Below are 61,871 nucleotides of genomic sequence, written 5' to 3'. Positions count from 1 at the left end.
TTTGAAGATTACAAAAAATACGAGTTCATCATTAAAAAAAATAAGAGAGATATATAAAGTCTTGTGTTCCATGTCGACTAGTGTGACATCACAGCCACACAAGAGTTAAACAGCATTGCACCAATTCTAAACAGAAAGTCTCCGCCAGAAACAACATATTACGAAAGCTCACCTGTTCATCTTGGGGAGCATCTCCACGTGTGAGTACACGGACCTCCGCCTCGGGTCCGTGTGTCTCCGCAGCGGAATACGCGTGTGCAGTTTGGCAGATGTCAGCACACGCCAAACACATGAGTGGATATTGCCGTAAATGACATGGCGCGACTGGTGTCCGCCTGCCTTAAGCCCACACCGGTGCACAAACTTTATCCTATAATAGGAATCGCTCCACCCAACATCAGGAAAAATGTAGCAGCGGATACCGATAGACACAAACAGTTCCATTACTCTAGACACCCCCTTTATGACCATCGAATGGCTCCTTCGAGTCTGGGATCGAGAGGGAGTTTCCTCAAAGTCCGAATTTACTCGGAGACCTCTGCAGAAAAACGCAGAGAGGATTCGCGAAGAGAGGAACTCGGCGATAGGCTCTGGATAATGCTATCCGAAAGCACAAACACCGCCCACACTTTGGACTTCCCCACGTGGAAAGTTCTCAACAGACAAATAAGAACACATGTAATCAACAGAGGTGGTGTTTTCTGGGGAGAGGTGACACGAGTTGCGATTGTAGAGAAGTGCAGGATGATCCTCACCTGTCGCGGTGCCCAAAACATTGGACTGACTTGTGAAGATAATGATTTGAGGATGGCCGCTGACAAGGCAATATCTATCGCTGCTCATTTGAGTGGCAAGGTCTGAAGTCCGGATTCGATAAGTAAATAAGTACTTTAAAGGGGACAATATTCAAAAATAAATAAAGTTTTTTTTCAATATACAAAGATTTCGTGTATTTTTTTATCAAACTGTGCATGAGCCATTTTTGTCATCGTAATTGTTTTAAGGAGATGATGCCGCGTAAATAAAAATAAACCTTATTCTCCTATCAACCTCCATTCCTAATATCGATTATAAAGCTAAACATGTGACGAATCTCGATACATATTACAAGTATGCATGTTAGAAAGATTAGCATTTGAGAATGAAGGCAAGTAGGGCCTTTTAAGTATTACATTGGTAAAAAAATAGAGATAAATTCGTATAGATGATGGAATCTAAGACTAAATACTTTAGATACCTAGTAATATTACAACAACTGCTATACCGTAGAAATAGAGATTAGTAGGTAATGTACCGTATCCTCGGATGGCCCTGCTGCTGCCGGTGCCGCCCGACGCGTCCGTTACAACGGAAGTAGGTAGGCACAAATAAGGAGTCCATGGCAGGATACAAACATTATTTACAGGGTAAATACTTCTAATCTTCCTTCATCAGGTTGTGAGAACACCATTCTTTCGAGAACCGTTCGTACTGTTGTCCGAACAAGAAGACACCCACTCGACTTGTTTTAGGTTATGGTACCTATATTTACACTGACGAAAAATAACAGGTGACTGTTAAACTTGTATCAGAATCACAAAACATGGCATGAAAAGAAACCATTCCTGAATAATATGCATGCGCGTAACGCATATTCCGCGAGGACGCGGGACGCAGACGCGGACGGTGCACTGCCGGCGCGGCGCGCTGGACGCGTGCCGCGTGCCACGCGCGCTCACACGCTGGTGGCGCTCCCGTTGCGGCCCACTGACGTCACCCCCATGGCCTCGGAGGAAGTTCCGCGCCCTTGTCCGCGTATCCAGAGAACCTGCGGGCACACGTTCACTCGTCACATACCCAGTAGACACAGTAGACATGGTAGACATAGTAGACAACAAATGCTATTCTAATGATTTAGATTAAATTATAATAAAAATCTTCAATAAAACTTCTCGGTTTAGTTTCACTTTTATTTCATTTTGACCAACGAGCGCTTTCTCACTTCAGAAGGCATCTTCGGGACTGGTAAATTTTGAAGTTTTATAATATTTATTATTATGAATCACATACCCAACTACTTTATTAAGGGACAGACAACATAAATATTATTAGAACTGAGGCGTTACTTATAAACCTGGGCACTTCGACACATGACAGATGGCAGTAGGCATAACCATAGAAAAACATAACAGTTGAACTCTCATGCATCTTTTTCAGAAATAAAGCAATGTGAATGTAGCTATGGTTGAAATACATGTCATGTCAATGATTCTAATAATAATAAATAATATAATTTGGCCATTCGGATCTAGGTTTAATTACTATTAGCGATATTTTGTTATTATTTGTATTTTGTCACGGGTCGATTACAATTTTTCAAAGGCGAAAATTTAGAAAATTTCGTATATCAGGAACAACAATGCTACGATTATTTTCCGGTTATTTTTAAACGTATTAGGTCTTTTTTACACCACATCAAAGATCTAGATAAAATAACTTAATGTGGATTGACTTTTATTGTACAATAATACATTATAAAAATTATTTTATATACTCGCTTTAGTTATTGGCAGGTAAACGCACTGACCAGTACGCCATGTGGCCGACTGATCTACGCTTGATTTCCATTTTAAAATATTTCACCGGCGCACTAGGGAAAATAAAGGTCGGTTTCGGATCAAAAGTCAATAACTCTTTTATATTTAGAGGTATATTTTCGAAAAAATACACCAATATAAAATAGTCTTAAATGCTTGAAATGAAATAAATTTGAATATGATATTTTTTGATATTTGATATTTTTATTTTTACAGAGTAAAATATAAAAATAATATTGAAAACATAAAAGATGTATATATAATATGTATACCTACCAACTAATTATTATAATATTGATGGGTTATTGAACATTTATCGTAAATCTATAAAATTTGATAAACGGCACTTGAAAGTCTACAAAGAAATATGTTCATATTATTTAGAGTTTAAACATTATATTGTAATAATAATAGAAAAAAAAATAATGAAAGATTTGATTAATTAACTAGCACAAAACTTAATATTAGAAAAATATAGACATACTACTACTACTACTACTACTTTCCCTTATCCGCAACCAATGGTGCATAGGACACTGCATTGGCACACAAAATTTATTTTGATAATTTTATTACCTAAAGGCAAGATGATCAGTTAAACATACATATTATTTACCTTGATATTAACCTACATAGCTCATAACGTAAATCAATATCAAAGAAAAACATGTTATAGTGTTTTCCTACATTTCTCTATTCTTAAACAAGTAGTCGTAAGAAATATTTAAAAAAATTAGTTAACATCAATATACTTGTGTTTTGTGTGTATTTCGTACAAATGCAGTGCCCTATGCACCATTGGGTGCGGATAACGGAAAGTAGTATTAGAAGTCGTTTTTTGTTTAAAAATTATAAAATATTTGTGTTTATCATAATTTTATGCTATTTATTTTACTTGAACTTTACGATCTGGAATAAGTTTATTCATTTTCAAAAGATTTTCACAAGAGATTTTTTTTCTTGCTTTAGTCGTTTCTTTTCTCCGCTTGTGGCTGACCATGATTTAAAAGAAATGTTGAAGGAAATATGTAGTATCATTTTCATACAACGAATCCAGGCATGTAACGTAAACAGTCCGTTTTTTTTTTATCTTCAAGCCTAACAGTCACTTTAGTTAAATCATTCATTTGCTACTGCAACTCTACTGAGTAGCTCCACATATCGTACATGTGGAACCAGAAGGTGTATCTGTTAACACCTGAGTTACTTTGCCATCCATCATTGTTAGAAATAGTTCATGCTTTTTTTGCATTACGTCACCTTCTTTATTGATTAATGATGGTCCCAAAAACTGAATTTGAGATTTAATTTCATCCACAATAGCTTTGGTTTTTTCGGGAGTTTCTTTACAGAATTCTTTTAATATAGGCCGGCAAAAACGAACAGATGAAGGAACCGGATTTTGCCAGACAACAGCGCCTGTTAGCTTGTCAATTAATTTTATAGGCACCAAAGAAGCGATAAACAAATTTGCATCAGAAATAAGTACAGATTCTTCCGGTAGTTTTTGTTTGTACTGGTTTTGACCAGAAGAACCATCACAGCCCCATTTACTGTATAAAATTAAATGTTTCAATCCGTTCTTGTACACGGAATCTATGCTCAAAATTATATCTGCAGTATGATCCAATAAATCTTGAAGATTTATTATTTTTGCATGTGTGCTTGTAATTTCCATTGCTGAAGATGGTGGATAGCAGGTCTTTATTATTTCTTGTACTTGGTAACATGGTGGAAATATAAAACAATTTCGTTCGTTCGTTAAATTCCTCACATACGAATATTGTGCTTTCGTCAAATCTAAATCAATCAAAACGCTTAATGCTTCTTGATCAAATAGTATTTATCTGCTTTGCATCATCTATTATGAGAAGCGAATATAAAGTCTTATTTTAATGTCAGCAAATCTTAACGTTTCCACAAGTTTTGCTTCTGTTCCTTCTTCGATCGAACGTAATCCCTAAAGATATGCATTGTAGATGTGCTCAAATCCATATTCAATAAGTAGTATGGTATTTTTTCTATTTTCCTAGATTGTGACGAGTCTGCAAAAGATACGCACGGTCTTCCGAGTTTTCCAGAAGAAGGTGAAGAGTCGATTGTAGCGTCTTCTGAATAAGATAAATTAACTAAATATTCTGAATTCAACCAATCATTTTTTTTCACAAATGTATGCAAAAAGTAGCTCTTTATATACTATAAGATAAATAATAACAGTATTGTCATCTTGTTTTTACATTTTTCACACGCAACATGAGTGCAAAAATGATAAATGCCTACCAAAATTATCAATAAATGATTTTTTCAATAATGAATAACATACTAATTCGAAAATATTTAAAATAAATAGTCGTACATTTGAGGCATATATTTGAAGCCGCCATAGATAGCGGTTTTTGGTTTTCTGACCTTTATCACATTTTACACAATAACTTCGTAATAAGCTAATTTTAGCAGCTAAGTTTTATGTACCTACACTACAAAACAACATGAAATGTAAAGTGTGAGGAGACGTGAGTGGCTGTCAAAAGTTTCGATAAACTTATTTTTTTGATATTATCTTTTTGTATAATTATTTCAATGCTTATATAAAGAAAAAAAATAAAATCTTTTAGTTGTCTTATATTGTTTAAGGAATGAACTTTTCAGATATGCATAAAACTTTATATCTATTCATCCAAAGTTCAATAAGAAATTAACTTTTAAAGTGATGAAGTGAACAGATTTAAAATGGTATCCGTAAAAAAACACAGTTTGTGGCATTGAAAATATATATATGATATTTACTTAATTTAAAATTAAGACATTTTTTTATAGTTTGACTACATAACTATTTAAAAAATATATTGAAATGTGTCAGTAGCAACTTTGGTAAAATCACTTATGATATGCCGTTGTTCTACCATTTTCCATAGAGCGGCGCGGCGAGTAGAAACTATAGAATTAGTACGAAAAAAGAAAATAATAACCGTAATTTTCCCGACCGGGTGGATTGGCAAGATAAATGTGAAATGGGCCTTAGATCGTAAGTGATTACTACGAAAAAAACTGTTACAGTTCAATTTACTACTCTGTTATCGAAAGAGTTAAAATTTTTGACGTAGTTAATTTAATTTATAACGGCAACTGCAACTTTGGTGGTTATTTTAAGAATTCTGTTTTTAACTGAGGATTTGAAGAGGACTAAGGGCGACACAGGGCACAGGGTACGGGTGTGGGGTGGGATGTACTCGTTTTCTCGGGGAATATTATAACATTGTACGATTTGTTAACTGCGTGTATTTATGTACCTAACACTTATTTCTTTTAGTTATTAAATGTTGTTTTGTTCCGAGGGTAAAAGCTGACTTTTTCTTATTTCCCCGGGTAAAGCGTTGTAAAGGTTTATTATTATTCTTTCGCTTCTAATATATAGCGTATTCTCTCGGAGTGTATTCATTGCCATTTTAATTGCCCGCCTACTTGTAATATGAAATATGTTTTATATAATATAAATGTTCATCGATATTCACAGCGTTATAAAAGAAACGGGAATACAATGCCGAAATATCCTATCTAGATTAATTAATGTTTATTTTTCTACCGGCAGTGATGGCTGTTTTCGGCATACTATTTTATGTTCATTGTTCGTCTATCGCTACGTATAATGTTTTCCAGAGAGTCGGAGCGGGTCTCGATTCGCGGGGCATTGTCTCCGGTTTCCCCGAACACGAGGAGTCAGCGGCCAGCGGCCACCGGCTCCCGGGGGCGGGGGCAGGAGGACACGGAAAGGGCGGAGTAGAGAGAGTAATATCTGGCGCCGGATGCTGGATGGACGCTCGGCTGCCGGAACTTCTCCCGCGGAAAGAACGTACGAACAACGCGTCGGATAGCGTCCAAACTTTTTTAGAAATACCTACTTTCCCACACCCGCACCCGCTCCCGTACACTTAGAACGGTAAGTATATAGACTTGCGTGTACACTTTGTTCGCAAGAACACCCCTATATTGGCATGTTTTTAATACAATAATCATATGTGACAGCAGCCTGAGCGTAGGGTGTAGGGACAGCGGAGTGAGGCTATTTATGGTTTCTAAAAGGCAAATCGACCGCTTCTGGTATATCGTAATTTACGAATTTTGAACGAATGTAGGTAATTTGTACTTCTTCGTAGACACAAACAAGTGTACGAGGTCTGCACGGACTATAAAATAAGCGTTATTGTTTTATTTTGCAGTAAACAACTACTAATTATATTTTATACGACATGCCAACGTGTTGAAACTGTTTGTAATCTAGGTATACCTATAGGTAATACAAGATAAGAAACTTATGAGAATCACATCGATAATAAAAATCGGATATGGAGAAACATTTTTTTATTTATTTATTTACTTCAGTTAGTTAATATTACATTGTATATTAACTAATATATTTACAATTATAACAAATACTTATTAAATATTTCTTACATAACTGCATAACCAACTTTGGTTTCTCAACATTTGATAAATTGTTTTAGGAATTAAATTACCAATAACTTTATCAATTTCTGAATGAAAAAAAAACACATTATTATTTATATCATCGTGATTAAGAATAGACCAATCAATTTTATTAAGATGTTCGTTAATTAAATCGTAGTCGGCTTTAGCAAAGTTAAAACTGGGCTTAGAAAATTTAAGATAAGTTTAGAGGCGGGTGATGCATGTCTATAAGTAAACGAAAATTTAATGCTTTAGTGATTTGGCAGAATCAATGTTGGTAAAAACGAGATCATGTAATCGATTTTTATGGTTAAGGACATGATTGATATGCGGAAAACTAAGGTACAAAGCCATATCTGAGATTTCTCTTTGACATGGTGAGAGTGGTGATCTGAGTGGTGAACTGATCAATATCGTCGGCATAATTCCAATCAGGTAAATTATAGTCACCCATTCTTACGAATTTCGAAATAAGATTTTATTATGCGGGGAGAATATATACGGATCCAATGATAGTTTTGTAAGTTTTGTCACTGGGAATTATAAATAGTTGTTCCACATAACAATTTTTAGTGAGTAGAAGTCTTGATGTAATATTTTTCCTGGCTGAGAACGCCTCCTCCTCTTGATTTAAATTAATCAAATCAATCGAATCGGTTTTAAAACTTGAATTGTAGTTTCGGTCCATTCTGTAGACTTGATAGGTGGAGAGTCCCAATTCGCTTGTTAACATATTTGAATCTAGCCATGTTTCTGTTAGTATTATAGCATCGTATGAAGTTGTCTTAACATTTATTATGAAATCCGTTAACTTTGATTTGATTCCTCTTATGTTTTGGTAATATATATTTAGTTTGTTCAGTTTTTTGTGGTCTTTGTAACAATTTTAGGTGTAGAGTTTACGTATTTTATAGTTATGTTTGTTTCCAATTCTTTTTGACGTGGTTCAAGTTCGTTACGTAGAATATTCAGTTCATTTCTTTGCATAATAGTTAAGTCGTTATTAGCTTTAATGTCGTTTTTCAATTTAAATTTGTTGGAATATTTTCGGCAGTCATTGGATCATCAAATTGTATTTTTATTGGTCTATTGCCGTCTTTTTTGCAAAGACCCAACCTGTAGTCCTTAAATACATTTTGGTTGATTGAAACTTATAGAGGTTTCAGAATTTCTGCAATCTTGTTGTTGTCCTCCATAATTCTTAAGTCAGATGAAACAGTTTCCACACATTCAGGAATATTATAAAGGACAACGTTTTTAGTGTGTTGTTTTTTCTCGTCGTATTTTTGGCATTTATCATGTAATTCAATGCACTATCAGATTAAGCCATTATGAAATATAATAAATAATATTATAATTCTATTACTTAAAATAACAAATTATTTAAAAGATAAATAAAATATTTATTGATATTGGTAGTATCAAATTGATTTAGTTTACTTTGCTTCGTAGACAGTCCGCTCGAATATGCCTTCTATATTTGGTCTCCCCAGTATGCGACTCGCGAGAAAATGTTTGGAAATATTCATCTTCATCGGAGCTGCAAATTAAAATTCAAAACCTAAACTAATATTATTATTATATTATTAATCACATAAGATTCATTGAATCTCTTATCAGCGTCCAAAAATTATTACTTTATAACAGAATTCAACAATTAGTAAATGAAACCTAATAAACGAATACATTTTAATCAACAACACAATTTAAATCAACTAACTAAAATCAATAAACATGAATCTAATGCCAAGCAGTCTTGTCCTTCAAATATTCTTCGACTCTATAGTAGCTCTTTCCGAAAAGCCCGTGCATGACAATTTATTTTTTTTATTGGCAAAGCCTGAATTTCAAGAGGTACCTTGTTGTAGAATCGTAGGCAGTTTGAGGCAAAAGATATTTTTTTTGCACTCTAGTAGTGGGCACTACTAGCATATCTTTATTTCTTGTGTTGAACATTGATACATATAAAAATTAGCAGTCTGGACGATCGTCGGCTGTTATTAGTTGTTAGATATATCGGGGATCCTTCATAATGTACTCAGTGGACGTCTCGAGTCTTGATATTCCAGCCCTTTTCTCAATTGGCTTCAAATGTACCTGACTGCTGTACCCATCACACATCTCACTATTATATTTTCAACAGTTCGTACTGATAGCGCATGCGCAGGATTCATTCCCCCATGATTTATAATACTCGTATATGCGTATGCACGGTTCAATATCAAAATTTAAAATCAAAAAAGGATATTTCTGGATGTGGATTTGAAAAAATCAATATGTAGATTTCCTAAAAAAAACGTGTTAACAATGAAGTAGGCAAGATATTCGTATATTTACCCACGCTGCGATCTTCCTCCACAGGAGTCGGAACATGGCTGGGCGCACGAAGATGATGCAGATGATGATGCCTTGGATGGCGTTGATGAGGTCGCTGCAATACCACAGCGGACCTGGTCCTCCAGCAAGCCAAGACACGACTTCTAGGAGCCAGGAGAGTCCCATCACCAGGAACAGCACCAGGCACAGGCGAAATCTTGCAAGAGATACATTCGTTACCTTCACTGTGGTTAGTGTGCACTGTTGTGAGGTTAACTGTGCTAACTAGATAATATATCATGTTTAGGATCAGTGAAATGAGATAAAAATTTACATAATTATATTACGTAACTATGAAGATATCGGTTTAAATCCTCTAAGCTTGGTTTGTTTGACGAATTGTTCAAATGTTTTTTTAAAATTAAGTGAATTAAAGACTACAATAAATTCAAAACAATACTCATACCCACCACAGAGAGAAAATAAAGTCAAGCTACTGTCAACATTTTGGTCAAATGTCGACACCTAGTATGTAACTCAACACCGGATCAACTTAGAGCAATAAATAAACATAGGACATAAAAAATACACAATTTTAAACTAGATAAAAGATAAACTGTCGATGTCGTATAGAAAACAAGAAATTTTTGTTTTCTATACGACAGTTTGGCTTTGAGGTTGGCAAAAAAGTGCCAACCTCAAAACTACTAAAAGTTTGGATAAATCATAATTAAAGGAAAAATTGCTCAGTGGAACAAAATTTTTGACACTTTTAATGCGTAGATAAACGTATCGAAGGGTTCTAGACCCGTCGGTAAAAAAATATGTACTTACATCAAAACTTGATGGTTTATTTTTAATTTTATTAATTTTTTAATTTTTTTTTTATATTATTATTATTATTATTTTTTTTTTTTGGTGGTGGTACGGGTATCGGTACTATAACTTTCTAGTCGGTCGGGAGACTTTTATCTTCAACTATGACGTCAAACTGAAGCTTTGTCATTTTAGAGCGTAGATATGTGTACCGTGACGTACGATTCCCCTTGATTCATTTCGATGTACCTACCCAAAACTTGAAGAAGGGGGGGGGGGGGGGTCGGTAGTATATCTTTATAATCGCTAGAGGGAATTTATCTTCAACTAGACCGTCAAGGTGAAGGTATGACGTCTTTATCTTCCCATCATAATCGAGGCCCTGAAATGGCTACTGATGATCTACTACTACTGTCGATCAAATAAATAAATATTTTTTTGGCGTAGGATTGTTATAGGATTATTATTACCTATAAGCGAAAATTCAAAATGTCATAATGATCCGAGATAGGGCAATGCCAGAGGGGTAGGCAGAGTCCTTACACACTTTTCTAGCTTTACCTACATCTATACAGATCATTTCATATACGCGCAACGATTTTTATTGACTACCCTGACTTATCGAGTACGTATAATTTTTGAAAACTTATTTTTCAAGTTTTCTGCGAAACTATAAAGTAATATATTATGAATGAAATGTATTACAAAATACCTTAAGTGAAAGTTACGCCAAGTACGTTTCGAGATTAGCCATGAAAAAAATATGCATAAAAACATGTGTATAAATTGTGTCTAATGCAATGCTTAGGTTAAATCATAATTATTTATTATAAAAGTCTTAAAATATTTTCTTGTAAATATTCTCGATCTTTATTATGCAATTAAAAATGATAATAATAATTATAATAATAAGTTTAGTGAGGAACATTTTATTATTATTATATTTTTTTATTAATTGTCAAAATGTGAAAACTCATTATTAACAACCTAAAAAATATTTTTTTGTGGTTGCTATTTTTAAAATTAAACAGAGGTACTTTTTTCAAAAAAAGTCTACCTTTATGAACCTAATACAAAGTCACAATCTTAAAATATTATAAAATAATTGTCATCGTGAAGGAAAAAAAAAATAACAACAACAACAACAACAAACCATCACGCCGTTTCCCCGTAGAGGTAGGGAGAGAGGATAGAACGCCATAACACTCTATCTTGGCATACAGACCACGCTTCCTCTACTATACATCTTCTCATGCACGCACGCCGATTATTCCTACTTTTGACATGTCCATCTTCAAGTATTTGATGGACTTGATCGTGCCATGTCTTTCTCGGTCTTCCTCGTTTTCTGCATCCATCAACATTTGCATCGTAGATCCTTTTAGCCGTTCTTTCGCTGTCCATTCGCTCTACATGTCCAAACCAACGCAGCACCCCTTTCTTGATTCTGTAAATAATGCATGTCTCAGCCTTACACACTTCACGGATCTCGACATTTGTGCACCTATTATACATAAAAAATAAATAAAAGTTAAAAATTTCTTTGACCATCTTTTCTTTTATTATTTATCATTTATTTTTAAATAAAACCTATCATTTTCTATTATGCCAGTTATTTTAATAAAAAAATCCATATGAGTATGTATTTTAGATAATAAGTAGATTAAATAGGTACCAACTGAAATAATAAAGTTACAAAATTATAAAAAAAATATAAATGAGAACAAACGTTATTAGATTTGGAGTCGATAGATTATGATTGTGGTCAAAAATTTAGCTAAATAATTTTTTAATACATATTAAATTCATCTCCTTAATTTATTTGCCACACTTATCCTGATTCACATTATGGAAATCTATAATTGGCCTATAATTTTGGTTTATTTGTAAAAATAGTTTTTTTTTTACAATGGCTGTTGTTTTCTTTTAAACTCGCTAAGCCTTTATTTTGAGGCAGGTGGGATAGAGGGGATATGGAAGGAAGTAACGAAAAATACACCACAACACCCAGATCAATTGAGAAAAAAAAAAATTAAAAAAAATAATGTGCAATAGAGAAATAAACAGAAATTCCAAACGGTTATGAATTTGTTTCTCCAAGGGCCTACCGCAAGGATTAGTACTAAGTCCACACTAAATAAAAACATGGAAAAATACCCTATTGCGGGCGAGGCAATGGTTAGAAATATGAATTTTATTAGAGTCCCAGAGTATAATTACTGTCCCGATTCGTTCCGTATCGGAGTTCATTGTTTTGGTAATTAACAACCGTACTACGAACAATCTCGTACATGTACAATGTATTGGCAATCCGAAATTTACCTCCTCGTACAAGTTTATCATCCGCTGATTAGTGGTAATTTGTGTGTGTGTGTGTGTGTGTGCATATGCTGTTAATAACACTTAGCAACAGCAGCTGTTTAAATAGTGCCTACTTATTACGACAGAGTACCGAACACCGATGTCGAGGAAAATTGTAAAGTAAACATAAAATGAAATTCACCTCCGTACCTGGACCTGTATGTATATCACCAATTATTGTTTGTAAAGTAAAATCGAATTTTTGTATGAATGTTAAATTACAGGTTACCGGTGAAGAAACATAAAATTTTTCATACAAATAAACACAATTACGTTCAGAAAATTCGATTTTACTTTTTACTTCCCATTAAAATCGGTGTGTTGGGAAATTGTACCCGAGCCGAGAGTTATTGTTACACTATCCCGATAGGTTACCAGGCCAGACGCCAGACGTGTCAGAATATGATAATCGAGTAATAAATTACTGAGTGCGTATGGCGGTGGATAGCAGAGCCTCCATTGTGCCTAAGTTTTAATATCGACATCTCCTCAAAAAGAGTTCAAACCTTTATCTATATAGGTGAGATTCATCTGGTTGAATTATTTCACCTGATGGGCAACGCATTAAAACGCTTTTTATTATTTATACCTCTTCTTACTATTATACAAATTAGGTAGTTTGATCAACAATATTTTGAGTTCATTCAAACGCTTGTTGACAAAAGTGAAATTCCACCCGGGAGTTATCGAGATTGATATTTATCGCAACAGAGAGAGAAAACATTCTGAGAAAACAATATGAAAGTCTAGGCATCTACAAAGCTTATGTTTCACGAACATTGTTTATATTAGTGTGATATTCCGATTCAGACCTAGCCTCAAAGAAACTCGTACGCTTGACTTAATATTGCATATTATAATTAATAGGCTCCCTAAATACCCATATGAACAATGCAATACTATGGCGAGAACATCCAACAAGCAGTTGTGAGTTGTCCTGGCCTTGGAGTAGCGCAGGACCGAGATGCTTTCGCTGTAGTGATCGCCAACGTCGGGGGAACCTGATAAGGCACCTTAAATTCAATAAGTCCGCTTAAATTCACTACACATTGTCACATACTATAACGACTATATTTCATCTTGCCCCATTTAAGTAGCGTGTGATTAAGCACGAGTCTAAATGATAATTTTGCTACGTTAAGATTCAGGCATGGCAATACCACGTCAGACTGTGCATTTCTAGAAAAAGATCGCCCGTGACAAGCGGAGAAACGTGTAACGTGACAAAATCAAAGATGTAGTTCTTTTATATCGAGGAAACATGGCCTTACGGCATGTAAGTACTATGTAATTGAATTTGTAATCGTATTGTCGTTTCAATTTGCCAGAACATGGAATCTAATGATGTATTTTTGCCCATAATTATAGGTTTCCTAAACACCCCATTTTATTTTTTATATATTTAAAATATATGGTATATTACTATCTTATTATCTAGATTATCATTACATCTGTCTAAATCCTGACAATTTACGTCAATTTCTATATACAAAATCTAAATTATTAAACCCGATTGCGAATCGACAATAATAAAATTGGTCGAAGTATTATTTAGAGGAATGACGCGTCCAGCGATGGCTTATGCCAAGATGTTCGCCGGATATACCTTTAAAAATTGGAACCTTTCACGTAATACTCCGGCGATTTGAAACAGAAAAGAACTTTGAACGGCTACAAAGAAGATTTTAAAGAATTTAACGTGGATGATTGGTGTCAAGAATTAAATATTTATTTTCATTTTGATTAAATTTTCTAAATCATTTGCAATTTGGTCTTTATGATTTTATATTTAGCTAGGTAAACGCACAAAACTGTATATTATTTGCTTGTAGAAATAAAATTGTAATTTCGAGAAACGCCTTTGTTATTTTGCAATTACCTGGTCTACATGTTTTAATTAGCAATACACAGTGATTGTTGAGGCTCCGAGACTATATAAATTTTGAATCCTATTTTTATTTTGACTCTTTACACATCTTGTGGGAAGGTCAGACATAATTATTGTCCTCATTTTGGAGAGATTATCATCTTTACTAGTTGAGCGACACTGGTGAATAGCGTATATTTTGTGAGGAGTTTGATCTGCATTTATTTCTTCGGCTTACTTTTTGCATTGTCTCACAACAATGCACAGAGCGTGGCTGTCAACCAATAAAGGCACAATTGAATTTTTCCATAGATTTTTTGACAACTCTCTTGGTGATAAAATATTAAGTAGAGTTAACATTATTAAGGATCTCGGGGTTTATTTTGACACAAAATTAAAATTTAAACATCATATAGATTACATAACTCGTAAGTCACTTAAGCTACTGGGGTTCCTAAAGAGAGTAACCAAACCCTTTAAAAAAACGGAAACTGTCATATGTCTATATATGAGTTTGATTCGGAGTAATCTTGAGTATGCCTCATGCGTATGGAGTCCGCAATATCAAAACCATATAAATTCAATAGAATCTGTTCAAAAAAAGTTCTTAAATTACCTTTTGTATAAGTTCCAAATTTCTAATCCACGTTCTAATTCAAATTACGAGCAACTTCTAACTCGTTTCCATTTTAATTATCTGATAAAACGCCGCGTTGTTTTCGATATAAAATTTCTGTATAAAATATTAAACTACAAAGTAGATACTAACCTTCTAAATAAAATACAAATAAATGCAGGATTCAGAACACTCAGACATCGGGCAATATTTAAACTGCCTTTGTTTTCAAATAATGCTACATACCACACACCTATGGCCCGCATGTGTAGGGAATATAATATATACTGCCGAAACAATAAAATTGACATTTTTCATGATACTCTCTCAGCTTTTGCGAATAATCTCTTAGGAATAAATCTTATTCAATAAGTACACACGTACAACTTGCTTTTTATTGCATTGTATCCTGTATAAACAAAAATATTAAAAATATGTATTACAACTTAACGTATTAATCTATTTTGTATAATTCTATAATTGAAGATATATATGCATGTTAAATTATTTCGACGAATGCTTTTAAATTGTATGTTTTCTAGTATGTATCTTTGTTGAATTACCTAATAAAATAAAATAAAAATAAAATAATTAAGTTTTCAATTTTTGTAAATCTTTGAAATATGTTGATATATTGAGTGTTGACCTTCTTTTATTTTAAAAGAAAATTTAGCCATTTTCACACTCATCACAAAAGGACGTTACAATACATACTTGTACTCACCCCCACATACACACACCCTGTATATATACTCCCTCACCCTCACTAACATGCTATGATTACACTGATACACTAAAACAAGTACTTAGCGTCTTATATATTAATATTCTAAAAATGATTGATTGTGTCTGTCATGTACGGGCCCGTTTCACACGTATCGCGCTAATCCACTCGGCCCGGTAAAATTAGGGTGGGTGGACTCATATTAATATATTAATATTCTTTTTGGTTTTATATATTTAGTTTCTACTCGCGGGTGAACATTTTGCCAAAAGAAATCAAGTGGAGATTACTGCCGTCATAAGAAAGAAGGACGCATCTAACATTTTTTTTTCGAAAATGAGTTAAATACATATTCGGAATCAGGAAAAAATACGCATCTAATGGTACTTGAATTATCTTCCTAAAATAACCACAACCCTAATATTTTCACTAATAAATGAGACTTAACTGCAAAAGGCTGTTCTGACTTATACTCGTATAATTATATAAGACTGATTTAAATACTGATTTTTTCTTCTATTCCATTTAAAAAACATCCGAAATAAATGTACATACTCGTTGTCAATTAAATTTAATATTTTGGGGACGACTAAATAGTAAAATAATTCTTTGGAATAAATTGAAATGTTTAAATCGGGTGAATTTTGATGGGATTCGGTAGATTTCACCCTAAATCGGTAGATCTTGGGAGGATTGGGTTGATATCCTACTGATTATTCGTTTTTTTTTAGAAAAATCACATTAAATTTTTTTACTCACCAGAAATCGAACCTGGACCCTTCCATGCGTGAGTTAAGCGTCTTAACCACTACACCTAAGAGGCCGCCGGGATATGGAATATATTATAACTGTGCACTTTTGGTAGCGTTTTTATTGAAAATGTGAACCAAGTTGTGGCAGAGCGGGGGGCGAAGCTCGGACCTCTGATCCCGGGGTAAGATGGATACAATACATTTTTAAAAAGTTTACATATTCATATTGACATTAATAAAATTAGTGAAAAATGCAAAGTGTGAATCTTATGGACCTGCCACACATTCGACGAGTGGCATGGGAAGTAGCGAGGAAAGGAGGCAGAGACGTAGTGTGAATCGCTCCCTATTTTTTCGGTTTTTTGAGCGCGAGTCATGGGCCTGCCACACACTCGACGAGTGGCATGGGAAGTAGCGAAGAAAGGAGGCAGAGACACAACATACCGCGCTCCCTATTTTGTTTTTGAGCGCGAGTCAAAGAGCCGGCAATATGAGCGCGAGTGGGGCCACATAATCGCGCGGTCGCAGTACGAACCGAGCGCTCACATAGTGTGACAACATTACTCGTCATGCCGCTCGTCATGCTCCTCGTCGTGCCCATCGCTCCCTATTTTGTCGGTTTTTTGAGCGCGAGTCAAAGAGCCGGCAATATGAGCGCGAGTGGGGCCACATAATCGCGCGGTCGCAGTACGAACCGAGCGCTCACACAAGACGTGCACGTAATTTTTAAATGATGTATATTTCTTTGTATGACATTTATTTTTACTATTTTTTGTATTTTTTTTTTTAATATACAAAAGAGGTGGAACAACGTACCTATTAAGTGAAATACATATTAATGAAATACATATTAACTGTAAAAATAGCAAACAAAAATCCTACAAAGGCATGGCCTGTTCGTGGGTATACAAGAAATGTTTATGAATTTTTGCTCCTATAATAAATAGACAGATATAATATTTTTGTGTTATATAAGAAAGAGAAAAGAAAATATTCTGTTAAAGACTATAAGGTACTTTTTTTATTTTATAGTAATTAAAAAAGGAAATAAAAAATATATAAAAAACATAAAAATATTCCATTATTCCATATTAATATACATACATTGATATAATTAGCTGCACTAAAAATGCATAGCGCGCACGCTGTCAGTTTTATCGTTCATTGTATAGAAAGACAAATGACAAGTGCGGAACGTCGCGATTAATTGCGCGAGTAGAGCAGCGTGTGGGCGGAGAGGGCAACATCGGGCGAGAGGGCAACATCGGGCGAGAGGGCGGCAGCGCGAGGGGCATGGGCATGAGCAGCGCAAGGAGCATAGTGTGGCGGGGCCATTAGAGTAAATTCTTAGATCTCGAATCATATTACTAGTACGGTCAGTTTTTCTTCTCGCTGTAACAATATACTTTTTCTCACTTTTAAACCTTATTGATAGAAATGTTTTTCTCGGTCTGCTCATAGATCGTAACACCGATATCCTAGAGTTATTTATTCACATTACAATCATTATAGACGTGTACTCATCTTTGTCAAATAACTGACCATGAAAAATGAGGTTACGCATTGAAAGCTAATGTCTTATTTACTAACGAGAGAATGATATTACCCGTATCGTATTTCAATCAGAGACCTAACGGGACCCATCTGTCGGACACGAATAATTAAAAAGGTATGATTTCTTCCAGTACAAACTTCATCCGCTTATACGGGGCGAATTGCTATCCCAGTAATTTAATTTCCGTAAGATAAAACCTCAGGAACACATGGTCAAAAAATAATACTATTCTGCCTTGTTGTCGAACACGACACATTGATTTCAACAGTACGAATCTACCTACATTTAATTTATAGTTAAAATAATGTACCTATTAAACACTGCCTGACTTATCGTCGCAGCCGCCAATAGCACGTTATAGTTGAATATTCAACTTGATTTAAAACAATTATTTGTTCGAATTCGTCCGAATTCCGGGTAAGTACTTACTTGAGAAGAAAAGTACTATGTATACGTACAGTGGTCGGGAAAATATAGAAATTGAGTACCCGCCTAGCTAGGTATTGCCGTGGAGATGTTTTACCGAGCAAAGTACTCGCATAATGTATATTATTATAGGTACCTAGTACCGAGTACCGACCCGCTAATAGAGGAATGATACTCGGCTCGGAGGCGAGGAAGAGTTATCCCCGTTATGACTGTTTTCCATTAAAACTTCGCCATCCCCAATCGTGGATCTCCTCCCCCCGCCCCCGCCCCCGCGCTGCGCTGGCCGCGGTGCTCCGCAATAAGTCGCCGCACACACACGCGTGCCGGTGCGGTACCTCGATCAACTCTCGGCAAAGTGCGAAGTTGTACCGAACTCTGAGAAACAGGAGGAACTTACTCATCTACATATATTGAGTACTCTCGTATATACTCGTATCTCGTATACATACCGCCATACCGCCATACCGGGTACCCGGAACTAGATGCCAAGTAGATGCCGACCTACGCGAGTAAATACTTATTGTTTACATTTACCGAGGTTTTCCAAAGCTGCTGCAGCAAAGCTGTGCTAAACTACCCGTTTATACTACAACAGATATATATATATATATATATATATATATCTAATACCTACATTTAAATAAATACATAACTAAGTTATATTACTAATAAATTACGTATTGCGACTACAAGAGAGTGGTCATATACGGGAATATTAACATATTATTTATGGACATTTTACTAAGTACACGCGTATAAAAAAATATAAAATCTATACAAATAAGAATTTCGAAATTGATTCGAGTATCTCTTATTTTGTCTTACGACAGCCCAACACGTTCCCAGTAAGCCGGCAAATACGTATCGGCAAACGCATAGAGAGGGATAGAACTGTTACACGGGTCGGCAGTCGGCAGTCGGTAGTCGGTAGTCGGTAGTCGCTGGCTGGTCAGCACCAGCGGTGCGCTCCGGAATATTGTCGGTTTTTTCATACAGATTAAAGAGCACCGGTTGAATGAATTGTCGAAGCGCCTTCACGTTCGCCCAATGTTTAGAGCGCTATGAACTTACTATCGGAGCGAGTGCACGCGATTTACTGGAATTTTTCCAAAAAAATCGTTTGATTTTGACATGATGGCGGTTTTTTTAAAAAAACTTTTTAATTTGTCAAGATAAGTAAAAATTCTTTATTTAATATATTATTTAGTAAACAATCTACTGAAACAATTTTATGTGTTTCATTCTCTTTTTTTTCTCGATCCCACATTCCGCGCGATTAAATTGTATTTTTACAATTTAATTTATGTATACAGGCGTAGAATTAAGAATAGTCCAAAAACCGCATACGCGCATCAAACAGAAGGTGACTAAACTACTCCAAAAAGAGTAGTTTTACGTTTTGACCCATTAGTTTCTTTGTAGACGTCGTTCAGTACGCAACCCCCGATTTGAATTCAACTATGCCATTTTAAAGTGTAAAAATACTGCTGGGATCTCTAAGAAACAGGATGAGATCACCTTTCATGTGTAATTAGCAAATGCATGTGTAAGTAGCAAATGCATTACTTAAAAATAGTATTATTTTTCCATCTGTCAAATTGTCAAAGAAAACAAAATGGACATTTCGTTAGTGTAGGTAGGTATCAAGGTAGTATTTTTTTTACCCTACTTTTCTCATCTAATGAGAGAACTAATAAAAATTGGATGTAGGATTAAACAACGCCGTGGTGGACGTTTGACTGACATTATCTTTAAAACATCAAATATTATTTAACATGTTATGAAAATAGCCATTTCGTGTAAAATAAAATTTGTTTTATATTTTAAGTTCAAAGTTCATTAATTCAATTACTTTTATTAAATAACCCTTTACTTATATACTCTGTTGTGTCAATCAATGTTTCCGCGTGCACAATAAAATTTTAGAGAAATTAACAAATTGTTATTTTTTACCTTACCGCGTTATGATTATATTTTATCCCATCTGGCAACATTACGCGGCGACTTCACGAATGCGCGCGGCAAAAGTGGGGTAAAGTTGGGGGATTTTCGGACACAGTTCGATGTATTCAAAAATGGTTCTACGCTCCTTCTGAACTATTCTTAATTCTATTTATACAAGTCGTATTTGCCCACTGATTGAATAAATTGTCTAAATTTTGGTTTCTTTGCAAACATCGTATTTGTTGTGATGGCAGTTGCTTTCTTCAAATAACAGCCTTAATTCGAAAACAAGTTTTTTAATTTTACTAATTATTTATTAATACGCGTACCAGCGTATTGGTGAACGTATTGGCTAACGTGGAGAGCTATTTTTATAAGGATACTACCCCCTTAATAACATAAATACACACGCGCATACAAAAACCGAGCAAATAACATACCTAACCGTTATTACGCAATGCAACTCGCATAAATTTCGTCAGCATAACAAAGGTGATTGGCATTTTTGAAACCTAATTGAATATCATAAATATAGGCATTAAATAAAAGTGGCCCGAGGTGTAATAATGTGGTACACCAGACGGAATGGAGATGAACTCAGCTTTTTATCCTTCAACCATAATTGATTGAAGTCTTTTATCTAAGTTTAATTGAAAATAAATATTAAATTTTCGCATAATTAGTTTTTTTTTAAATTGATAGTAATATGCGAAACTGAAGAAAGACACAAGTCTTAATGAACAGTTTCGGGAAGGAATGGATGCTTTCATATCTAAGTGAAAGATAAACCATCTGCATAAGTCACAGCGTATTCCCAGATATTCTTATTTACGCGTAAGGATTCGGTGATCCACCCTATTAAACCCTTCTAATCTGTGTATATGACGTTAACTTGCGTTCTGTCATCCTTATTGGATGTGACGTATTCGGTGAAATTTACCATATTGGTAGGTATATACAGAGCGCCTCTTCAGAAAACCATGCTGAAAATTCTATATATTTTTAATAATTTTTGGATAGATGTTATCATTAACCATGAGCTCAAATAATTTCGAAAAAACCGAAAGATTTGATATGGGACGGTAATTTTGAATATTATTTTAAATTGTTGAATTGAATTCTAAATTACTAGAATTCAACAATTTAGTCACCTTATTACAATGTTCATATTTTAAAGTTAGAAAGAGTACAACGTAAATTCCTTAGATTCATCAATTACAAACTTAAAAATATTGATTACGATAATTTATTATGTACACTTAATATGTCAACTCTTTGTAAAAAAAGAATTGTAAATGATTTATTAAATTTATATAAAATAGCAAATGGCGTATTGAACGTCCCGGAATTAACTAGTGTTATCAGCTTAAAATTACCTGTTCGAAATACTCGGCAGCTAACGTTATTTTTTGAATCTCCTGGCAGTCACAATTATTATTACAATTCACCAATACCTAGACTACACCGGCAAAATAACGAGTATGCTGAAGTTGATATATTTCGTATGTCTTTATATAAATATAGGTTAAGTATTCAAAAGGTTATAAATTAATTTGTATAAAATTTCTTAATATTGTTCTTTATTTACTATTTTGTTTTCTCATGTATCTCTATAATAATGTATAAACTTATATGTTTGTATATGTATGTGTGTATGTTTTCATATGTAAATTTATTAAATATTTTTCTATGTACCCTTCCTGATTTCCTGATTTTTACTTATAATTGTAACTTTTAGCTTTTCTTATGTTATCTTTAATTTTAATTTAATTTACATACTTATGTTTCACTGCTGCACTTGAATGTAATTTCTAATATATGTAAAAGCCCGTAGGGCGTGTAAATAAATAAATAATAAATAAATAAATAAAATATTTTTTAATGTATTTTACAGGAACCTTCTTTTGTGGAATTACATTAATATTTTTTGGCTTAAAACTTTTTTGCATTTTTTTAATTTTTTTTTTTATTTATTTACAATTTTAAAAAACCCGTTAGGGTTACATTAGAAATTTAATATTGTCTAGTCATTTTATGTCTCGTCTAGTCTAGTTAGTTCAGTCATCATGTGCTTTTTCAGATGGATTTTAAATTTGTCTCCAGTAAAAGTTTTCAAGTAGTAAGGTAGGTCGTTGTAGTGTTTAAGTCCATTATGTAGTATTTTTGACTGTCCTGTGTTTGTCTTTGCTTTTTCAATATGATAGTGTTGTTGTTGTCTGGTGTTATACTTGTGTATGTCAGCATTTTTGACTAATATTATGTCATCGTCTTGTATGTTTCCCAGTGTTATTTTGTGCACAATTTTTAAGGTCTCTATTTTAGTCAAGTAGTTTATGTTAAACTGGTGTGTTTTTTTGTACAGTTCAGTCGTAGAGGTCAGGTAGGGTAGGTTTTATGTTAGTTTAAGAATTTTATTTTGTTGTCTTTGTATTCATGTTATGTCTGTCTTGTTACCAGTTCCCCAGAAAGCGATCATGTAACTCAATTTACTTTTGACATAGGCTTCGTACATCATAATTTTTTCCTTTCTCGGTATAAAATCTTTAATTTTGTAGAAGAGACTATGTAGTGATGCCATTACTTTAGTGAGTCCGTCTATGTGTTTTGTCCATTTTAATTGTCTGTCCATTGTGAGTCCTAGGTAAGTCACATGTTCTAGTTCTTTAAGAGTTTCGTTGTTTATTTTTATGTTCATGTTATGGTTCTTCTTTTGTGTTTCGAAATGTATTATATTGCATTTCTTGGCATTTAGTGTTAAGAAGTTTTTGTTTGTCCATTCTAATAGTTTTTGCACGTCATTGTTGATGGTTTTAGTCGTTTCAATGTCATTTTTGTTTTCATATAAAATTCCTAAGTCGTCCGCATAGATTAGATAATCAAATAGAGACCTTTAAATTCACAAAATGTCATTTCATTTATGCCTATAATTTAAATTTTTTAAAGAATATAAATATTGGCGATCTTATAATTTACCTTAATATTTCAATTTTGATTCGTACATAATTCACTAATAGAAAATGGAAATCAAGTTGGGGTAGAGTGGGGTTCGAACTTCGGACCTCTGATCCGTGAGTCCTATGGGACCACAACCCGATTATTAAGTTGTTATTATGACTTCTTTCGATTATATGCATACGTAAATTAATATTAATTTAACATTTATAATAAATTACCTACGCCAAATTATCAAGATTGTTTATACGAGAAATTGTCAGCGCTAATATTACCGCATGAAGTGGATGCACGTGTTAGTTTAACACCTACCTAAGTAGGCTTCTTTACTTACATTATTTGTGGGAGCTTACACTAAAATGGAGCCACTTAGTAAACTTGGTATTCCTTATAAATTACTTCGTCAATGTGTAATAATATAAAACCCTTTTTAAAGTATGGTATCAATTATTCGAAATAATATTATTTGAAATAAAAAATATACCATATAATTTTAGCATTTATTTGGATATTTGATGTAGCTTAGGTAATTTCAATAAAAATGCATTAACATATTAGCTCCATTTTTAACAGATTTATTTAATACATCCATGGAGCACAGCATTGTTCCGAGAGCCATAAAAAAAGCAAATGTAACTCCACTTTTAAAAAAATCACAACTAGATGTGGAAGATCTTTCCAGTTTTCGCCCTATTTCAAATCTTCCCATCGTATCAAAAATACTAGAAAAAATAGTTTCTCACAGGCTCGTTAACTATATCGAGCGGAATTCTTTATTTTCGGTAAGGCAATCGGCATACCGACGTTTTCATTCCACGGAGACGGGAGTGATAAGAGTACTGTCTGACATTATAACGTCGGTGGACTCTGGTAATCTGGTGATGATGGCTCTTCTGGACATGAGTGCTGCATTTGATACTGTAGACCATAATATTTTGCTTGAACGTCTGGAGAAAACTTATGGTATCCGTGATCAGGCACATATGTGGTTCAGTTCATATCTTAATAAAAGAGAATATGCAGTCGTGTTCCAGGGTAAAAGCTCAACCAACTTTCGGGTGTCTACAGGAGTGCCTCAAGGGTCAGTACTCGGACCACTTCTCTATCTCCTTTACACTAAAGATATAGAGAACATTATCAAAGAATGTGGATTGTGGTCGCACTGCTATGCAGATGATACGCAGATTTATTTTTATTGCAAACCAGGCGAGAGAAGTGTGCTTGTCAATTTAATTGATGGATGCATCAAGAAAATAGGAAACTGAATGGCTGAAAACAGACTAACATTAAACCCATCAAAAACTGAACAACTGTGGGTGGCTTCAGCCAGACGACAGAATTTGATCCAGGATACGGCTCTACCCAATGTAGGGAGTGCCGTTTTACCCACCGTTAAACTACTGGGAGTTTTACTCAATTCTGACCTATCTCTTGACGCTCAAATTAGTAGAACGATAAGTTCATGCTTCTACCAGCTGAGACAAATTAAATGCATACGCAAAAATTTGCCGGTTGATGCCGCCCGTCAATTAATAAATGCGTTTGTAGTGTCTAGAGTCGATTATTGTAATGGTATCTATGCAGGTCTACCAATGAACAAAATGACTCGCCTACAATCTGTATTGAATGCCGCAGCGAGACTTATTTTCGGAATCTCTAAGTTCAGTCATATCACTCCACTACTTCGGGAACTACACTGGCTACGTTTTCCACAGAGGGTCGAATACAAACTCTGTTGGCTTATGTATAAGTCACTGCACAACTCGGCTCCGGAATATCTAAGGGAACTATGCATTCCAGATGAACTAGCTGACAGGCGTCTCACGCTTAGATCAGCTACGTCTACGGCGAGAGGAAAAGTTATTATACCTCTACGCAAACAGCGCACTAAATTTGGTGAGCGCGCATTTGCGGTCGCAGGCCCTATGGCATGGAATGCTCTCCCAGCAGAGGTGCGAGGCTGTGAAAGTGAAGTTATGTTTCGGAAAAAACTTAAAACCCACTTGTTCTCTAAATCATTTGAATAAATCCGTAGCACGTGACAACAAAATAAATTATTTTAATTAAATTACAAATTTAAAAGCTTCAATTAAATTAACTTAACAATAGAATCACCATGTAAAGCGCCCTTGAGGTATTTTCTTACGAAAATGGCGCTATATAAGTTATCCACAATAAATAAATAAATAAATACAGCATAGTGATTCAAACTAATGTGACTAGAAGATTGATTAGGTACTTATACTAAATAAAACGTACTTTTTTTCTACTGCCTACCCTAGTTGAAAACTCTGTGCACGCGACAGCGTATATGTGCATATACTTCTTCGTTGGGAGATTATAATACAAGTAGGTAGGGATTATGGATAAATATTTGAAGTTAGGGCGAAGTGCGGTAGAGAGTGCGGCGGGGCGTTGAATTTTTAGCGCGAAGCGAAATATTATTTTTTATTTACTTCTGCGCTGGGTGATTTAGTGTTTGTTTTCTTAAAACGATTTAATTTATATTTGTGAAACTGTTTTAGAAGTTCCCGAAGGATACTTGTTTTAAAACAGCAGTTACATTTTTATACCACCTCTAATGAATATGCACATACGAGCTTGCATTATTTCATATACTACCAAAAAGCGTATCCGCTACTGTATTTCTTACGAATTTCAAGGATAAAATTAAAACAAAGCCTGTAAATCGATTCAACCTGCTCTTGTTAAAATTTTAAAATCATATGATGTGTGCAACTATTGATTTAAACATTTCTAGACGACTCTTTACTACCATTGGGAAAGCTTTCAGAAGATGCTCAAAGAGCAAGAAACAAGGATTTTTTATTTTTATTTAATAGTATAATAATATTATACATTTTTACAATTAAAAAAAAAAAAAATTCACTTGTTATATTTTTACTAAAATCCCACCAAGCCACTTTTTGTAGCTTGTTGGTGAAGATTATATTTATACTAACTTAATAATATTATTTACATTTATAAAAACAATGAATAACAGATAAAAATTAACAGCCGGAAAGATCAGAATAAACATGTTTATACAAATAATAATATGTAAATTTATTCTTTAAATACAAGGAAATATACGAAAAATTAAAATATTTACATCCTAAGCTACTATTCAAATATAAACTCTTGATCGAGTAGCCACTTTTTTATTTTGCTCTTGTTACAATGTGAGTTAAATTTAAGTTCTTTTGGTGATAAATAAAAAATTCTAGGTACTAAATATTTGAGAGTTCTATTTCCATACTTATTACATAGTTTTGGTACTACCAAGCCATCATTAGACGTGAAGCGTATTATGGTTATGTTTGAGAGGAAACTTGAATGTATTACTATTAAATTGTTCCAAAATGATGCAAAGCCACAGTAGTCCTCGAACGGGCAGAGTTTTGATTGTTTTGTACAGGAGATCATTATTACTTCTTTGTTCGTAAATTTCTGCAGGTACAATTCGCTTAACTATAGAATACTGTAGACCCTGGATCATTTTAATATTAGTTTTAGTTTATATTTTTTAAAAAGTATTATTGCCTGCACTACGCAAGAAAACGTTTACGGTCATCAACAAATGAAGATGTTTTTTACACTCTCTTGTAAATTTAAGATCCATATTATATTTCTAGCAAAAGTATGTCTACATCACGCAAAGTATTGTAATTAGAAGACGAGGCAAAAGCACTTTTAAATACAGAATTTTAAAAATCAAGATCTGTGTAGAAGTTTTAAAAATAGATAGATATTTTAAAAAAAAAACACTCATGAAAGTGACATTTAAATACTGATTATTCTTTTTACAATATAACGTATTTTAAAAACATTAATCCATATGTTTATCTTACATTATTTTTTTTTTTAATATTCTAAAAAGTGTATTACGAATAAAATTATGGAAATGTTTAAATGTACTCGTATTTAGAATTTATATTTATTAAGTTATATTTTCTTCAAATTTTTTGACAATATTCTTATTGGTTTCAAAGTTATTGAATTTAAGGATGAAAAGAAGCTGTTAGCCTCATTGTGCCACAACCAGATAAAATTAAAAAAAAATATTTTTTAAACATTTTGTCAATAATTCATACTGTACGTTGGCGGGCTTATTGCCAAATGGCAATTTCTTCCAAGCAACCAAGTTTCTTCAAGTACCAAGTGTATTTAAGGGAATTCTAGTAATGAATTATGTATCCCAATGCATATTATTTTCAAGAAATTTCTCAATTAATGTATATTTACTAACTTGTGGAAGATCATAAATGTAATTCCAATACATAAATCTGGAGATAAATTAACAATTGTTTAATTTTTTATTTGTTGTATTATTTTGTTTTGCATTTTTTGTTTCCTTTTTATAATATTTTGTAAACACAAGAGCTGGACTCTTTTTTGGCAAATTCAACCACAAGTGTTCCATTTTTTTACTGTATGTATTGTTTTTTTATGCTAATAAAGAGTTTTATTAAAAAATAAAAATATATATAAAAACTATATACGGTGCGGGGCGGTACTCACATTCTCGCCGAAGTCTCGATACTAGAGAGGCTCCGCGTCGGCGGCGCGCGTGGCCGCGTAGGGCCCAGGGGCTGCGCCGCCTCGGGGCCCGCTCCCAGCGCCGCCAGCGCGTCCCCCAGCTCGGCCAGCGGCAGAGCGGCGCGCTGCCGCGCCAGCGAGTACGCCGACAGCGCGAACAGCACGATGTTGGCCCCCAGCAGCACGCTCACCGGCCCGTAGAAGTACGCCAGCGTGGACACGTCGTCTGCAACACGCGAGCGGGAGGGTGAGCGGCGAGGGTCGGGACGGGCGCTGCGGCCGTTCGGGGCGGGAACTCTACTCACTCTGGAACCAGCAGCCGGCGGCGCCGAAGTTGGGCCGCAGCAGCGTCAGGGGCAGGCCGGGGGCGCTGTCCAGCAGCAGCGTGAGCAGGGTGATGATGGCGGGGGCGCCCCAGCCCCACAGGAGCCAGACGGGGGGCAGCCCCGCGCGGGCACAGCCCCGCTCGTCGCTGTGCACACCTGACGTGGGGCTCAGGCGCTTCCTGGGAACGGACGCCCGCAAGATGAGATTAGTTAAGGAAATGACAGAGAGCGTTTCCCGCTTTTGTCCTACGTTGCTCTAACACTCATTGGCTGTTACTCATTGGTTTTCTCGATTATACCTATGAATATTTCAAGTTAATTTAACTTTTCTATCCGTTGATATTTATGAATTAAAAGTATCGAATCCTTTACAATTGGGGTGAGAATTAACCGAATCACTTCACTCATTAGAAAACGCCTGAAATCACCTTTAGATTATATTAATTAAAAGTAAAACTACCCATATACGTACTTACTAATGTATATAATAATCTGATTGGCTACACTATAATTGGCCTATAATTTTGGTAAATTTGGTCTATACGTTAATATTGTATTTTTGTTGTTGTTATAATGGCTGTTGTTTTTTATTAAATAAATAAATTATCTATACATTGTAACGAGTGACGTTTACTAGACATAACGCTGCTCAGTTTAGTAAAAATATACGCCACCATTCTATTAGCTTTTTCTATGACGTTAGATATTTCTAGTAGAATAACGTCCAATTTCTAAGCGTTTCGTTCTGGGCGAACTTGCCGCCAAAATTAACTTCAACAAAATGAATTGGAAAGAAAAGAGGCCACAAATTTATGCAAGTTATTTAGATTATTTTAATTCATGGAAATCCAATGTCTCTAGACATCACATTAATCCTTGATTGGAATCCACAGAATCCCCTATTTACCATTTACTCATTATAAATTTATTTTTAGGCGACAATTCTGATTCAAATGTAGCACGAAAAAAAAAAGATGCAGTCCATAAATTTATCATTCATCTATATTTAAAAACAAAAATGGATTTTGTGTAATTCGGAAAAGAAGTAATGAAGAAACTATCATTGTCTCCACATAATGCTGTGTTCTTTCGAAGACCTTTCCGTACGTACTATGAAGTTATGCTTTTAATGTAACCATCGATCAACTTGATCTGATGATATGTCGAACCAGATGACCCATGACTTTAGATGGAATATTCCAGATTATTGAAGCAACCGGCCAATATGATGTATTCCAAAACTTTTCGAGTTTAAAGCATCTCTATTTTTCATTTATGTAAGGTTTGACACTAATAATTAAATTAATATTTTTATCTAGAAAAGTAGTATTTTAAATGGATTCTTGAATCAGAGAGTAAATTTAATTTATGTAAAAATTTAAAATGTTTTCTGTGATTAAATTCATGTGCTGTAAGACCAGTCTTATAATTTTATTTATTTTTCTCTTAAATTTACTTGTTTACAGTTCCAAGGAATAACGAACACAGGTTCTATAAAAAATTATAGCCTTGGTCCGTTGATAAACAAAAGAGGTATCTACGACCAGAGCCAGCTTTTTAAAATTGTTAACAATAAGGTTGACTCCCCAGACCGACTAGACTGTCTGAACTTTTCTACATTCCTCACATGAAAACTAATCATCGAGAACATTCTACCATCCTCGTATATATAAAATATTTAACAAGAATTTTAGTATTCTAGATATGTTGCGACGATCAGATTATGACCGCCACAGACAATATAATAAGGCGACCAATCTTTGGATTTTGTTTCTATGCCAAATACTCGTCTACTAATCGGCTAATCTAAGCTTTTCCTTCGGTGACAGCATGTGAACGAAACGGTTCATTCGCTAAGAGAAATTTTCAGAAAGGGGCTGTCTTGTGGCGTAAGTAACTTTTACTTCTGAATTTGTTGCAACAGAGAGGGAAAACATTTTTGAGTAGGGAATATGGGAGTCTAGGCATTTACAGGGCTTACGACTTGTCATTGGCTGGTTTAAGTGACCACTTTACACACTGTGTAACATTCACCATTCTGCCTATGTTTGAACATTCATATTTCCTCAACTCTACCACCTGGGAAAAGAAGAAGTATAAAAAATTGGAAAATTGTTTTCAGGCGTTGCCTAGTAGGTGAATCGGTTCAGCCGGATAAATTCCAACAAAACGATAAAGGTTTCAGCTCTTTTACTTCACAGAAGTCAATATTCTAGCTGCTTGCGTTTAAAAGTTATAACGGTTTGAAATATATAATAAACCGGTGGACACTGCATAATGAAATATCGCAAGACGCAAGCGGGGGAGGCGGGGGAGGCGGGGGAGGCGGAGGGGTGGAGAGTTTTGAGTAATAATTAAGTATTACATCTAGAACACATGTGCAAAAGATCAGCTGGTTATGAAATGTATGTTTCAAGTTTACGAGTACATACAACGTTTAGAAATATTGATAATTAATACATGGTTTAATTGTAATCAAATTTAAGTTATTATATTAATATTATCATATTTATACTAAGTTAATATATTTATATTAAGTAAGGACATTTATATATTTTAATGTTTGTACTATTTTAAGACAAAAAAAACTTAAAACTCATGTATTTAAGAAAACACGACCCATTACAAAAAAACAATATTTACAAATAAATAAAAAACTTATAAGGCCAAATATAATTTTTAACATAATCTTAAACATGCAAAATGTCAAAAAGTATTCTTGTTTACGGCACTCGCAAAAAATAAAAATAATTCAATTGAAATATTCAACAAAAACTAAATTTGTCGTTTACTACTGTCTTTAAAAAATCTTATCGATAACGGATTTACACGGATAACAACAAACGTAAAGGCATGTATATGTTTTAAATAACGGTTAGATAATAAAATTCAATTGATTCAGTGTTAATGTTTCGAAACGTATCGTAAGTACAGTAGTTATTACGTTAAGCGGTTTATACCATCTGAAAGGAAAAAATGTGGATTTTAATTTTCATTATTCAATTAGTAGATAGGGCTCGGGGAAATTAAAACATAATGAAAGGGAGGGAGCGCCGCGTCGGTCGGGGAAGCCGCCCCACCCTGCCGAGGGTAAACTTCATTAAAAAGGATCAAATCATAATATTTTCACATCGTGCGTGAACATTTTCCGGTCTCGTGAATCGGGGATTAGAGGAGAGCAGCCGTAGCAGCCAGTAGGTGCGGGTAGGAACGTATAACCGGTATCCGGAGCGGGTATACTCACTCGATGTTGCAGTAGGTCTCCCAGCACAGGAGGTTCAGCCAGAAGAAGCTCGCCAGGAAGGTGAACTGGATGGCGTGCGCTGCGCAGACAGAGGGAGATTAGGCATGGTGTGAAGTGTGGGGGGGGGTAGCTCGTACGGCACAGGGCGGACGGTAGGTACCTGCCAGGACGCACAGCGCGGGCGGCAGGCCGGGGGAGGCCAGCTGGGTGGAGGCCAGCGCGAGGTAGGCCGCGGCCAGGCAGCCCGAGTAGGCGGCGAGCACGCGCGCGTGCCCCTCGCCCACCAGCGCGCGCACCTCGCGCAGCCAGTGAGCGCAGCACGTCACCACCAGGAACGGCACGGACACCAGCATCACTACAATCCGCCGTACATTATTATTGTGCTACAAACAGACGGACAGTTGTACACTTGCACAGTTCTACAGAATACACAATGAGATTTGCCGTCTGATTAGATTTGATTTCATTGAGAAAACATAGTCATTAATATTCAGTAATAAAACATGTATTCTTAATGTAAAAATACCAATTTTATATTTATGGGAATAATAAATAATAATCTTTTTTTGGCATAAAAAAAATATAAATTGTTTATAGAAAATGTTTATTCATGCATCCTTATGGTACAGTAAACTTTACTATTTTTGAATATTTTTGTTTATTCCATCTATTTGCTCGTATGTAGGTAAACTCGTACCGAGATACATAGATGCAAGTTGCATGCGAATGGTGGGGTATCGCACAGGGGCGAATTCTCCTTATAATCGATTATTTGCAGCTTACCACATTTTTTTGACATCGAAAGTAATGATTTATGTTACATTATTGTTAGGGAAAAACACATCACAAAAAATACATTGCATTTCTTGGGTTGGTAAATTTACACCATATTCCTTTATTCCATACAGCGAGCCAGTTGCGCCTCTATCGGCCAAAACTATTCCTACTATATTACACGAGATTATTTTGCTGAAGAAAAAACATGAATTTAAATACGTCTTAAACCCAAAATTTTATTGAGTAAATTTTATCATTAAATGCCCTAAGTCAAATGAAAAAATATGGAATAGTTCCCTTGAATTCCGATGCTTTCACAGATGTAGGCTGAGACAATGGAACAACATTAAGAATCTAAAAATTATCTTGCTCAATGTCATTTATTCAGTGGGATCCTGTACATCAACAGCTTCACCCTCGCCTATTGTTTGGTCATCTTTTCTTGCTGAAAGTAATACATAAACTTATAATCACACCTTTATGCGTTATTTTTGTTTTAAACTTGCTACTGTATTTTGGAAATTATTTAAATAAATATGTACGAGATTGTATTTTATACACTTTTTTTATTTTTTAGACTTTTATTTTCTCAGTAGTGGTAAATTGATCCATAATGATCATTTTATACACACAGGGGGGCAAAATTATTCCTTTGTAGGGTTTTACTAAAATCGTTTTTTAAATAATATGTTGAATGTTATGAATTGTGATTTGTAGTATTACGCCTTTTAAAACTAGTCAGATCATTAAAAGATTATGATTTTTTACTTTCACTTAATGAAATATTAAGTATGCATTTTTAATTTAGAATAAAATACCACAAAATAGATACTTATATAACAATGAATAAATAATTTTAATTGAACATCTAAACCACTTTGGACCAACAATAGACAGACAATTCACATGGACAATTCATATCAATAATGTAATTAGGAAAATATAAATACTATCTAGTCTTTTTTTTAATAAAAAATTTTCTTCCAAAACCCGAAAAAATATGTTGTCTGAAGCCTTCGTAAAATCTAAAATTTATTATATGCACCAACCAACAAAATATGGGGAACAGGAAACCAAAATAACATAAACAGACGACAACGATAACAATAATAATGTTAAAGTTAGTACTCTTTAAACTAAAACCATTAAAATTTATTCATAAATTTGATATTGATGTAATTGTAGACAAATAACTAAAACTCCGGACACAATACGAGAATATCGGAACAATATAACATACTGTCTTCAAAAACAAAATGAGAGAATCAGGGACTGGAGTTATATAATAAACTGCCAGATAAAACAAAACAAAAGTCTCGGACAACTCTTGCAAAATATGTCAAAAATATTATTTTACTTTATTTATTTCGAATACAAACAGATGTACAGGTTAAATGAATATTTAAAAAAAAATAATTACATAAAATGTATACATAGTAGGGCCTGCCATCCAATTATATGTATTCACTAAATAATACTGTAATAAAGCGACGACGGCTTGAAGTTTAAACTATATAAATAATAAATATACTATATATTAAAATAAGATAAATATGGACAAAACAAGGAGATAGTGGAAAGGAAAAAAAGGAAATTGATAAGGAGTAGTAAAGGATGATTGAAGGAAAGTGAGAGTGGAAAAAATAAATCATTAACAATATCATTAACAATACATATGGATGTAAAGGGGTAAAAAAAAGATTATCAATGAGGAGAAAAACAGAATCTCATAACTCATTGTACAAGGGATTGAAGCTGTACAATGAGCTACCTGAAGAAATAAAGGAGATATAAAAGATCGAAATATTTAAAATTAATTTGAAAAAATATGTTATTGAGAAATTTTGATAAAAAAATTGTAATGTTATTAAAAGTTTATATTAGTTCTTAAGATGTTATAAACTAACTTAATAAAGCATAAATATGTATATTGTTATCAATGAACGTAATAATCCATTAGGGTTTATAAGGAAATTAAAAAAAAATAATAGTAATAATTTTCGAATTGAAAACAAACTAAGGGATTCGAACTACACGAATAACGGCTTAGTTTAAAAACTATTTTAAGAAAGGCTCATAGAGTTAAATTTAATATATATAATATGGAAATGCGTTTTTTTTATGGCTAATCATATTTCAAATTTTAGGTCTGGATACGTTACTGTAATTACCTGCACAGTACTGCACACGTACCTAGTTGTTTATGCCTGCCGATAACTGCCCATAGGTATTATGGTAATCGGGAATCTGTTCTAATTCTGAAGACGGAGGTTAAATAATCTAACGAGGGTTAATTTAAAAACCGAAGATACCGCGCGGTCGGAAACTTTATTGGACGCTAAAAATTCACTTCTAGCTACTCAACTGAGCGGTGGCGCTGGCGGTGGGTCCGAGTACTTGACACCCGACACCCGACACCCGACACCCGGCTTTGTTATCATTAAGTTTGCAAGTGACATTATTACATCTTTATTTACAGAAACTACAAGATTGGACTTTTTAAAATTTAATTAGTATGATAAATTGTAATTCATCAATCACGCCTGAAAAAACGTTTCCCATTTCTTCCGTTAACACTCCTCCCTTCTTCTCTTCGGAATAATATTGTGGATGTTAATTTATTATATGCTAGAGTGAAGCGAGCGAGTGCGCACTTAACCCACTTCATGTTTAATAAACTTTGTAATGAAAATAACCTGCCAACCATATAATAATCACATGAAAATACAACATTTTCGGAAACAAAATAAAATAATATATTGTGTTTATAAGTGAACAGTTTTTACATTGGCCTTAATAAACGTTTTCGAGACGCTGAATTGGATTAATAAAGGCACAAAAATAGATAATATGTATTTAAATCAGCTCGTATTTGCAGACAATATGGTAATAATAAGTGAACAAGTCAATTAACTTGAAACTATGGTAAAATAACTATACGAAGTCTCTAGAAAGATCGATCTGAAATGAACATAGTAGCAAATAAAAATACTAGTACTGTTGACAAGTAATTCTATCTTGAGCACAAAATCAAATTGGGAAAACTAAACCAATCTGCTGAATCCGAAAGTCCCACTCGACTTATTAAATGATTACAATCATTAGGATTGTTGCCCTGCTGCTTTTGGGGGTGCTTTCTCACAATAAATAAAATAAAGTGAGTTTATGAAATAAGAAATAACCTCTCGTTCGGGAGGTACCGCTCATTGCGAAAATAATGTTTAATGAACGGTTAATAACTTTTTGTTATGTTTAAATAATGATTGCTTATAATGCCCCTATCACCTTCAGCGCATTTTAGTATATGAATGTAGTCAATTTGTCAGTCGATCTCTGTCTTAATTTTTTTTTTTTCGATTCTGACGGTGACAGGGTCTGTTAGTTCATTGGCTTGTTTAGTGAACCGGGAGAAACAAGTCCAACCGGGAGAACCAGAGCCATCACCACCCCGCTACCGGCCATTTTAAACAGTTATAACAGAGCAACTTTTTCAAATGTTTAATATTTTTTGCCTGTTTCAAAGACACCCTAGTTCAGACATCTACCGACAAAAAAAGATTCAAACCTATCAGGCCCAAAAAGACAAAGCGCATGAATTTAATCAGTGCACTTTGTCAGTCATATCAACCAACCTATTGACCACATGGTATGGAAACCCAACCCTACATACGGAAGAACGTCTTTAACAACACACCTAGCAGTGAATGAGCGACGCCGACGCATTCCAGTCCTACTCGTTATTGTATTAGTAGATAAACCCTCTCCCTTTTTACGAAAATGGAAAATACACGACTCGAGTTCGGTTCTGCATTGCCGCCACTTTTATCTATTTACGAACACAAGAAAACAGATGAAAATTTAATACTACCATCAATGTTTAATTGCTGTCGACTCCTAAATCTTATTATTCTAAAAATGATCGATTGCGGCTATCATATGACACATATTTATTATTTTCAAAACACACTATACACCTTCAAAATATAAAACCAAGTATGTTCCATTGTAATATTCACCTAACATATACCTATTAAACTCACGCCCCTCCCTTTTCAACTACTTCTCCCGCAACATCAAACATTTTTATAATCAGTGCACGTAAAGGTTGCCAACTAAAAGCATGGGGTTTTAAATCAGTATTTTGGTTTTAAACATTTACATTTACATTCCCATTGTCCTTCATTTATCCTCGACAATTCCTAGTCACAATTTTTTTCTCCCTTTCCACCACCTCCTTGTTTCGTAGTTTTTTTCCTTTCATTAATTATCGAGAATATTTTTTTAATTGCTTATTATTTTATTTTTACATCGTTTAAATCATTCTTTTATTACGGTTTTTTTATTTATTTTTTATTTAGTCTTAAAATAGTACAAAAATAATAAATGAATGTCCTAATGTTAACTTATATCTAATTATTATAAAAAAACATACACTAATTATTAACATTTCTAAACAATATACGTACACTTAAAAAGAAAACTTCTATAAAGCTAAAACGAATAAGATTACTTTTTAAAAACTAACTTATCTGCTAAACACATGTTTTTTTAACTGACATTTAAATGAAATAATATTTTTTTGCTCTCTTATTTCCAATGGTATCATTCGGTCATATGATGGTTTCATTCGATGAATACATCTAATTTGATGGCAGGCCTTAAAAGTATATATTTTTTCGATTTATCGTAACCTGTACATCTGGTACAATCCCAGTAAAAAAAAAGAAATAAGATCACATTCGCACGGTAGGTACTAGAGAAAGTTACGTACGAATCGATATGCAGGCGAGCCAGGTTCGGTCGCGAGCGGAGGGACCGGAGTCCTCAGACTGGAAGCACACGAGGGGCAGCGTGAGCGGCTCGCCGCCCACCCAAAAGGCCTCCACGCAGAAGCCCCGCGGGGGCAACACGGGCGGCACGTGGTAGGGCGCGAACAGGGAGCCGTTCCTCAGCAGGTAGAACTCGTCCTTGCTGTCCCTGCCCGGCTGCAGCACGTACCTGCGGGCGAGCGCTGCGTTAGTCGGCGGTCGGCGGTCGGTGGTCGGCGGTCGGTGCCCGATACTCACTTGCCGTACGGACACGGGTCGCCCACGATGGTCTCCCACTCGTTCACGTCGTAGTCCCAGTAGCCGCTCCCATTGCTGTCGAAGAAGATCGGCTGCAGCGCGAGGGTTGACGGCGCGCACCCGTGCGTCTCCTCCGACAGGTTTTGTCCCACGGGGCAGCACTTGCCCACCACGGCCATGCGCCCCCCGCCGCCGCCGCCGCCCCGCTCCTGTGGAAACAGGGAACTCGATATCTTTAGGTGCGTTCTTAACGACTTGCGGGAGATCAGGAGATAGTCTAGAAATTGGAACACTCGCGTGAACTTTGTGGTCAAATATTTTGCTTAATGTTAGTAAATATTAGTATTCGGTAGGTCGGTAGGTCGGTAGGTCGGTAGGTCGGTAGGCCGGTAGCTCAGTAGCGGTATATCAAAGTTCAAAGGTGGGTTTAAGCGGTCAATTATAATAGTAAAGAGTTGTTTTTGTAAATCGTTCGATTGCAAATCATTTTACAAGCGTGAGATACATTGATTAGTTAAGCTTTTTGGGAAAGTTTTGCAATTATTACTCTCGAATGATTCTTGTAACTTGCATTCTGTGGTCAGAAAGTTATAAAAGATTACCGGCTCCCTTATATAATCTGTTTTTAGGACAAAAATAAATTAATAAGTGTGTAGAAAAAGGATTTCAAACGAAGTGTTATTATTATTCAGGTTAGTTATTATCATGCGCCCTTGAGGTATTATATTACGAAAATTGCGCTATATAAGTTATCCATAATAATAATAATTATTATTATAACGCCGTGGCGGTTGAGGGGGTTAAAAATGGGGGGGTCATTTTTTTTACTAAATAGGTACATGTGCACTCGTATTTCACAATAGTTTTCACATATTAAAAAAAATACATGGATATGTATGTATATATATGTCCATATAGATTTTGGACACCAGGACGTGTACATCGGCTGGATAAGAGGACACTGCGGAATCCTTGGCAACGAAAAGGCTGTTCATGTTTTACCTTCTTTAATAAAAATATATACAAAAAAAGGCTCAGGAGGCTACGCTTAAGAAAACAGCCCCCGATTTCGCCGATTTGCCGCTCAGTTTTGCCAAAAGGAAAATAAGAAGCAGGACCCTTCAACTCTGGAATGATCGTTATTTGAGTGAAACAACCGAAGTATAACTAAAATGTTTTTCCCTACAATTTTCCATGCCTATGATTTCAGAAAAATGCAGAATGCTGGCTACGAGCTCACCCAGATGCTTATGGGTCACGGTGGGTTAGGAAACAAAATGCCGAACACTCCTCTAGTGGAACGGAATGTCTGTTGACTACTGCCAACAGGTCGGCTTCTCTTGAAGAGTTTTAAGTGCTTTCCTCCCCACGTAAGCAAATGCTGAGAAGTTCTTGATTAGCCGTCTCTCTGGGACGTGGTCTTTGATGACTTGATGTGACTGCCCTTCCCTGATGGATGTGACTGCATCGCATATGCGGATGACGCTTTTCTTCTCCTTCTATCAGCTGACAGTAGAAGGGGACTTGAGATCTAAGGCACAGCGGCACTGTCAATGGTGTTGGAATGGGGGTATAGAAATAAACGACGATGGGGCTAATGGAAAAGGGTAATCTTGACAGAGCAAGGAATCCAAACACCAGGATAGGTGGCCAGGGGGTTCGGTTCTTTAGGGAGGTAAGATACCTTAGCGTGCAGCTGGACGGACCTGGGGGCGTTCTGGTGCTCTAGAGAGTAGTAAATAACGTTTCCTATCACTGTTCACATAACGGGGTTTGAAATGGGTGAAGGATTTATTTATTTATTTTATTTATACTTCCATTTGTCTCTACCTTGTAGACGATGAGGGGTGGTTTTAGAGCGACAGTAAAAAGGACATTAAAAGTTGTAAATGTAAATATTTGTTCGCGCTTTTCCTTACTGAATTTGGTTAGTAAAGGGTGAAATATAATCAATTCGTAGTGAAAAAAAAAATGCTCGCTTGTATAAGCGAATCCGAAGAAAGACATTTAGTCTTTAAAACGGATTCGGGTATGTGGTGGATGCTTTCAATGACTAGCCCACATTAATATATCCTTCCTGATCCAAATAGTTAAGATAATTTTTAAGATATTTAATTGCAGAAAAATCTACTTTTTGAAATGTAAACCTTGTATATTATAAGCAAGGTAAATAATGAAGCAACTCCTATATATAAACCCCCCCCCCCGCACATGTTGTCAATAATGTGAGATGATATTATATGTATTATATGACAACGTATTATTTACTGGATACAACAATCGACGTTTACTCTTGAAGGGATGTGGAATGTTCAAACATTATGTAAATTAGGTGAATTTCATGCGGTGTGTGCCAAAAAACATTAAGCCGGCTAAAGACAGGTCAGGAGTCCCTTTAAATTCCTACACTTGCATAATCTCCGATAATTCCTCTGCATATCGAGTCTAGCCGTCTGGCGTAGTGCGGGTGCAGTGCCGATGCCGGGGCGGGTCTCTCGGCGACCGTGTCCGTGTCCGTGTTCGTGATCGTGTTGTGTCGTGTGTCGTGTGTCTTGTGTGCTGCTGGCGCGGGGCGGGCGGTGCCCGAAGGGGAGGGGGAGGGGAGCTATTTCACGAAATAATCAATATCACGTAGCCTCGTGCGCCATCACTCTCCCTCGGTTCCCGATATTACGCGGGTTGTGTAACAGGTAGCAGGTAGCAGCAGAATTGCCTTTAAACAATATATATTTGACTATAAAATATACAAATGAATCAAAAAATATTTGATGATCCAAAAAGGTACGAACTAGATATATTATAAAATCTATACGTAGGAAGATTTTTATTTGTATTCGTAATAGGGATTAAAAGAGCAATGAATAGAATGATTAATTTATAGTATCGCAAAAAGTTTTATTATTTGGGAGGGTAAATATTAAAATAAATTACCACTCATACATTATTTCATAATTACATTGCCGAAATAATCAAATTGACTGCATTGTATACTGTAACAGAAGTTAAAATTATATGTGTATATATAAAAAAATAACAAACGTAGTTCTATCTATTTTGTGTATTTTTATAATTGAAGATACACATGTACATATGCATATGCATGTAAAATTGTATCGACGAATAATTTCAAATTGCATGGTTTCTAGTATGTATCTTTGTTGAATTATTAAAGGTAGATTTTATAAATATAAAAACATTCTTGAAGGTAAGTAGGTAGGGGAGTGAATATTACGCTATCCATACGTTTAAATGCAAATACTATTTTATTTTATTTGTCTTTTACAATTTATGTACGACTTTTTTTACATAAAAGATAATGTTCTCTCACTGCACTGGGGCGTCCCGTGCCGAGGGAGACATTTTACATTATTTTGAAACATGCCTCATTAGACATAATTATATCGTAATATCAAATACATATTAAACATAATAAAAACACATAAAAATCACAAATAAAAACACATTTCTACATTTTCGGCCCGATCCACTCCATGATTCATTTCTTAATGGCGATTTCACAGTAGCAGTATTTACTAATCGTCCTCATGGACAATAAAAGTACGTTGTGCACTTTAATAGTTTAACATTATTATATTACGTTACATTATATTACGTACAAAAACGTTGTTCAAACTGATACGAAGTGGCGGCTTTAATTTTGTCTCTGTATAAAAAGTATTATTTAACATATTTTTAAGTGGTTGTGTTATTCTAGCAGTGTTTGAACGAAAGGCTTTGCGAATTAATACATCTTGGAGTGATTTAAACTATTCTTTTCTGCAGTTAATTAGCTTATTTTTAAAATTACATTAAAAGTGAATAGTGGGTAGCTCAAAATTTATTTTTGCAATATGTCTAACCTCTGTCAAGTGTGTAAAAAGCCGGTCACGGCCGGAGCGTATTATACGTGCTCAGTGTGCAAAGGTGCAAATCATTTCGTGTGCGGAGATTTGCCAGAGGCTGCTTACAAAAAGTTATCTATCGAACGTCGTGGTAAGGTAAAGTGCACTGACTGTATTTCTGGTATCGCTCGGGACACATCGCTCGGAACTGATAACGAGCAATTATCAGGGGTTATCAACAATTCGGAGGCGAAGACTATACTCGCTGAAATTAAAAATATTCGTATGGAATTGACCGAACTACGGACTATAAAATGTGACATAAAATCCTTACGGAATGAATTGGTTGGCATGAGAGAGAGCGTGTCATTTATAAATGACAAATTTGATGCCATGGAGGCTAAAATTCTATTGCAAGAGGAAAAAATTAATAAGTTAGATGGCATGCAAGGGAAATTTGAGGAATTACAAAAACAAATAAACAACCTTCAGTATTTCACTGATAAACAGGCTCAATGGTCACGCCGGAACAACATCGAAATTCAAGGAATCACTCATAAAACCGGAGAAGACATATTGGAAATTGTTAATAAAATTGCCAAAACTGTTCATTTTCCCCTTGAAAAATGCGACATAGACTACTTTTCCAGACTGCCGTCTCAACCTAATAAGCCGAAACTCATAGTAGTCAGATTCTTAAGGCAGATGACCAGAGATGGATTTTTGGCAGCCGTTAAGAAACGTCGGGGTTTGACTACTTCGGATATTGGCTTACAAGGGACTGCGGAACCAATCTATTGTAATGAACACCTTACATCTTTAAAGAAGAAACTCCTTTTTGAAAGCAAAAACATAGCGCGACAGAAAGGGCACGATTTCTGCTGGACCCGGAATGGAAACATCTTCATAAGACGCAACACTACATCCCCGGTGATCAAAATATTTAACACTAGTGACCTCGACAAGTTTCGCACCGAATAACCTTATTAATTCACATTTCAATTTTCTTTTTTGTATTTTTTTTTGTATTATCTCTATATTTTATATTCCCCTCGCTTCCCTATTCTACCTTTACATAACCCCCGTCATCATTCCTTTCCCCCACCCTGTCATCAATACAGATGTTTACTTTGCGTTAGGTATTTTGAGTTTGGTAAATATAGGTACCTGTATTATTTTTGAAACACACAATGTGTCATTTAATTTTTATTATTTTGATTCTTTTATTTTAATACTTATCTACGTTATCTTTAAATTATTTGTCTTCGATTATTGTAATTCACTTACATTTTTTTTCCTTTTCCAACGTTTGTTTATCCCTGCGCATATTCCTCAATCTGTTGCATTTGATTACCGCGCTGCATTACAAGCTTATTATTTCTCTTTTAAACGCATGGAATATCAGTGTATCTCTTACTCTTTCTCTGGCATCGTAATTTATATATACTATTCTAACTCACTCAATAACTCGTGCAATTCAAATACGCTACATCTCCGTCTATATTACTATCGCATAGTTTTTATAATATTTTATTATTATAATGTTAACAGTCAATTATCTAGCGCTTACAAAATCTATATCAATAGACTAATAATTGTAAACGCAAGTATGTTTTTTGTACTTTACTCGATAAACTTAAAGTGTTTCGCATTTTTTATATTCAATGACAGTAAAAGTACTACTTACGTCTGTTTTGATTTACTGGATTGTTTACGCACACTTCTACTGCATACAAATACATATTTAATTTTATTTGAGTCAATACATGTACGCCGGGTAATAAATCAGATATTATGCTTATTTAGCAAATTATGTATCATATTATTTTTTTTGACTTTAAAATTTTATATAAATATTTACAAAAAAAACACATGTTCTGTACAGTTTTATTATAATATATTTATAACCTTACGTGATTACATTAGTTGTACGTATGCAGAAAAATATTATATTCATATAACTCTATTTACCGGTACGAGAATATTTATTTCTTTTTTGCTTAACTCACTGTTACAGTTACTTACCTTTTGGGGCTCTATAAAAATGCTTGAATTTACTATCTTTAATATTTTAATATTTCAACACTCGCAATGAACTTCACGGCATATTATCAAAATTGTAGAAGCATTCGTGGTAGATTAGAAATATTCTACCAGAATCTGTTGTCAAATGATACTTATTGTTTATACGGTATTACAGAGTCCTGGCTCCATAGCAGTATTTTAGATGAAGAAATTGCTCCTTCCAGTCGGTATTGTATACTAAGAGCTGATAGAAAATATGACGATTGTAACCAAACAAGGGGAGGAGGAGTGATGATCATTTGCCAAAAAGATCTTCACCCTCAGGCTAGGGATGACTTAGCATGTTCAGCAGAGAGCATTTGGGTTACCATTCCTGCCTGCAGACTTACCTCTAAGAAGAACATTCATATTGCATGCGTATATCTTCCTCAAGGACGCAATTACGACACTGCTGTAAATTCATTTCTCTCTGTTTTAACTAAATTACGAGATCAAAATCCCGAAGACCTGATATTTGTTATGGGAGATTTCAATATGCCAACATTGGATTGGATTCCACAACCTGATTCCGCTCTTTTAATTTCTGATACATCATGTAATGAAGCTAGCAGGCATTTAGTAGACACGTTATCATACGCGGAACTTAATCAATTTAACAATATCCGTAATGTAAATGGAAGGCTTCTCGACTTAATTATTTCTGATATTGATTGCCGCGTAACGCATTCTGATGCACCTCTTATCACTGAAGATACTCACCATCCAGCATTACATATAGACATCGGAATAGAAGTATCTCCCTCTCTAATTATACCGCATAAAGAAATCACTCTTTTTCGTAGGGCGGATTACTCAATCATAAATTCTTATCTACGCGAGGTTGATTGGTCGGTTTTAATCGATGCTGAGTCTATTGATGATTCCGTGAACGCTTTTTATGTAATACTCAAAGATACTATTTTACGGTTTATTCCTAAGCAGTCAATTAAACAAAACAAATATCCCGTTTGGTACTCATCTGCCTTAATCAAGATAATAAAAAATAAACACAAAGTTCATAGAAGATGGATTAAATATCAAAACCCACTCGATTACTTAGAATTTTCAATGCTCCGATCACGTCAAAAAACTCAGCAAAAAGAATGTTACGCGATATACATTGCCAAAGTAGAGGGAGAAATTCCAAGTAATACTAAGAAACTCTGGTCATTTGCAAAAAATGTTAACAAAAGAGGTAATATACCTCAAACTATGCATTATGGAGAGACATCTGGTACAGGGGGAAAGGAGATCTGCGATCTATTCTTAAAATATTTTAAAACATCTTATGAATCACCTAGCAATAATACTAATGATCAACCTCTTAATATTTCATCTACGCCAAATTTACTCAATGATTACGACTCAATTGGTAATGCATCTTTTGAGATAAAAGAGGTAACGAAATATCTGCTCAACATTAACCCAAACAAGGGAAGTGGAAATGATGAGATTGCTCCTTTTTTCGTTTTTCAATGCGCGCACTCACTGTCACTACCCTTGACTATTATTTTTAATAGATCAATTAACGAAAAAACTTTCCCTACAAAATTTAAAGAAGCAATAATAGTCCCTATTTTCAAATCTGGATCTAAAAATAATATTCAAAATTACCGTCCCATTTCAATTCTTTCAGTTTTTTCAAAATTATTTGAGCTCATGGTTTATGATAAAATTTATCCAAAAATCCTTAAAAATATACAAAATTTTCAGCATGGTTTTCTGAAGAGGCGCTCTGTATTAACCAATATGGTAAATTTCACCGAATACGTCACTTCCAATATGGATGACAGAACGCAAGTTGATGTCATATACACAGATTATTCTAAAGCGTTTGATAAGGTGGATCACCGAATTCTTATGCGTAAATTAGAATATCTGGGAATTCACGGTGACTTATACAGATGGTTTATCTCTTACTTAGATAATAGACTTCAGTCAATTATGATTGAAGGATATCAATCTGATTTCATCTCCATTCCGTCTGGTGTACCACAGGGCTCACATCTTGGGCCACTTTTATTTAATGCCTATATTTATGATATTCAGTTATGTTTCAAAAATGCCCATTACCTTTGTTATGCTGACGATAAAAAAATTTACCTTAAAGTCAAGTGTAGAGATGATTGTGCAAAGTTACAACAAGATTTACATGCATTATCGAATTACTGTGTTGTAAACAAACTTTATATCAATGTGTCTAAATGTTACAAAATATCTTTCACTCGTAATAAAAATAAAATAAAATATGACTATATGATAAATGAAAATACAATTAGAGAAGTAAACGAAATACGTGACTTGGGAATTATTTTGGACTCAAACTTAAATTACAATAGTCATATAGAAACTATAATTAACAAGGCATACAAAATGACTGGATTTATCATGCGGCTGTGTAAATCTTTTAAAAATTTAGGTTCATTTATATTGCTTTACATAACATACGTACGCCCCCATCTTGAATATTGCACTGCTATCTGGTCTCCTGTTTATAAATTAAATATTAATAGAATCGAGAATGTTCAAAAAAAATTCCTGAAAAAACTAGAATACAAATTTCATTTGCATTTTCCAAATTATTTAGCTTCATTAAAATTTTATAACCTTGTTTCATTAGCACACAGAAGAGATATGTTTGATCAGATCCTGCTTTATAAAATTGTCAATAATAAATTCGATTCCCCGGAACTCATTAATCTACTTGCTTACCGTGTCCCCTCCAGGCCAACTAGACTCTCTGATATTTTCTATATTCGTAAATTTAAAACTAATCATCGGAAACATTCTACAATCCCTCGTATATGTGAAACATTTAACAAAAAATTTAATAGTCTTGATATATTTAACACTCCATACAATATGTACAGAAGAGAATTAATAGGCTTGATTCATGCTCTTCATTCATAATTCGTTTAATCATTAAATCAAATGCAATTTTCCACTCTCACTTTCCTTCAATCATCCTTTACCACTCCTTATCAATGTCCTTCTTTTCCTTTCCACTATCTCCTTGTTTTGTCCATATTTATCTTATTTTAATATAAAGTATATTTATTATTTATATAGTTTAAACTTCAAGCCGTCGTCGCTTTATTACAGTAGTATTTAGTGAATACATATAATTGGATGGCAGGCCCTACTATGTATACATTTTATATAAATTTTTTTTTAAAAAATATTAATTTAACCTGTACATCTGTTTGTATTCGAAATAAATAAAATAAAATAAATAAAATTACGTATTTAGCTGATATTAAACTATTTAAAGAGTTGTGCATCGAGAATCCTTTGAGAAAGTCGCGTGTTAGGATTTTCCTTTAGACGCCGACAAAAAAAGCGAATGATTTTTGTGAATAATTGAAACAACAGAAATAGATAATATTTTCTCCCTTCCGCGCTCTGCGCAAAACACATTCTACGAAGCGGAAAGAAAGTGCGAATGGCATCACATCATTTATGTTTATTAAACTTTTGGGATGTTTATAAATATCGATCGATTCTTTTATTACCTAATCGAGTTTGGTGACTTGTGACTCTTCGGCATCCCCGAGATCTTATGGCCACCCCATTTTATCCGAATACCCAGTAATGGATAAATTACAGAAAATCGTGAATTGCGACGCGGTACAAATTCTAGGTAAATAAAATCACATAAAATTAATAATCACACACATTATTTAAAAAGTCTCTCCAGGAATGTGTTTTTCCATCTCAATGGAAGAAAGCAAACATCACACCCATATTTAAATCTGGATCAAAAAATGACGCAAACAACTATAGGCCAATTTCAATACTATCGACATTCGCTAAATTATTTGAAAAAATTATTTATGAAAAATTATTCCATGCAGTAAAATCCTATATCTGTCCTCAACAACATGGCTTTTTCTCCGGACGCTCGACCGTTACAAACCTTACTTTATTTACAAATGATATTTTAAACACAATGGAAAGTGGTTTCCAAACTGATGCTATATATACTGACTACAGCAAAGCCTTTGACAAAGTTGACCATTTAGTCTTAACACGCAAACTTTTGGCTATAGGTATACATGGTGATCTTCTGCGCTGGCTGATATCATATATTAGTAATCGATGTCAATCGGTAGTAATTGGTGGGTATAAATCTGACTGGGCAGAAATCTCCTCTGGTGTTCCCCAGGGAAGTCTACTCGGTCCCCTATTATTTCTTATATATATAAATGACATTGATGTTTGCTTTCGTTATTCAAAATTTCTTCTTTATGCCGATGATATGAAAATATACGCTAAAGTTAAATCTCAAGAAGATTGCCTAATGATTCAAGACGATCTTAATCGTCTAACTGACTATTGTATTGAAAATAAACTGTTTTTGAATATAAATAAATGTGTCTGTATTACATTCACAAGGAAAAGAAAAATTCTTAATTTTGATTACAAACTAAACAATAATGTACTAATGAGAAAGCACGAAATTAAAGATCTTGGGATTGTTTTAGACTCAAAACTACTTTTTGAATCGCATATCAATAAAATTACCTCCAAAGCATTGAGCATGTTAGGTTTCATAATTCGAATGAGTAAACACTTTAATAATCCAAAGGCCCTTATTTCATTATATTATACATTTGTCAGAAGCCATTTGGAATACGCCTCTCAGATATGGAATCCCCAGTATGCCATATATATAAGTAGAATAGAAAATATTCAAAACAAATTTATAAAGTACCTTAAATACAAAACCGGTATTTCTTATGTATCTACTCTCACTGTCTCCACCTTCCATGGAATCATTTCTCTACAATACCGCAGAGTGTGTGCGGACCAACTACTGCTTTACAAAATTGTGACAGGAATGGTTGACTGTACAGAGCTGCTTGGTTTAATAACAATACATGTGCCAGCCAGGATTTGTAGACGGTACCACCTGTTTCATGTACCAACAAGTAAAACATCGTATGTTAAAAATGCTTTTTTTCGTAGGACTTTTTCAATGTATGGGATGTGTAATGTCACCAATATTGTTTAGCGTATACATTGATAACTGTATGAAAGAACTGAAAGATTGAAGAGTGGAAGCAAAAATGGGTGATATAACTGCCGCGCTTCTTGCTAGCAAAATACAAGAACTGCAATATTTATTGGGAAAAAAAGTCCACAATATATGCAAGAAAAGTGATTTGCTAATGAATATTGATAAATCGAAATGAATTGTTTTTGAAAGGGATGAAAGTATAATCAAATGTGAGATCAGTGTGAACGGAGATATACTAAAATAAATAAAAGTATGTTTACTAGGGATGGAAAGACTGAGAAATATATTGAAATAAGGGTGAGTGTCAGTAACAACGTGAACAATGCACCTTAATTTACCCTGGTAAACAAATGTTTGTCGCAGGAGGAAAACTAACAGGTCGCCATGGAGTTCTGGTGCCGACCCTTATAGATGGGAGCAAAGTATGAACTTGGAAAAATAATGATAAAAGTAGGCTGAATGTTGTCAAAATACGATATCTCAGGTGAACGTGTGGTAAACTGATGTATGTGCACAAATGTCGAGATTCGTGCATTATGTGAGACTAGCATTATCGACAAAATCAAAAAAGGAGTGCTGCATAAGTTTGGACATGTGGAGTAAATAGACAGCGAAAGAAAGGCTAAAATGATTCACGGTACGAAAGTCGAGAAAATGATACCAGCCAAATGACCGCCGCCAGAATTGATGACCATACAGGCCAGATTTATGGCATTTTCAGAACACATTTTCATCACTTTCCAGAACTTTCGGCGATAGGTTCTCGCATTCTTGACAGATATTCTCTTTGAGGGCTTTAAGAGTCTGGGGCTTGTTGACATAGACTCGTGATTTCAAGAAACCCCACAAAAAGATGTCTGGAACGGTTAAATCGGACGATCTTGCCGGCCAGTGCAAATCACCAAAACGAGAGATTAGGGGACCCGTAAATGCAGCTCTCATAATATTGGTTGAGGCTCGTGCATTATGCGCCGTTGCTCCATCCTGTCGGAACCGCATGTTTTCCAATCCCAATTCATCTAATTGAGGAAGGAGAAAGTCGTTGAGCATGGCTCTGTACCGCTCGCCGTCCACAGTAGTCGTTTGGCCCGTGGAGTTTTCAAAAAAATAAGACACGATGACGCCTCCAGCGTAAACACCACACCATGCAGTAATTTCGAGCGGGTGTTATGATTTTTCGTGGGCTCTACGCGAGTTTTTAGTACCCAGAAGCGATACTTCTGTTTATTCACAGAGATGGAAATTGGCCTCCTCACTTATGATGATTTCCGGTAAAAAGTTATCTTCCCCGTGGTCGAAATTCAGGATGGCTCGAGCGTGGGTTATACGCGCTCGGCGGTCAACGGCCATGAGCTGACGCACTTTTTGCACTTTGTAAGGAAAACATCTTCAAGTATTTCATCAAACTTTTCTGTAAAGACCCCAGATTGAGGCCCGATTTCGTGGCACGTCGTCTGGTCGATTTTCCGGGGTTCTCTGCGACATCTTCAGCTGCAGCCGCGATATTCTCAGCATAACGGCTGTTCCGGGACCGGCCAGACATGGCTGCATCTCGTGTTGCCCCGCACTCTTCTAGGCGACCAGCTAAACGCCGTAGTAGCTTGTGCCGGACGACCGGAAAATCTGCGCCAACACCACCGACAAATTATTCCGCATAAAAATCGAAAAAAAAATTCCACGTTTTTGAGGAGTACAGCGATTCATGTCTCGTTGACGTGTATTTTGTAACTGTTTACTTCACAAATGTCAAATCAGAACTGACATTTGCCGCCATTCGCAAAAATTATGACATCTTCCGATTGGGTCTATTGCGCCACCTTTTATTTTAAGGCATTTACTAACAAAATTAATGCAAACCTTTTATACACAAATTAGTTACTCGTGAATTGTTAAACACGAAGAACAAATAAAGAAAATGTTACGAAATTGTGTACATTAATTTACGTAATTAATATTAGTTCATATCATAATAATAATAAAGTTTTTTCTCACCTATTTCTAGGGCAGCATTTTTTACATTGTACCTATACAGATGTGCATTATCATTGGGATACATTAGTTTTATTATTTTGTTTTTCTTTTTAAAAAAATAAATTTATATTTTCTCATTTATTGTTTCATTTTGTTTTATTGTACTGACCGAGGTTTGTAAACAAGTATGGCTAAAGAACACTTCATTATACAATTACTAAAAAATGTAATAAGATTCCCAAGATGATTTTAAAAGAAAATGTTGACGAAGTTTTTAAGAAAAAAATAATTGAATGGTTAATGTGTAACAAAGCTTTATATTGATTATCATTTAATGTCATCTATTTGAATTTTTATAAATAAATTTTGTGTGAAAATTAGGTATGCTTTTAGTTCTTAATAATGTTTATATTACTTTTTAAATTTATATAATTTCTCTAACGTTTCTCTTTGTAAAGGAAAAATAAGAAACCTGCTGACAAGCTGGTTTCGCGGTTTAGTGGGTTTCATTATTTTTCCTTTTATATTTTCTGTTCATGTTTTTACCTTCTTTAATAAAAAAATATTAAAAAAAAAAAAATACACCATTTTGTTCACTGGCCAAACACAAAAGCCTGATTTTTTGGAAGTTCAACCTGAATAAGGAAGTTAAGCGGTTTAAAAAAAAAATCTTTCTTGATAGACTATTAAACTAAGCCAAAATTTAAAAAAAAATAATTGTGTATCCGCGTTATCAGCGCTATGATTTTTCAAAGTTTTGTATTTATGAAATGACTGCACGCGGGACGTCTTAAGTCTTAAGTTCTTTTCCGCATTGTCGGTTGAATTATCGTAAACCGGAAATCTCTTTCTTATCATAAGTTAATTCGTATGAACTAGTGACGTCGTTCAAAATAGTTAGTTTTTATTAAAATGTTTTCATTATTTTTTTGTCCATTTTCAAGAAACTTTGCCGTAAAGTCAATGCTCTATTTTTTACCGCGCGTAAGAAAACCTTTTTGTGTCCAATTTTCTGTAGGGCTGAAACTCCTTATTGCTTTTTTCCCTATATATATATATATTTATGTTTTTTTGTTGAATATGTAATGCTGTAATATTTTTTTTACAAATGGATGATGCTGAGTGACTTTACACAGATGCGCTTTTTTTATTTTATGGAATTGTACTTAGTTTTATATAGAAAACCTCTATTTCGGTTTCTATGTAAATACTGTATTTTTTTGTTATAATGGCTGTTGTTTTCTTTAAATAAATAAACAAAGATTTTATCTATATACTATTTTATTTTATCTGACTTATTGTCTTTTAGCACCTGGTGCCCGTCCAATAATCTACAATCTACAAATTGAACATGTTATCAATAAATCCTTAAAACTTCTTGGATTTATTAACAGAAGCACAGCTGGCTTCAAAAATATCAATACCCTTAAAACTCTCTTTTGTTCCCTAGTTCACCCGCACCAAGAGTATTCCTGTGTTATCTGGTCTCCATATTATGATGTTCACATCAAAAATATTGAATCAGCTCAACATCGATTTTTGAGAAAGATAGGCTGGAGGTTGGGCTTATCCAGAGAAGAGACCAATATACGTATAATAAGTTAGAAACTACCTTAAATATATCTTCTCTTTAAGACCGTCGAATTAAATCCGACCTTCTAGTCCTATTTAAAATTCTTAACTCACTCTTTGATGCGCTTGAACTACTGAGCTCAATAAAATTAAATATCCCAACTAGAAACCTCAGACAAAACTTACTCTTTCATACCGATAGCCATAGAACTAACTTTGGTTTTCATTCCCCTATGCCCAGAAATCTTAGATCTGCCAACAAACACACCAGTCTTGATTTCTTTGATAACAAGTTGTCTTCTTTCAAACGATCACTGAATCAAATTCAATTATAAACACCTCTCTCCCGCTTCCACTCCCACAAAGTCTACTATAAACCATCGAGTCTTTCTACTTTTTTTATAATAATTTTCTATGTATACATATGTCCATAAAAATGCCCATTGGGCGTATATATAAATAAATGAAAATTTTTTAAAAATATATATATACACGAGTATATACTGAACACATAAATATATCCTACAAGAGGTAGTTAAATGATATATTACTCCGATTTCGTAGTGCGTTTTGACTGTAAAGTAGATAAAACAATGGGATATATATACAGGTGCACGGCCACGATTATAAGCGTTATCTTCATCAGTACACGTACGTCTCGTAAGACATAAATAAAATCGATATTTATACACGAGAATTTGTATGAAAATTCAAAGTATCTTCGTTGGTAATCTGTAATTGAGCATGATTAGAAAATCATATGGAAAACATCATTTACTTTGTAGTTAAAATTGAACATTCCGTTAGAATACGGGCCCAGGTGATGGGTTAGATAGTAAGCAGTAGAATATTTAATAAAGATAATTGAGCAGTTTAATTTTTCTAATAAAATACAAATTAATATATCGTGACGAAAAAATTATTACAAAACTATTGAAGATAAAAAGCGGGTAATTTGAATATGGTAGATGCATACTTACTAATTATTATAAAAAAAACTCATACCTACTTAATGTTATTAATCGAAATCACTCGTAAACTAGTGGAGGCGTACCAAAAAATATTATTATAACTAAATACAGCCGGAACATTTTTCATCTAACCTTCAAATACCCGGTTCCATTCCAACGGAGTTTACAACCGACAAGAAGGAGTGTCGTTTGTTTACATCGAGTGACAAGTGCAGAGGTAGGTACGCAATGTCGGATACCTTATCACGGGCCGGGGGGACTCCCGGCTCGGGGGCTCTTCTCCTGGCGCGGGGGCCGCCGTCATCGTCGCCGGCGCTGTCACCATAGGGCACGGCCAGCAGCGCCTCCAGCAGGCGCGCCGCCAGCGGCCCCCTGGCTGGCGGCGCGCGCGGGGGCGGCAGCGCCAGGCCCTGGCGGTCCCAGTACTGCGCGCGCGCCGGCGCCCCCAGCAGCAGCGCGCCGCACACGGTCAGCAGCATGGCGCGGCACACGCGGACTCGACACGCGGATACACGCGAACTCTCCGCCGCGGCGCGGCTGACACTGGCCGACTGCCTCCCGCCGCGCCGCGCCGCGCCGCGCGTACTATCGCCTCTCCGCCGCGCCCCTCCGCCCGCCGCCCGCGGGACCGTAGCATGAATGAATCACCTGGCGCCGCGCCGCTTTGGAGAGGAAACTCTTCCGGGGATTTCGCGTCCATTTCTCCGGCTCAATTATTTATTAAAAGAAAAAGAAAACATCAGCCATTATACAAAAAAATATAATATATACAAATAAACTAAAATTACACACCCATAAATAGTTTTCTTTATGTAACTAAATACAATGCAAAAAAAGAAAAAAAGCGTACCCGAAAAAAAGCCAGTTCGTATCATTCTACTCTGAAATTATTAAAATGACGAAAAAGAACATACGAAAAGAAAAAGTTTTTTGTTAAACCCGTCATAAATTTTTTTTTCATCAGCGGATTCACACGAGGATAGCCCCTGACCAGCCTTCCCTCCTTTCCTTTTTTCAAATAATAGAAAATAAGAGTAACAATGATATACACGTAAATAGTATCCAAAAAAATATATACACAAGTTGTTAAGTAGCAGTTAGATTACATTGATCAATTTATTAAAAATATGTTAAATAGATACACATTTAACAAATTTTAAAGAACCAAAGTGATAAATTCCCTAAAAGACACAAATACTACTGGTACTTATTGCAGTTATTCCGAACACTTAGTTAAACCAATAATGCATATCACAAATTTAAGTTTAGCTGAGGGTATTTTCCCAACGTGTCTTAAAAAGGCTATGATTTGTCCTACATTCAAAGGTGGAAAAGAGGACGATGTAAGTTGCTACCGCCCTATTAGCCTACTAAAGTCGCTACGCTTTCGAAAGTCAAAAAACTGTTGTAAAAAATAGATTAGTATCATAAAAAGAAAAAATAGAATCTTGTCACAGAGGCAGTACGGGTTTAGAAAAGGGAGAAGCACACAAGATGCAATTGCATTTGTAATACAAACAGTTACCGAATCTCTAGATAGAGGAGACAAATGTACCGCTGTTTTCCTGGATCTTGCTAAAGCGTTTGACACTGTCTCTCATTTACTGTTAATTCGAAAAATGTATTCAGTTAGTATACGTGGAGTTGCCCTAAAATGGTTTCAAAATTATCTGACAGGTAGAACTCAGATTAACAAATTAAATGATATACTAAGCTCGGAGAAATGCATCAATTTTGGAGTTCCACAAGGGAGCATACTGGGTCCGATTCTTTTTTTGATATACCTGAATGACCTCAATATAGACATCGATGGTGGTGAGGCAGTGTCATTTGCAGACGATACGGCCATTGTATTTTCTGACAAAATGTGGAACAATGTAAATAGTAGATGTGAAAACGGATTAAGACTGGTAAAAAACTGGTTAGATTATAACCTGTTGAATCTTAACGAGAAAAAACCAAAATCATAAATTTAATATATAAACCAGCAGCAATGGCCTAATGAGGGACAATAAAGATCCACCAGTGTCATTGACGGTGATGTCACTCCTGATTCATCACCATGCGACTGTACTATTTTGGAGACCGTTAAAACTATTAAATACCTTGGTTTAACCTTGGAAATTTGTATCCATCTTATTGATAAAATTTGTGTACTTTGCGCTTGTACAAAGTGTACTGTCGTACGGGATCTTAGGATAAGGAGGTGCATCATTGTCTTGTCTCGACCCTCTCATCAAGTGTCAAAAGTCTGTTCTTAGAGTAATAAATAAAAAACCGTATCGCTATCCTTCAGAGCAACTCTTCAAGGAATTGAATGTTTTGGACGTTAGACAATTGTATGCTAAAACAATAATAATTAATCATTACAATAATAAAATTGACCACGTCTTAACAGCACACAATATATCAACTCGTAGTGTGACGTCACAGAAACACATTGTATCGCGGACGAGAATTTCTTTCGGACAAAGATCTTTTAGCTTTATAGCTCCTAGAATTTATAATAAGGTTAAATATATTTATTCACCCAACACGATGTAACTTCTATGCAAAAAAAATAAATAACCCAGTTGCTTATTAAGGCTGTAGTCGGTAAGTTGGATCGTACGGTTTGCCGCCGAGTGCGTAAAATATACCGCTTCAAGACAAAGCAATTTAAAAAAAATATCCTGTTACATTGTATGTTCGTCAATTTCTTACGTACTCTTCATACTTTGTTTGACAAAATGAAAAAGACAGAGATAGATAGAGTTTTTGCGTGATTGTTTAATAGGTAAAATCTATAATAGCACTCCTGACTGGCGTACTGCAGAGATAATGTAGAATTGTACAACTATCGGATAATCTGTGACTTCTGGCTTTTGGGTAATTATATATATTTGTATTTTCGAAGTTGACAGATAACACTGTTGTTGTGTTTTAATGAAAATGCACCATGTCACTAAAGTGAATGCCAAAAAAATAATGCACTTCATTATATTGTTTTCAAGAGAAAAATTATTTGATCTCATCAAATTAGTAAGTAAAAACATTTTTTGACAATATGACATTTTATAATATTTTTCCTTTAAACTGATAAGTTTTTTTGAATTTGCACTTGATCATGTATTTCGTAATAAAATTGGAAAAATATGGTAGATAAATTCTGAAAATTTAACAACATACGAGTATAATGATAAAAGACTCGGCCAAATACCTAAAAATATTTTTATAGGTTAAGAATAATTGTGTATATTATTTTACTTGATTTTATTTTCTTAGTTACTATTTAAGTTTAAAACCATGATAACTATCAATTAAGGTAAGCATTGCATTTAATCTACGTAAAATTGATAAATACATTTCATTCCAGGTGCAACAGACAAAAGAATAATGCAAAAGAATAAAGTCAAAAGGGTGCCTACCAACTTTTACACTAAAAACCTATAAAAGCGCATTTAATCACCTATCTAAGAAATGTGTATCAAGTTTTATATTGTAAAGCATGTATTCCACTCAGAAAATACTGTGATACTATTCTCAAAATTAAGCACAAAACATTGATAACTAGCAATTATGCACTGTCAAAAGGATGTCTACATAATCTTAGATGAAAAAAACTAAAACAGTAATTCAAGCATTTTAAGAGTTTTGTGGAAACCTTGTATTGACAAAATACTGTAAGCGATTATTTTAATATGCATTGAGAAAATATAAATATGCTAAATTACTTACATAATAGTTTTATTTCTATTTTTACACCTATGTGAGAGTGACGTTGTAAAATATTTTTAAAATATAAACAAGTGTTATAAACCTTTTCGAAGTAAATAGAATTTTGGATAGATCATCATCCCTATCACCTATTGGTGCATAAGACATTGCATTTGAAAACAAAATACAGCGTATTTAATAATATATAACATGAAGGTAAGATGATCAATCCTGCAGTCCCGTGCCAGTCCAAGGAGAATTAAATATTGCAGCGTAAAAACACATTAAAAAAATATTTCACTTAACCCCGCCGGGAATTGATCGTGGGACCGCTTGTAAGTAAAAATAAACAAATTGTGGAGGAAAATTTCATTTATTATTGAAAAAATACTAAAGTGCAAATGGTTCAAAAACATATATTATTGGAAAGAACCAGTAAAGAAACACAATATTTTTGATAACAATAGATATCGCTTGTCATTATGACTGTAATCATTTATTGTAAATTTAGTTTCTTGTTATTTTATGAAAAATACATTGTGAAAAAGAACTAAGAATATATTTCACGTTACAATGGTCTTGATTTAGGAGGGACAGGTTCAATCAAAGTTGTGTATCTGGAAACAGAAATTAAAAAAATAATAAAAGCAACATCTACATAAATTAAAAAAAAAAAAAACCATCATAGTTGAAAGAGGGCAGAATTTCTAAGCTGATTTAGGTAAATATTTTTCTGAAACTGGTGAGTATAATTTAACTTTTACTGGTTGATGGGATGTTTTCGTTAAACAGCTTTTTTTTTTACAATTTATGACTTAATAAAGTCCCCCAATAGGGAGCAACTTTTTTGTTTTCGATAGCCTCGAGAACATTTGGTGGATCTCCGATAGGCATGGATCGTGTAACTCGGGGGTCAACAAGCTCTGGAAGCAAACAGTTTAAATAAAAAGATTCTAATTTTAACCATGCGTCGATATGGAATTTTTAAACCCAGAGGGGTTTTTAGAGAAAATGATCGCCGATTCCATACCACTTGAAGATCCTGAGTAATTTTTGAAACATTCATGTTTTGGTGCCTCAATATTCTTATTAGTTGCTCTGGCACAAATCACACAGTATTTATTTTTAACACCTATATATAGAACTTTCCCCGTACGAAACCCTACTATAGAAGCTGCGCCCGAGTTAGACGAGTAGTTGGTTTTGTATGATCTCTTAGACCAACACCCGTCAGCCACAACAGTTATCATTGGTATACCATTTTCATCAATTTCACCATTCGCAGTAGCCAGTTGTCCCTCTTCTTTCGCTGCCTCCTCCATAACTTTTAGTTTCGCAGTATCCCACCATTCACACACTTTCTTATTGATCTTCAAATACTTCCATTTACTCATGCAAAGAATTCCAACAGCAGCAGTCAACTCTTGCAAACCACTATATCCAGAACCGATACTCGATTCACTTAAATTCATTTCATTCGATCTGTCCTCGCAACAATTTACAGAAAAATATAATCCACACATATTACATTTTAAATTTTATATAGAATTAAAGCCATGCAACTTTTTATCCACAATCACCATATTCGTTCCTTTGCAATCAAACATGGAAGAATGAGAAAATATTTCCTGGATTTTAGTGAAAAATTCCTGGATGTCCACAACTCTCCTGCCTTCCAACTTAAAGGGGTGTAATGGCTGTGCTAGCAGTTCTGGAACTAGCTGCTGCGCCTGAAATAATACAGATTAATTAATAATCATAATCCAATTTAGATCTTATTAGCTATTTTAATGTAAATACTTAAAATATTCCTACTTTGATATGAATACTAACCTGACAACCGTCATCTTCTAGAATATCAGTTGAAAGACATTTTGCTGGAACACCCTAAAACATTTCTATTTGCATATTACCCAAAAGGCAAATATAACCCTATTCATTGATAGAGTCAATATTTAGAAAATAAGGGTTATAATGATGATTATTTGTACTTTTTTTATTGTGAATGCAGACAATTGGTAGAATTCTTTGTACTTTTAATTAATTATTGTACTTTATTTTTTTTAATATATAAGAGCGTATACTGTGACGCGTTTCGTCTTGTTAGGACATTTTCAAACGACGGAATGCGTCACAATATAAGCTCTGGTCTTTTTAAACAAATAAAGTAAAATAAAAATCCAATAAACGTGTTTTATTTTGGGATACATTACCAAATTCAAACTTATTTGTACATTTAGTATTGTTTTGTAAAATGTGGTAGGAATTTTATTTTTCTAAGTAAATAAGACAATAACTTACAGTGTATTCTCCACAGGCCTTAGTTAATTTAAGCTTTTATGAATCCCAAAATAAGCAAATAATAAACTGTTACATTTATTTGTAATGGTGATACAATTATTTATGTAAATCAAATGTCTGTCCTTTGTATTCTAAATTTTAATACTAATAAATTAATCAAATCCAACTTACATTGCATTTCTCCTTTGAAAATTGGGATTGATTTAGTTTTCGTTTTGGGACTAAAGCATATGGGTTTTTCGGCATTGTAATGATAAAATCGGTCACTAAATATTCCAAATTTATGGATTAAAGTATCACTCGTATTTGATTTCTAAAATAAAGTAATTCTGATTAATAGAAAATATTATTAGTCTGAGTCGCCGGTATAAGCAAAACGTCAAACAAGTACAATGAAGTTAGCTGCGTTTGCGACATTGTAATAATTATATGGCTGTTTAAAGTACACTTTTGTACATAGTACCTACCGAGTGCTGGTATGTCCTAGATAAATGTGCAATTTGACCGTTTTTGTGTACGAGTAAAATGACGTCGTTAATGGTTGTTTGTATATGACGTGAAATTACATTTTTGAATTATTTTTCAAATTCGAAAAAACTATTCATTCAAAAAATAACTTGGTTTTGATCCTGGTTTAAATTGTGTAAGAAGGAACACAAAAAATATATGTTTCGAACTAAATTTTGTTTTGAAAAAGGCATTAAAATTTTGAGCACAAAAAACACGTCCGTCTGCGGCCGCTTTGAGGGCCGATCTGAATGTAATAAAAACCCAAATAAGACATTGTTTAAAATTGAATATTACAACTAGATTATCGTATTGAAAAAAAAAAACAGTTCTATAAAAAAAGGTTTTAACAAAACTAAATAGTTCATATTTTTAAATCAATATTTTTAAATTTTTTATGGTATTACTAATTGCATAATTTTACGTAAAAATAAAGGAAAAATTTATGTGATTTAAAATGCTTATATTTCTTTTCAAAAACAAAAAAACAAGATTCTGCCGCGGCCATCTCCTTTTTAAATTTATTATCTTCAAATCATTATAATTAATTTAAGTTCAATACTTAGTCTTTATTGTGATCCCAGATTAACAAGCTTAGTCTAAATTTGAAATGGCGTAATCTGCCGGTCTAAAAGTAATTATATTTTAGTTATATGAAACTTTGAAGTACATTTTTTGAAAGAAATACCTATAAACAGTATTGTTTTTAAATAAGAATTAGATATTAGATAATATAAAATTTTAATTTTTTTTATTGCGTGATTTTTAACAAAAATTTGTTTTAAAATGGCAAAATCGTATGATTTCCTAATTTTGCGTTCGTTTTACCCGACTACAGCCTAACCTAACCTAATCTAACCTAACCCAGTTGCAATCAAACCGTCGTCTAGGGAAGTCGCGCTCTGTGTGCTCCGTACGCTCAAATATTGAAATCGCGATAAAACTAGTTTTTTCGTGGTTTTTGTGTTACTGTTACATATCATTTTCTTTGGATTTTTAGTGCGCTTCTGATGCTTGTTTTCATTTTTCTCCAAATTCATCAGTTTTATAAATATTTTTAAAAAAATATTTTTTTTTACATAAAAGTGCCGTTTAGCGAAACGCTGCCCTTTGGGTTGAGTTTTTCTACATTCTGTTTTCTACGTCTTGTGTGTTCTGTGAATTTCTACAAAAAAGTCCGTTGGTCATATAGTGTAACCCCTACCGTCTTCGAAACAATCAGTTTTTTCCGTTATACACGTGTTCCTGAAAATCTCCATCTCTTTTGTTATATAGTGTTCATTTATATTTAACTACGTGAATAAAAGAGGCAAACACTAGTACGTTTTCAGATTTTTAAAATTTTAAAGTAAAGTGACAATTTTCATGGAATAACTGAAAACGGCCCTTCTCCACGAACGCTCACCTTGTGGATAAATATGTATTTTTCAAACCAACATTAAAAGACGCGGCTTTTAAAAACAATCAAATAAGTCCGTGACACTATATTTTTATCTCTAACACATGCCGAGTTATCTTGACTATTCCGTTTTTCTTTCTTACGTTTTTCTTGCGTAGAAAAGAATACAGTGTGCTCTATGACAAAAAGGCTCAAGTGACTGTTCGTGTAGACGTCTTGTTCTGTTTGTTCCTGTTCTGTTCTCCTATCGTTTTTTAACATTTTCTATGAAAACTCTCCGTCTGCGGAAAACGTAAAGTGAAAAGTGAAAACGCAAAATGTCTTCTAAGCCAACTTGACCCAGTTTGAGCATTAAAATCCCGTCTGACCGACTGTCACGCTCAACTCCTAATACACGCGAATCATCTCCGAATCCTGGTTTTGTGGGCCCTATATCTTCGGCATCTATATCAAAGAAATCATCGTTTCTTGAGGAATCTCACATTCTTGTTGACGCAGCTGTTGACGCTTTAAATAGCGCAGGAAATCTCAAGAGAGAAATAAAGGGACAAGTGTTGCTATCCCTTAAGGGCCTTGACAACATAGTAAGGCATCTCGCTTCTACCGATTGCGGTCCCCCTTCTCTCAATTTGGATAGCCTAGAGAGGTCAGTCAAGGAGCATACAGCCATGATTTCCACTTCCGACCCTACAAGACTTTGAAAGGTTTCTTGGTGGAATTGGACGAGTACCTTCCCTGGAGCCGGTGCATTCAAAGCCGAGCTATGCCCTCATTGTAAAATCTGGTGATTCTACAAAGAAAAGCGAAGAAATCGAAGGCATGGTGAAAAGAAATATAAATGTCTGCGCTACCGGAATAGGAATTTCTGGAGTGCGTAAAATCAGTAACCAGCAAGTGATTATAAATTGTGCCACGCCAAGAGACCGCGACAAAATGATTCATGAAATCAAAAATAAAACCGACCATCTTTTGGTAGTAGAGGGAAAGAAAAGAAAACCTCTGGTCATTTTCAAGGGCCTCATAAAGGGTGTAACCGAAGATGATCTTAATGAGTCACTGAAAACCGAAAACGGAAGTCTACAAATTGGAACCAACGAACTGAAAATTAAATACAAGAAGAGAAACAGGAATGATCTTCTTGCGAACGTTGTATGCGAAGTGAGCCCGTCAACCTGGAAAATTCTTACAATGGTTAGTAAGG

General features: G+C 34.6%; 2 protein-coding genes and 1 long non-coding RNA gene across 3 annotated transcripts; 1 reads left to right on the top strand and 2 right to left on the bottom strand.

Annotated features, from left to right (window-relative positions):
- Window positions 1-7,976: 7,976 nt before the first annotated feature.
- Window positions 7,977-53,331, bottom strand: LOC148274195 (G protein-coupled receptor Mth2-like). Its single transcript, XM_088237458.1, has 9 exons — window positions 53,007-53,331; window positions 37,328-37,536; window positions 37,033-37,259; window positions 31,645-31,839; window positions 31,485-31,563; window positions 28,220-28,419; window positions 27,897-28,140; window positions 9,381-9,576; window positions 7,977-8,583 (listed from the first exon to the last, which is right to left on the bottom strand). The coding sequence occupies exons 1-9, from the start codon at window positions 53,244-53,246 to the stop codon at window positions 8,575-8,577; spliced, it is 1,599 nt and encodes a 532-aa protein (XP_088093584.1). The 5' UTR covers window positions 53,247-53,331; the 3' UTR covers window positions 7,977-8,574.
- Window positions 53,332-55,359: 2,028 nt separating this feature from the next.
- LOC148274194 (uncharacterized) lies at window positions 55,360-56,481 on the top strand. The gene is made up of 2 exons (XR_015824359.1): window positions 55,360-55,635; window positions 56,123-56,481. It is a non-coding gene; the product is annotated as an uncharacterized LOC148274194 (long non-coding RNA).
- A 382-nt stretch (window positions 56,482-56,863) lies between these two features.
- LOC148274193 (uncharacterized) lies at window positions 56,864-59,155 on the bottom strand. Its single transcript, XM_088237459.1, has 3 exons — window positions 58,936-59,155; window positions 58,297-58,350; window positions 56,864-58,193 (listed from the first exon to the last, which is right to left on the bottom strand). The coding sequence occupies exons 1-3, from the start codon at window positions 59,008-59,010 to the stop codon at window positions 58,002-58,004; spliced, it is 321 nt and encodes a 106-aa protein (XP_088093585.1). The 5' UTR covers window positions 59,011-59,155; the 3' UTR covers window positions 56,864-58,001.
- Between the last annotated feature and the right edge of the window lie 2,716 nt (window positions 59,156-61,871).

Source organism: Micrasema longulum, unplaced genomic scaffold (assembly GCF_059751315.1).
Source record: "Micrasema longulum isolate JH-2025_06_02 unplaced genomic scaffold, ASM5975131v1 h1tg001725l, whole genome shotgun sequence".
Classification (NCBI taxonomy): Eukaryota; Metazoa; Arthropoda; class Insecta; order Trichoptera; family Brachycentridae; genus Micrasema; species Micrasema longulum.
This window is presented reverse-complemented; position numbering and strand designations above follow the sequence as displayed.

Coding starts and splice junctions, on each gene's coding strand:
- LOC148274193 (XM_088237459.1), bottom strand. CDS start 59,010: ATGCCGAAAAACCCATATGCTTTAGTCCCAAAACGAAAACTAAATCAA. Junction 58,351..58,935: donor TTTCAAAGGAGAAATGCAAT/GTAAGTTGGATT, acceptor GAAATGTTTTAG/GGTGTTCCAGCAAAATGTCT. Junction 58,194..58,296: donor TAGAAGATGACGGTTGTCAG/GTTAGTATTCAT, acceptor GTATTATTTCAG/GCGCAGCAGCTAGTTCCAGA.
- LOC148274195 (XM_088237458.1), bottom strand. CDS start 53,246: ATGCTGCTGACCGTGTGCGGCGCGCTGCTGCTGGGGGCGCCGGCGCGC. Junction 37,260..37,327: donor GACCCGTGTCCGTACGGCAA/GTGAGTATCGGG, acceptor GCTCGCCCGCAG/GTACGTGCTGCAGCCGGGCA. Junction 31,564..31,644: donor CGCGCTGTGCGTCCTGGCAG/GTACCTACCGTC, acceptor CTGTCTGCGCAG/CGCACGCCATCCAGTTCACC.